The sequence below is a fragment of the Rhamphochromis sp. 'chilingali' genome, assembly GCF_963969265.1.
Source record: "Rhamphochromis sp. 'chilingali' genome assembly, chromosome: 1".
Taxonomy (NCBI): domain Eukaryota; kingdom Metazoa; phylum Chordata; class Actinopteri; order Cichliformes; family Cichlidae; genus Rhamphochromis; species Rhamphochromis sp. 'chilingali'.
The window spans coordinates 36,567,793-36,638,408 of NC_137929.1; the positions used below are offsets into that span (position 1 = coordinate 36,567,793).

The window sequence follows — 70,616 nt, forward strand, 5'->3', positions numbered from 1 at the left end:
TACCTCGGAGCACTCCTTGTGACCAAAAGAGGCGTAGAAACGTTTCATTGGACGAGCTTTTCTCTAAAGTAACAGGACAAACAAATGCACGCCTCAGAAGAGTATATAACTGAAGTCAGACAGTCAGAAAACATCTAACACCTTAACTTCTGCTTCTACTCAGCGACTGACACAGAGTAAAGGTGAGTGTAGTTCCTTCATTTCTCCCACTAAATCAGGTGTTAAATATTTAAAGGGCGTTTGGGTGCATTTTTGTAAAGTGTTGAAGTTTCTGGGTTTTGTTTTTAGAAAATGAAGGTCCAAGACTTGTTCATGGGTTTTGCTCTTGTTGCTCTGACCAGTGCAGCACCGATAGAGGACAAAGCTGTATATGATGAAGGTAAGGGATTGTTTAAAGCAGAAATTTACTAAGGTGCAGGTCTAAACTTAGAGCTGTTTGAGTGCCTGTCATTTACTAACAGATGTCATCACTCCCACACCTTCTGATTCAGCAGAGTACAACCCTGAAGACTTCGACATAGATCCTACACAATATGAGAAACTCTTACAGAATGTGCAGAGTTACGGCAAAGTTCTGGGCATATCCTTTGACTACGGTGAGCTCCTGGGGACAGAGTTGGAGAATGAAACATTCCTGGCTGCAGGACTCGGGGTTGATGTGTCTGTTGGTGGACTCCTTGGAGATGAGGCGGCCCTGGGTGAAGGCTTTGGAGATGTGAAGTCTCTGGCCACAACCTTTGGATATGCAGAACTCCTAGACACTGAGTTGGGAAGTGACACACTTCTAGTTGCAGGACTTGGGCTTGAGATGTCTGGTGGTGCCCTGGGTGAAGATTTTGGAGATGATGACATACTTCTGGCAGCAGCTCTTGGGGATGAGCCCCTCGGCGCAACCTACGGATATGAAGAGCTCCTGGGCTCAGAGTCTGGAAATGAGACACTTCTGGCTGCCGGACTCAGGGTTGAGATGTCTGTTGGTGCACTCCTTGGAGATGAGGCGGCCCTGGCCAACGGGGAACTCCTGAATGTCAGTGAAGAAGATGAGAAACTCATGGAGATCGCTTTGGAAAACCTCAGTCTTGAAGATGTGCTGAAAGCAGCAGGTTCTGACGGTGAAATCAGACCTGATGCTGAATGAGCTGAGAGAAATGAATCCCTCGCTGCACACTGCCTGTATGTCTCAGTATACTTCTCACACTCTTCAAACTTTTTGTTTCCATCATAAAGGGAAAAGATCATAAAGCAAAATAACATTTAATCTCAAGAGAACGTAATCTGCAGTTCACCAAGTGAAGAATGTGATGCTCTGTCATGTTTTTGTAGCTTACATGTTAACATGTATGTTTATCTGCTCTTTCTCTGCAGCTCTCCAGGCTCGTGGCTTCATCGTGGTCATGATCCATATAAGGCAAATGAAGTGCATTAACTGAGGCACTGTCTCAAACATAAGGGACAGTAAAAATGTTTTGAAATGAAATAAAAATATTGGTCTCAGTTTCAAGATTAATGTTCTCTTTGTTTTTATTCTTTGTGTGTCTGTGTGTGTGTATATGAATCTTATTATAATACATCTCAAAAGCCTGCAGAGATTTTGCGAGCAATGTATTTTCTGTTGCTTAACTAAATTTTCATTTAATTTTCATTTATAAATGACGTGAATTTGATCAGCAGAATCAGTTTTTTACATTCCCATAACAGCATAAACATGCAGGTAAAATGTTCTTCATTCTGCATTTAGAGCTTTCGAGTAACTATTGCCTGAACCACGCAGTGAGCAAACAACTGTTGGGTGACTTTACTTAAATAAAGTATTCAAATAAGAATAAATGTAAATATTGTAAGGCAAGAAATTACTGGGCAAAGATTTTATGCGTAGATTAATTTTTAGATTTTGTTCTATTTAGCTTTAATGTAATTTACAGACTTCAGATGCCAACAAGTTCATCTGACATGGTTTGTTTTCAATGACATGGTCTTCTTTTTTTCTTTTTTTTAATCAAGTTAATATGTTCAGGTTTAGTGAAAAAGGATATTAGTCACTGAATGAATTATTTTCCAAAAGGTAAATTATGTAATTCATTGTTTTTAACAAATTTGATTGTTTAGTTTTGATTGATTGTTTGATTGAAGCTGGGAAATGTTGAAAGAAGAACTGGACTTGTTTGTGTGTCACATGATATCTTCTAACTGGTGGACAAAGTGGCTTTCGCCAACAAAGCTGACAAACGGAAGCAGGATTTGGAGGATTTCGCAAAGAAAATGTTTTGGAAGATGTGTACTGTGGCATTTGCACAATCTAACATCTCAGTGTTGGTGTTGTTCATACATTATCAGAATAACATTGGTCCAGAATCAGTGACCCAACTGTCCAATGATGTTCATTTATTCAGTTAGCATTAGCCAAGAAGTTAGCTAATGTTATTGTAAGCTATAACTAGCAAACCAACATAAGTAACTTAAATTTGGCAAACAGCAAACCGAACCTGGCAATATAGTCATTATAATGTATAAATTAATAAAAAACAAAACCAATAGCTAACAAAGCTATGACACCACAGTGGGCACAGTGAGGCTTGATACAGATATCGGTGCAAATTAGTGCAATGAAAAGTTAGTTGTACAAGCTTTTCACTACTTTCTAAAAGTTTTTAAAGTCTTTTTTGTTTATATTGACTTTTGAAAACATTTTATGTTTAATAATATAGTGAAAATCTCATCACCAACGCCGGATCCCTCGCAAACAAAATGGAGGAGCTACAATCAGAGATTTACTACATTCCCCATTTCGTGGTACATGTACAGTGACAATAAAGGGCTATTCTATTCTTCTATTCTTCTCTAAAATTGAGCCTTTCCCTCATTGTTAGTATTTCCAGGTTTATAGAGTCATAAAATAACACAATATCCCCTCTGTAGAAACTTTTCACTCTAAGATGTCAAATCATTTAAACAAGAATTTTGAGCTTGATGTTTTTAGGTTTTTAATTTGCCATCTTTTTGAGCTCTAGTCTGAATAAATATGACAAATTAGTACAACTTTCTGAGATTTGGCTTCAAAAATAATGATCTAAGTAATCATCTGGGAGAGCTTCATTGTCTGTCTTTCACCTGTAGTATCATTAAGCAGAGCTGCACTTTGCTTCTTTCTTTGTCACATACATTACCTGCCTGCCTATCTATCCTCAGTGACTTTATAAAACACATAGTACATGACTGAATTATAAACCTCCATGCTTCACATTCATCCTGCCTACTGGTATGCTAAATTCTGGTATGCTAAATAAGTCCCACGGTCACGCAAGGTGAGGAAACTTTTGTGGCAAAGTCAAAGCAATGCCCAAGTATAAAAGAGGGATAAAAGCCAGAGAAAATCCAGAGGATTTTGCTTGCTTGCCCCCCGTCAAAGAATTTCAAACAGCTGGTTCAATGATTCAGGCAGCTTTTCCCGGAGCAGATAAAAGAGAGCTCTGTGGAGAGAACAAGCCAGCGAGTGAGTAAGAGCGAGAGAGGAAGAAAGTGGAGGCTGCTTGACAACAAGAAGTGAGAGTGATTCAGCGTAAACTCAGCATCCCTGCATGCCTGAAGCTCAATCACTCAAACCAGTAAAAGCCTGACGGGGTGAAGCTGCCTCAGCAGGATGTTTCAGTTGCCTGTGATTGTGTGTGCTGTGGTGCAGTATGAGAGGATTTGCCTCCATTGTGCCCTGCGGTGCGCCGTGATGCCTCAGGCCTGCGACTCCTGCCAGGTGACTGCGGGCACTCCGTGAGCCAACGTAGCTCCTCGGTTTTCCTCTTTCTGTATCTTTTTACAGATTTCAGCCCATCTCATTTATAGATGAGGGGACTACAGAGTGCTGCATCACTGCGACACAGCTGGCAGTCCTTCTTTACTTAGGGCTCCTCCTGCTGGTAGAGATGTGGCACCTACAACAGTAATCCCTGTTGCAAATAAATAGAAAAAAATGTTAGTAATGTAGGAGGAGATGAAGTCAGCTAAAAAAGCACGACCTTTGGCATCTTTGAGAGCCGCATATCAGGTCATTCCATATTTAATCTTTTATCGATCTTCTACTGAGGAAAAGATCGTTTGACAAAGTCTAGACAACATCTAATACGTTTTACAGGGATATGTGTGATCCCCAAGCTCAAGTCCTCTAGCAGAGGCCTGGGTTCTGCACAGTATCATAGATGTTCCTAAAACTGCACTCCTCTTGACGGAGACCTCTGATGTTGTGCTGGGTCTGCTGGAGTTACAGCTCCTTTAATGCTCCTTTGACCACTGGAACCACTTTGGACTTTAACTTCCACATCTGCTCCAGTTCTCAGAAAGCTGATTCTGTTCATCTGGATGAAGCGTTTTCAGTAATAGAAATTTTTCGTCACTCAGCCAAATAAAATACTGAGATGAGGGCCCAAAGACTGAAGTGACACAACATTTCAACTTCGTCCAGATGAACAAAATAACCTTTCTGGAGCAGCTTTACCTGGATGATTGAGAATGCTTCAAGATATCTGCCTCTGGTACGTCTCTGTTTTCTCATGCTCCTTTTTCCTGATCTTGCTGTCCGCTGGGATTGCCACAACTATCACAACTGCTTCTGCTCCTTGTCAACTACCATTATGTCTGGTTGGTTGGCCAACAGCTACTTGTCTGTCTGGAGGCTGAAGTACCTGAGGACCTTAGCCGTGTTGATCTCAGCCAGGTACATATGGGGCACAGATGTTCCTGTACTCTATCCTAGCCACTTGGTTATGTCATCCAATGAACACTGCTGCTACTATATGCCCGACTGTCTCTATGGTGTCTTTGCACAGTCTGTAACTTGGATCGGCTGTGATAGCTGTGTGCTGGCCTCTGTGGATCTGGAGCCCTCTTGGGGCTTGTTTATGTACTGTCATGGACTAGCCACTGGTAGGGTTTCTTTAGTCTGTCACTTGTACATCACATGGCAAGGCTTGATCTTGCACAATACTTCTTCATCCTTACCACCATCCCTGTCTGCTATCAGCTGCCTGAAGCACTCTTGCAGCAGCTCATCTCAGGGACACGCTTCCCGATGTATTCATGCTGGTTGTTTCATCCTGGATCATGGCACTGGCACTCCACTTTTTTGTTGCTCACAGAGCTGCAGGGTCCTGGATTTGGATGAAAGCCTCCATGCATGGAAAGGAATTTTCACATCTGGATATCTCCTCCTTTGGTTAGCTTATCATGACATCTGTGTAGCTGATGACTGCTGGACATGTGGGCTGATGGCTTGGGACCTAAAGGCACATTTTAGTGTCTTTTTTATCTTTGGTGATTTTGGGGGATTCTTCCTCTGTGTTGAACTCTGCTGTCATTTGCTTTCCCATTCCAACCAAACAGCATTCTAGCTCCCCATTGGGCCATTTGATGGAGAACACAGAGGTGGTTCTCTACAACCACTGTGTTGGTTGATTTTCACACCATCTCTCTCTTTGGATGGCCAATGTTAAGCAAAGGGGACAACAAAAGGTGGTATATGTCAAAGAAACAGGACCCAAGGTTTCCCAGCAGAACATTGTCCAAACACCCCAGAAGAGCTGCATCACAGTTTGGTCAAATTCTTACACTTGCACATGTTCCCTCCTAACACCTCAACTTTGAGGAAAAAATGTCACCAATGGGTGCTATGATGACGAGATGATGAATGTTATTAGCTGTCAGCAGTCATACTGTTAATGCCTGACTGGTGAGCTGCATGACCAAGAAGCAATGAAAATAACTGAATGGACTGTAATTCATTAGAATACAAGCAGTAAAGGTCATTCATTGTTTTTATTTAAAGGTGCAACAATAAGACAGTGAATGGGGCTCATTGTGACATAAATACGCTGTTTATTAACAAGCAACAGTAAGACAGTTACTATTTCTACTTCCATGTTCCCTGCTGCAGGTCTGTTCACCCCTCCCTCCCCTGCTTATGACTCCTCCGTTCCACATACCCGTCTACATGTACATAATCTATACATACAATCGATATTAACAACAGGTTAAATAAAAGTGCTGAAAATTCATGCTACAGTGCTGTGCTAAATCAAGACCTACGAGTCCCCTTTTGCAAAGAGGTAAAAATTCATTTCTTTACAAACGTTTCATTTGTAAACCTCCCAAACAATTCCTTTGAATCAGTCAATTACTGTCAGATTCCTAATAATAATTTAACTAACCGAAATCTAATGTTGAGCCGTTGAATGAACTCTGTGTGATGCTACAGTTCAATGTGTGTAAACCTTAACCTCGTACAAGACATTCAACAAGTTTACAGATACGTACCACATCCTATCCACATTATACAGTCGAAAAAGTCCAAAAATGTTTACGCTTTATAGGAGACACATGAGAGCGGCTGTCAGTGAAAACAATCTAAGTTCACAGGTGTCTGATACACCATGTCAGCGGTATAAAAGTCATCCCAGATAAGGCAGAACGAAAGCATGCCTCGTGACTTTAAATCAGAGCTTCACTGAACAGTGACATGAGAGAAAACAAAATAAAGTGCCTATTGTGTGAATATGCAAAGATGAGAGCTGCTGTACATGAGCAGAGGTTCTGGACAGAGTTGTTTTTGAAGTGTGTCGAGGTGCTGTTAGAGCGGGACGTGTCCTCAGGAGCTCAGCGCAGCGAGCTGGTGGGCATACAGTCACACAGAGCCCTCCTCTCCGTCCTCAGCACCAGCGTCTCTGTCTGCAGCAGGAAACAAACAAACAAAAAAACCACAACATTTTACTACATTAAATATCAGGTTTCTGACCTGTTGTCTTCATCAGCTGCAAAATGTTCTAAAAAAATCAAATATTAAAACGTTTCATTTAAAGCATTTGATATGTTTCTATGTTCTATTGTGAATAATTGCACAGTATCCCAGATTACTTCGATTAGGGTTTGTATTTCCCTGTGATATTTTGATACAATTATAATTTTACAGTTTAAGTTTTAACCATAGATGCTGCCACGGGATTTTTATTACATGACAGCTTTTTCAAACCTCGCAGATTTAAACAAATATAAGCCACAACATCACGACTGCAAATAAAACATAAACATCAACATAAAAGAAAACTGAATAAAGAGGTTTAACCGAATTACAAAGAATTTCTAAGGTTTACAAAGTGCTTACTGTCCATGTCTTGCACATCGTTTTTTATTCTGCTAGTCTGTAACTCTGCAGTTCAGTAGCTTATTGGAGGCTGGAAGGAACAATAGCTTCAGGCAGTTTGTTTTGCACTTTGGCCCTCCTGAGTCTTCTTCCTGATGGCAGAGGTTTGCCTTGAGAGGAAAGATGTGCAGTGTGCTTTGTTGCTTGTTCTGTAACAGCATGCTCACACGGGCTCTGTAAGGCCCGTACTCGTATTCCCATGACCTTCATGGCTGTTTTATCCAAGCCTGCTGTTAAGTTGCCAAACCATTGCAATTCCATATTTAATAAGGACGCTCTCTAGCATCAGCAAGCTCTGAATCACTGCTGCAGGCTTGCACACAGATTATTGATGTGTATCTGCCAACAGCTAAATATTTATATGAGGACAGCTGACAGTTATTGAGTGGATTCTGATGAGCACTGGTTCATGATCAATAACTATTTTCTCTGATTTAGTGATGCTTGGAATCAGACGATTAGTTTCACACCATTTTGATGAAGTTGTTCAATCTCATCATGGTACACAGAAGACTCCACGAGTGTCAAACATAATCAGCCCGGCATGGACTCCAATCCGAGGAGGAGAGCATACATTTTGGAATTTTAAATTATATTTTAATAGGTTTTGCAGCTTCTCCTGATACTACACCAAAGTAATTAAGTAATATAAATATTAAAAAAAAAAACAAATTGCAATAAACTCTACACATTTCTGTTTTCTACAATGTGTCTACAATAAAAAACAACATGCTATTTTCAGTGAAGTAACAGAAACTTTCTGTTTTCTTTCAAACCTCACTCTGTGAGGTATCTCACTCGGTTTTCAGAGAACTGGGGTTACATTAGTAACCGAACATTTTTCTTTAATCTTACATTTATATCTTACAGTTTAAATCATGCTGACACACTTCTTTCATTACTACAGCAGCATTTCTTTATCATGTAGAAAAAACTAAGAAATACTGTTGAACTTGCCCGTCGTTATACTTTTGATGTTTCATGGTCAGGAATAATGTGTCAACGTGTAGACAGATGATCCCTGTGAGCTAACAGTTCATGTTTCAGGCTGCCCTAAACTTTCATCTTCGTCAACATTTTTAGTCTTGGCTCTGTATGAAATCAAAAAGGGATTACTCCTGATGTGGTCCTCTCAGGCACAGAGCAGCCCCGCCCACCTGCTGTTTAAACGTTTTGTTTGCGATGGGCAGCCAATCAGATACAGAGCTACTCTAGTTCTAAGAACACAGCTGAAAACATCATAATGGATGCTGCTTAATCCACAGTCATATTAATATTAGTCATATTAGGATATGTTCTCCTACAGCAACTTGTGCACAGTGTAAAGTGTCATGCCACTTTCTCTCGCTCCGTTTCCTCCAGCCTCTCTGTGCGCCTGTGTTTGACTACAGGAGTGGAGTGAGGTGCGTGGGATGTCGGGTCACCAGCTGCCGCTCAGCACTTCCTGCCATAAATAAATCGTACCAGCTCCAGCACGCTGCCTGATCGTAGACTGTTCACTAGGTTGAGCACAGTTCTGCACATCTTACACCTCCTCTCTGTCTCCAGCCTCTACCTTCCTCCTCCTTCCACTCAGCTTTAGACTCTCCTCCTAGACCTTTCCCTTCATTTCCATTTGGACCAATCCATTTACCCCCCCCCCTCCCCCTTCCTGGCAACTGGCCATGCTGTTTGGGTCACAGTGGCTGGATCTAACTTATCTCCTTGTCTGTCAGAGTAATCGAGGGGTGCAGCGATTGTTTTCAGTCGCATTAACCTTCATTTCTTGGGTCCACACAATTAAATTATATAAACAGAGAATAAAAGTCATATCAGCTGATCCAAAAGCAGGTATGTGTGCCCTGAATTGAAATCAGTACTACAGTTCACACGTAAGCTCGGTGTGCTTGGAGTTAAAGTGTAAAATGTACAAATTCCAAAAATATTTCACAACAATCCAAACTATAGCGACAAAAAAAAAAATCCCTATTCTTTGCAGCACAGGAATTTATAGGCACAGGTATTATGACTGCTCTTTGGCACAGTGATGGGAGTGTGTGGGTGTCTGAGGTCATTTGGAAAATGAAGCACAGCAATCTCTAAAAGCTGCGCTCCACAATTTTCATATCTAAAAACCAGGAAATAAATGAAAAAGGACTAACCTTGCGCTAAAATGCAGATGTAGACATTAACATATACTAAAACGTACCACATAATGTCACATTTACTATATAACAATATGGGAACTGATAGAAGCAGTTGCCACCCCACCACAAAGGCTCATGAAGATCAGTTATTTTATGAAATACATCAGCTGGTGCATGAATCTCTGCAGTAGTCTCTAGAATGAAAAGGAAATTAGAGAGGACTTACCCTGGCATCTAGGTTGAAAGCGGTCTTCTTTAGATCTTGCAGCGCCCTCTGCATAAACTCAAAGGCATGACAGTCCACACACGGGCGACCTGGAAACAGCAGAAATGAGTTCAGAAACAAAGGCAGCGGCGTGAGATACCAAGTTAGTACAGAGCCAGTATCACCGATACTTCTAAATGCAAATGATGTAGGTGGGAGTAGCATGCCGTGATTTATGAGGTGAATGTATCACTGATAATGATAATGTGAATGCAATTCAATGACCTCTAAATGACTGTGAATCTTGCTTTTTTCACTTTTTCATTAACACAACAGAACACACACTCATGGTTTTTCACATTTTGAGCCTGGATTTTTTTTGTATGTGTGCATGACTGGAAAGCATCAAATTAGACTCCAATTTAATGCTGATTTGGTGTGTTCTTGTGGCTGCAGACGTAAACTATAAAGTGTATTGAGTAGAAGTAGAGAATCAGTGACCTGACCCAGAGTCATCATTTACAAAAAGGAACCATAAATCTTATTAATGAGATTAGTCTGTAGCAGAAAGCGACTGACTGCTGTGCTTTGTCATCTTTGAATTGATCATTTATTTGAAGAAACAAATATTTTAAACAAATATAGAGAATTTAGCTTTGTGGAAGTGTTCATCTAGATTTTTTTTCTCATCTAGCTTTTAATTTACAAACAACATAATCAAGCTTTTCTACCTGAGCATCCATGAAGTCACACTTATGTATATTTTCCTTCTAACCTGCTCGGTATGTGTGCCTTTAAGCAGCAGTGGAGGCCCAGTTTCATGATCCAAGCGTACATTAATTAAGATGACCTACAATTCCCTCAACAGCACCCCTGTGAGACCTGCAGTCATTAGACTGTGGAAAGATCACCGTGGCGGACACATACTCGTCTAAAACATCTCAAAACTTGTACTCAACAGGCGGAGGGAAAAATTAATCTAATTTTTAAATCCACCTACTTTCGGCAGGGATGACAGTCCCCGTCTCATGATCCGCATCAGCTGCCCCGACACAGACGAGCTGCAGCGCCAGCAGCAGCACCACTGCCTGCACATACCCGCTGGAAGCCATGGCGACGGTGCGATCACTTACTCACCTCTGATCTGGAGAGTACAATTAGGCAAAATGTATAAATTAAAGGGCAGAAAATGTCCTACACGGCCGTCAGCCAATCAAATGAGGGGGAAAATGATGGGCTTTGTTCAGATAATGCTCCAGTTTCCAACCAGTAAATGTTTGTATGTGTTTAAAAGCTCAGCCCGCACAGAGTAATTACCGCTTATCTGACCACCTGCACGGTAACCTACCGTCAATCGGCCGATGATGGTTTGCAGATCGCCAGATGAGCGCAAGATGCCCACCGAGTACTGTTGTATGGAGATTAAATTAGTGCGCATGCGTGTTGGTTGGCTGAAATTTTCTCCAGGGGCCTCGAAAACGAGACTTCCGGTGACAGCACTTAAAAAAATAAAAGCCTTGATGGGCAGTTTACCCGTAGAGTTTATTGATGGGTAGGTCATGCATTCATTAACAGGATAACAGACAGAGAGCTCGAGAGAGCAATATTTACTTAAAAACTCAATGTAAAAAGCAGTATAGTTATTATTATTAAAGATACCTCATTTGATTACCTACATTTTAGAGATCAATACTGCATTTTATTCTGTAAATTGAGTGCAGTATATACATACATGCACAGTTTCAGCTATAATTCCAATATTTAAAATTGTGTATTTCCATTGACCTATTTTTACATTAATATAAATCAAATACAACTACATTTTTATGATTTTCTTTTTAAAATAGGGTGCGCGATTTACAGCCACGTTGAACAAAAGCACTAAACTGAAACAGTTAGTCTGTTACTGCAGCACACTGAATCTTCATGTTTTTGACATTTACATGTTTATAGTCTGGCATTAAATGAGGCGACTATTCAGTGTAAAGATATAGATACATATCCAATTAATATCCCATGTAATAAGTAAGAGCAAATAATAATTGACTATATACTTGTAAACAGCACAAATTAGTGAAGCAAGCTCATTTAAGATGTCTTTGTGGATCTAGAGAAAGTGTATATAAGGATGCCAGGAATAGCAGAGAAGTATGTGAGGGTGGTGCGAGACATGAATAATAACAGAGTGGTGGGTGTGCAGTAGGAGTGACGGATGAGTTCAAGGTGGGAGTGGGATTACATGAGGGATGGACTCTGAGCCCCTTCTTGTTTGCAGTGGTGACAACTGGGCTGACAGATGAGTTCAGGCTGGAGTCTCTGTGGACTATGATGTTTGCAGATAACACTGTGATCCATGGAGAGAGTGTGGAGCAGGTGGAAGTACGCACAGGAGAGAAGAGGAATGAAATCAAGTAAAAGCAAGGCACAATACATGTGTGTGTGGAGAGGTGAACATTTACAGATATTGAAGGTGGATGAGTTTAAATACTTGGAGTCAACCACCTAAAGCAAAAGACAAGTGCACGAGAGGGGTGAAGAAGAGAATGCAGGCGTGGTGAATTGGGTGGAGACAAGTGTCAGGATAGCAGCAAGAGTGAATGAGAAAGTTTACAAGACGGTTGTGAGACCTGCTGCGATGTATGAACAGTGGCACTGACAAAAAGATGGACTCATGATGAAATGAATCCATCAAAGGGATGGCTCAGGTTCAGCACTTTGGATCTTTAGAGAAACAAGGTTGAGATGGTTTATACATGTGCAGAGGAGGGATAGTGGATATATTAGACAAAGGATGTTGAAGAGGAAAGCCCCAGAGAAGATTCATGGATGTAGTGAGGGAGGGCTGGTGTGACGGGAAGATGTCAGGGATACGGTGGCAGGTGAACTGCTGTGGCGACTCCTAAAGGTCGCAGCCCGAAGAAAACACATTTTAAGATAAGAGGACATAATAATAATATACTTTATTCATCCTAGAGGTGGGAAAGTTTAGCACAGCAAACATATGACATCGATTAAATGGGTTGGATGTGCTGTGGTTTAACATAACAGGCTGCTTAAATGCAGTAAAAGCAGCATAGCAAATATCGGGGACCAGTGAGAAGTGTGGCTGCCAGTAGTGTAGTAAACTGTGACAGGGCAGGGTTGAAATAACCTGTTACTATGACAATACAGATGTTTCTCTGCTCGGCAGATGTGTAGCACTGTATTACATGAGGTAACAAAGACTTCCCGCATCTGCCCTTGTTTACACCTTCCTTCTTAAAACTTTATTAACCACACACTGTGTACAGTTCCACACTTAAAGGTGGATTTCACCCGGTCTCCTCACGGCTCTGCGTTCACAATTGCCCCCCCACCCCGGGTTATGGGCGGGGTCCTGACTGCTGTTTTCTTAGGTAGCCTGTTAAAATGCCCGAACTCAAAACACTTCTTTTTCCAAGATGGCGTCGATGAAGGACAGCGACACCGGCCTGTGGCTTCACAACAAACTAGGATCCACGGACGAGCTCTGGACGCCTCCGAGCATCGCTTCGCTCCTCACCGTGTCGGTTATCGACAACATACGGCTATGTTTTTCGAGCTTGTCGCCGCCGGTGAAGCTGAAACTCCTGCTCGGGATGCTGCACCTTCCGCGGAGGACCGTTGACGAGGTGGGTTAGCTCGGTGTTAGCCTGGAAGGTACGATAAGTTGTTACCTCGGATACACGGCTGAGAAACGAGCCGATAATTGCGCTAGATTTTAAAAAGCACTGAGGTCCCTGTGACGGTTTAGTGGCATATTTAAAAGCCTAACAATATTAATAAACCTTTCCAGCTAACATTATGCTACCATATTTATCCGAAGGCTAACTGAAGAAGCGGCAAACTCGTTATTTCCTCGACATGCTCCCCATTTTTTCTTTTTTTAAACCCCGGCTTCAATGCACGAAACACTTTTACCCTCTAACGACAGGATGCTCCCGAGCTGACTTTACCCCTGCGCACATTTGTCTTTCCAGCGGTTGTTTACCGGCTACAGCGAGCAACGCTAGCCTAGCGGTGCTCGCACGGACATTGTGGTGGGATGGGCGGCTGAGAGCTGGCGTTAGGCTGGAGGGCGGTACTAGCTCCCGGACCCACTGATCACCTGTTCCCCCCGCAGGAAACGATACACAGCCGTCATTTGTGTGGCTTATATAGCCAGACTGTTCAATAACAAATGCAAAATTATTAAGCTAATTATTAATGGGGTTTCTTAAAACAAGCATTCAAGTGTGTTGTTTAAGTGAAATTGGCGGCTAAGCTCAGGAGTAATTTCCCGTATGCAAACCACGGAAGCTCTTGGCTGTTTTAATGCAAATATTTATTTTAATTAAGTGGTTTTGAAGGAGAGCAGCAAGTGTGAAAGGGAAGGTTTACTAGATGGTAGCGAGTCTTGCTATGATGAATGTTTTGGAACAGTGGCTCTGACAAAAACAGACAAGACCGAGCTGAAAATGTTAATATTTAGATAGAAATGAAAAGAAATCAATTGAGTTCAAGGCTGAGATGGTTTGGACATGTGCAGAGGAGGGAGAGTGGATCTATTGGAGAAAGGATGTTGAAAATGGAGCTGCCAGACAGGAGGAAAAAGAAAACGCCTCAGAAGAGATTCATGGATGTAGTGAAGGAGGACATGTAGTAGGTGTGGAGGGAGAAAAGGCGATGCTTCATAGACACAGGGCCACCAAATATTAATATTTTGTAGTTAAATGCCTTCAGCTCTTTTTAACCACCATCCTGAGATAACGTTAGCTGAGCAAACTTGCATTAAATTGGTTCAACTGTTTGAGAGCAAGCTAATGGCTCAGTCACAGGAGTAAAAGTAGTAGAGCTACCTCCTTATAGCTTAAAAAGAATTGATGTCTGCCTGGTGATTGCATGCAACAGATTATAACTTGTGGTTGCTCACAGCTTGAGGATCTTGCACTTATGACCACTTTTGATCACAAGGAAATTGCACAAGTCCCCTGATAGGAGGCCACCTTTCTGCAGACAGTCACAATCGTGCTTGGACTGACTCCAGTCACTCTTAGAGACACTGATCAAGGCTTGCAAATAAGTGCTGTCTAGCTTATAAACACAGACAGATTGCCAACATGCTGCCATCAGTCTGAATGACTCTTCGTCAATGAGCGCAATGCTACTGGCTGCCAGCTATTTGTGGGATACAACTGATAATGAAAGTTTAAATTTGAGGAAAAATTGCTAAATCACAATATATTTTGACGCAATATTCACCATATTGAAAAATGATAAAAAATTATGATATTGCATCGTGGGGTGTCTGGTGATGCAAAGGGTTGGTGTGACAGAAGAGGATGTTAAGGCTAGGGTACATGACAATATAGCTCATGCTGCAAACAATATCTCTGTGGCATTGTCTGCTATGGCCATAAAAGGGGAGAAACTCATGGCGTGGTCCTCATGCCCCCCTGACCTCAACCCTATTGAGAACCTTAGAGCATACTCAAGGAAAAGATCTATGAACTCAAGTTCAATGGATGCAAGAACTGCGAAGGTTCTATGAAAGAAGGGATCCCATGTTAACATGTAACTTGGTTTGTTAAGATGTTTTTGATTGAAACGGCTTTTGATTTCAGTAATGCTGCATATTGAGCAAATGACCAATTTTCAGTTCTTTACAACCAATAAAAGATTTTGAACCTGCATAATCATTTGGAACGGTGCATTTTGAGTTTACTTTTGCAAAAACATAGTTATCATTGTGAGGTTGCTCTAATGTGTGATGACTTGAATAATACTGACTGTCATTTGCATCGACTATGGAGGAAAGTCAGTGACATATATCATTTGCAAAGTATTTTGGAACAGGGTTGATTTTGGCAACACTGAACCTATAAGTGCAGGGAGGTGGACAGACTCTATAGCCTTAACTCTGTCACGTGGATATTAACATGACTGCATTTAATGGTTGGTTGAAGCTGGCGTCCTCCTCGTGTTGCATGTTGGATGGCTTCCCTTTGATAAACATCACTGCACAAAATCAGGTTTCTTTGTATCCAGTTGTTAAAGTCTTGAAATCGCAGTTATGTGAATGTTTATTCATGCTGGATTTTCCAGAGATGGAGGAGGTGTGAATTTAAAAGATGGAAAAATGGAAAATACTCGGGGATAATAACTAGTATTCAGAATACTTTTATATTATTTCAGTCACACTCTGAGGGTTTGATTAATCTGGACTTTTTTGTCTGTACAGGAGTGATTATTTATCTTACAATTTGTAAAGTGTCGGGGTGGTGTGTGTCAGGTGTGAGCTTTTTTTAAAGGAAAAGTGTGTGTCTGAAAAGTTAAAGTGATTACACACACTCATATTCAAGCTGTCCGGGAGGATATGATGCAAGTTGTTTCTTCATGTAAGCAACCGGTGTTTTCTGAACCATGAGTGCAGACCAAAAATAGATTCACAGACTCGGTTGTGTGCTGTTAACCTGTGGAACTAATGCTAAAGTAACTACAGTGTCTGTAGGTTTCACTAACACCACCTTTCTTGCCAGATGAAGGAGGCCCTGTCGGAGATAATCCAGCTGGCTACGGTGGACTCAGAGCCCTGGGTGCTGATGGTTGCAGACATCCTCAAGTCCTTCCCAGAGACCGGCTCTCTGAATCTGGACTTGGAGGAGCAGAATCCAAATGTGCAGGATATTCTCGGAGAGCTCAGGGAGAAAGGTAGTTTTATATTCATTTGCATCATTTCCAGGTGAGCGCTGATGTCTTACACATTTAAATAAATGCAAATGCATAGCTACAGTGTCTTTGCTTTAACTATATTCAGATGACTTGCGGAGCCATTCTGAGCCATGAAAACTACCCAGGTGGTTTCTGGTGTAGACGGATCTCATGTAGTACAGTGGTTTCCCCTCATGTTGTTTTATCTGTAAACTGGAAGGCAAGATGACCACAAGCAAGACTCAAAAGGTTTAAAGTGGAAGCACTTCTGCTGTTTTTTCCTGTCGCTGTATTTAGATTAGTGTTGATTGCAGAAACATAACTCCACGCTTTTATTTAAATTGTCATGTTTTGATATTTTACTTAAATATTTACTTCTATTTCATTTAAATTTAGTTCCTTAATTTTATATTAATTTTAAGTTTTTACTACTTGAGCTCTATTTAACTTATGCGAGCTGTCTTATATGTTGAATTCAATTTTTTTCAGCAGTAACAAAGGGATAAAGTATCTGTTAATGAAAAACACTCGTCAGCTCAGTGAGCAGAGTCGTGTTTTATATTGCTGACCAGCCACAGACAGAGGAGCACAGTGGTCAGTGCTGCAGTTAACATCCCCACCTTTCTCTTCCTCCTCAGTGAGCGAGTGCGAGGCGTCGGCCATGCTTCCTCTGGAGTGCCAGTACCTGAATAAAAGTGCATTGACTACTCTGGTGGGACCCCTCACACCTCCCGTCAAACATTTCCAGCTGAAGAGGAAGCCCAAGAGTGCAACCCTGAGAGCAGAGCTGCTGCAGAAATGTAAGTTCATTTAATAATGGCCAATACACACCACGTCCCACAGCTATGGGGGGGAGAGACCGTGGGGTGGGGTAAAAGATGTGCATTTGTGTTCGTTTTACTGTGCCTGCCAGATTGTGAGTGTCTGGTGTTCTTCAAAAATTGATTGTCCAACTTAACACATTTTAAACCAATTTGTTTTATAGCTACAGAGACAGCCCAGCAGCTGAAGAAGACAGCCGGAGTGCCTTTTCATGCCAAAGGGAGAGGATTGGTCAAAAAGATTGACACCACAAGTAAGTAAAAAAAAAAAAAAAAAAAAAAAAGTCCTACTAAAAAAAGATTTAAATTATTTCACTGCATCCACGTTTGCATTACAGCTCCTCTCAAGGGGATTCCCAAAGCCCCATTCCGCAGCCCCACCACCCCCAGTATGTTCAGCCCTCCCAGTAACCGCACACCTATTGCTCCCGCACGGACGCCCCTGCGTAAGGAGCGGGGGGTCAAGGTAAGTCGTACCCAGTGTATCGTTTTTCTTACGGCTTTCATTCTTTCATCCTTGTTCTTCGCTTTCATTGAGCTCCTGCAGGATTGGAGTGACAGAGGGTTTTTTTTCTCCTATTGTTCAGCTGTTAGATATTTCAGAGCTGGATATGGTTGGAGCTGGAAGAGAAGCTAAGAGGAGGCGAAAGACTTTGGGTAAGTAAATTTACAGCCTTAGTTAGATTTTCTTGAGCAATAAAGTGTGACACTGTCAGTGCTTAACCTGTGCTTCTTTTTATGATATAGAAACCGAGGCTGGAGAGAAAGCAGCCAAAGAAGAAGCTGTGGTGGAAAACACCACACCCGACTACGCTGCTGGCCTCGTCTCCGCACAGGTATTTAACCCAACGTATATCTACTGTTCTCTGTCACACCAGCCCCCGTTTGCCTCTCTGCCATCGTAGGTTCACTCCTTTGTGTTGTTTCTCAGAAACTGGGGTCGCTGAACGAGAATCCTCTGCCGTCAACCAGCTACCTACCAGCCACACCCAGCATGGTTCCCTCCTCGTCTTACATTCCCAGCTCCGAGGCACAGCCAGGTTAGCCGCCTACCTCCCAGGGCTCAGCGCTTTCTCACTCAAACATATAAAGTAAAATTCCCTGCTCATGCGTTTCCTTCATGTCCTCCTCCTCCAAAGCCAATGCTGGTGGTTCGGGACGGGACACGCTGCAGGCGGCCCGTCAGCCAGAGGAGTCGGCGACAGCGACCACAGGTGCCAACGCCACCTTACCGGGCCAGTACAAGCAGAGACCGCCTATGTACAACGCGGGAACCACAGCAAACCCTGCAACTCCCACATCCCCCAGCACACCGGTATCCACCCCCGCCAGCAATGGACCACCAGCAGCTGCGACAGCCAGCCAGCCAGAGACCCCCACTCAGCCTCCCAGCACACCTCAGACCCCCACCCCGACAGCAGCCCCTACGCCACCACAGCCACAGCCCAAAAAGAACCTCTCACTTACGGTAAATAAACACCATTTCAAGACTTTCAAAGTCAGAGGATATTAAAACGTCAGCTAAATTATCTGTCCCCACTGTTTCCGACCGTCAGAGAGACCAGATGTACGCCGCCCAGGAGATGTTCAAGACCGCCAACAAGGTCACGAGGCCGGAGAAGGCCCTCATCCTGGGCTTCATGGCTGGATCCAGAGGTATGAGAGTTTTTAGCTGCTTGATGCAAATATAAAAAACAACAGCTTTTTCATAAATGCATATTACTTCCTCACAGAGCCTGTATCCAAAAGTACAGATTATTTATCTAGTTTACCATTTTACCAGTTTTATTTCCTGTCAGACCCGTTTTCATTCACTTCACCCTTTTTTTTCCCCTTTTTTGCAAATTAGCTTTAACACAATGTGACTTTGGTCACTAGCAGATTGCTGCAGATGCATGTTTGGATGGAAGATGGAAACTTGTCTGCAAACTCTCAAAGTGCAGTAAAACTTGGAGATTGTGCACCTTTTTAAATAAAAGTTAAACCTGTTGTAGCAGTGAGGCACATCTTCTACTATGAATGTGTTTGAACAGTCTCAATTTCCAGTTTGCATTGAATTCACCCAGCACCTGCCAGCAACATTTTTCCCAACAAATGAAGGTCAATAAGGTCACTGACTGGTCTCAAGGCCTGTGTAAATCTGAATTCCCTGTAGTCATTCAGAGTTTCCCCACATTTGCTGCAGGATTTTACAGAATATGTTTCAGTTTAAATGCAGTTTTAACTACAGTAGATGTCCCTCATAATTTCTCAGCATTTATGCACATCTGACAAGGCAAAAACTTAACCAGCCTACCACTCTAACTCCACCCTTCCCTACCCCCCATCCATTCCCTGCAGAGAACCCATGCCCGGAGCAGGGGGACATCATCCAGATCAAGCTGAGCGAGCACACAGAGGTTTTGCCCAAAGCCGACGGCACTGGCAGCACCACCATGCTGGTAGACACAGTCTTCGAAATGAACTACTCCACAGGACAGTGGACCCGCCTCAAGAAATACAAACCCATCACCAACACCTCCTGAGGCGATGCGCTCGCTCAGGAATCCCCACTTCAGACGTGTTTACGCACAGTTACAAAGTATTTGCATACACATTTGGGCCAAATCGAGCACGGGGAGGGTGAAAGATTGTCAAGGAGAGAAAGGTTCTCCCTTTTGCTGCACCTCCAAAATGTGGGACTCTTTGAAGACTTGTTTTTTTGGGGGGTTGTTTCCCTTACCCTTTTATTGTTTTTATGTCACTTCCGATTTCTGAATGATGCTGTTGACAGGAGAGAGATACGAGTTATTCTCACGGCAGGCACCTTTGAACATTTGTACTGAGGTACAAGCATGTCACGTGTTTAGAAAGACGACGAGCCGTCTGTATTTTTCTGTGCAAATGTGACGTTTGCAGCTTATTCTTCTACATTTCAGAACCAAACCATGTTTTGTGATGACACAGAAATTAACGAAGACGGTCATTGTAAAGATGAGATGAAATAAAGAAAAATAACTAGTTCTTAATGCTGTCCACCTGTTTTGGAGCCTTCTGGTAGATGTTTAATAATTTTTCATCCTTTTATTCCAAAAGAAGGGAAGAAAATAAAATGACAGACTCCAGCAGGTGTCTCTTTCTTACTCACTTTGACCAGTGGGGGTTTATTATGTGTTTAACTTATATTACACCTTTAAACACATGCTTATTAAGATATCTCCAATGAGACGGTGTGTGTCTCCAGTGTGGTTTTGTTTCAACATTTAATCTGCGTCCTTCCTGTGTCTGACTTCCTGCCCTGCTCATGAGTACCTTGATGTGGCTTCAGTCAACAATAGTTAATTTACCAACACAGGGCAGAGATCTGCATTTGAAACAAGTATAGTTGTCTTTGTGTGTGGCATGAGCATTTCTCAAAGTCTTAGCACAGCATGAATTAGGCAGCATGTGTCCTTCCACCTGAAAACTCAGATCATAACCTGGACCTAAAAACACCTGCCAACCAGTCCAAGCTTAAAAGTGATGCTGGAGAAAGCCTGAGAGAGGAACTGACCACGACTTTAAACTGCTTCAGAATAGTGTGAATGCACTTTTTTTTTTTTTTTTAAATATGTGAGCACAGGTCACCACATAGGGATCAATATCCCATAAGTGATCTAATACACCAAGAGAAAAATGTTTCTGTAAATCTTGTTGCAGTGAAATGAAAATATGAAATCCGTTCACTTTCATTGTTTTTAATTAACCAACTTAATTGTTTACTGATTGTGATTCATGTCTTGAACTTGACAGAGATACTGTATTAAAAGGCCAATTCCTGTCCTGAGCCTGATTCAGCTTCAGGTTTATTCATGTTAAAAGTGGGTTTTTTCCTCCCTGTTGCCAAGTTCTTAAACAGCTGTTAGCCAGTGTGTGTTGCACCCTTGCTAATAAATCGTAAGTAACGGACTAAATGACGAGAATTTCACCCAGAAAAATTTAAATCCTGTTTTATGGGATTGTCTATGTCAGTCATGTTGTTTAGTTAACTGCTGATCATTGTGCTCTGAATACAGTTATCCAGGTGGACGAGCTATTTAAAAAAAAAAAAATTCAGCTGAAGTGTTGCCCATTGGTCCTTACACATTTGGCCTTCTGGCCTGTGTGTTGCGCATAACAATCACCTTGAATTCTTCATTGGAATAAGTCAAACAGGGTTTTTAAAAGAAAAACAGCTGTAATATGAAACAATACTTTTTTTATTAATTAAAATGAGTTGCAACATAAAGCATGCGCCTCAGTCACTGCACTGATCTGCAACATTCATGTCATCATTAAATTAAGGCCGTTTTCCTCTCCACTGGTGCCTGCCATTCTGTTATTGGACCATCTAATGTCATCTCTGAAGCACTTTGGTTAACACTTTATTTCCAGTGTTTAATGCATGATCATGTCTAGCCCATACCTGATTGTCAGCTCTGTCCGTTTGCCTCTGTAGTTGCGGCACAAATCATTATTTAATGTATTCAGGAGACTTCTGCTCAGGTTCACGCTGAGTGTTTGCAGAGGTCCAATCAGTTAGAGCGACAGTAACAACCTGGGTGGCTGCGAGTGTGAACATAAACAATCAAAAATGACCTTTTGAAAGTCAAAACAGTAACAATGAGTCTGCACGTACATGAGTGAAGCAGGTGGAAAAACCAGGGAAGTCTAACAGTGCGAGGCTTGTCTACACAAACACCCTGTCCTATGTCATACAGTGAATGCTCAGAGAGAGCTGATAGCCTTTCAGTTTGTTAAAGCTCAGGTTCATGGCAGTCTGTGAAAAGAGTAGATGACAAAATCATGACTGAATTCTTATTAGTGCAAAATCTTTCCTACTAAAACATTCAAAGCAACGACTCTAGCTCTCTCTGTGTACTACATCAGGCAGTACCGCTACCTCAGCCAAACCACACCTGCTCTGCAGGCTTGGTGATGACTGCTACTGTGTGAGCGTGTGCTTTTAGTTTGCTCCGGGGTCCTTCCAGCCTCCGAACGTCTTCTCCAGGTGGAGGGCCACAGCGAGGGTCAGGTGGTCCTGCAGCTTCCCTGCAACGACCTGCACGCCCAGAGGCAGACCCTCCTCACCCACACCCAGAGGGCACTGAGTCACTGGCAACCCCAGCATGTTAATTATACCTGTGTATGGAGGGGGGGAAAAAAAAAAAAAAAAAAAAAGCAAAATCTTTTTAACAGCAATAATCCAGAAATAGCAACTTCGAAAATGACTGTCAGACATAAGATAAATCACAGACAGTTTCCAGGATGTAAAAAGGTTTTGAAGTCTCCCACAGTTTTTTTTCAACTGAGCTTTAACCTCCTAAGACCCGAACTCTTCCACGACATGCATTTTTAATTTCTCTTTGATATTTGGTCATATTGGGGCCCGATGAATGTAAAAACAAAGAATTACCAGATTTTTTTTTTTCAACCTTAGTTTTGTTTTTAAGAAAAATGAGAGCCACATGAGGAAATTCGTTTACAACTTTGATAGAACAGTAGCAGTATAATGTCCTCGTAAGTGGATATCAGGCCCATGTAGAGCAAAATTGAGTATTTTAGTCTAAATAACCCAAAATGTGATGTCGACATATGTGGACGCCAGGTCCTAGGAGGTTAAAGGTTATTTTGCAAAGTGATGTGACTGAAAAGCACAAAGGATAACCTGCACACAGACTGCAAGAGTCCAGGTGCAAAAAACAAAACAAAACTGACCACCAAAGAGCTTTGTGTATTCCTCACTAGTACTGGTTTGGATCCTCTTGTGCCTTCAGACCTGCTTTAATTCTTCATGGCACAGATTCAACAAACATCACACAGCTGCTGCACATCCATGATGCGAGTCTCCCGTTCCAAAAAAATGCAAAGTTGCTCTACTGGTGAGTAGAGGCCATGTGAGTACAGGGAACTCACTGTTACGGTCAAAAAACAAGTCTGAGAAGATCTGTGCTTTGTGACATGGTGCACTGTGGTCATAAAGGGACATGATCAGCAACAACACTCAGGCAGGCTGTGGGGTTTAAAATCAGCTGATACTGAGGGGCCCAAAGTTATTCAAATTACTGCCAACCCATCAATTTGAAGCAGCATTCTGCTTTGAGAGTGAAACATTTTCTCCCATTTTCAGACCTTTCTTTGTAAATGATTGTGTGGGAAAGTCCCAGCAGATCAGCGGTTTCTGGATTTTAATGTCTGTGATATTAATCGTGATGTTGCTGTGCAGATGTTGGCTGTTAAAATAAGATCAGGTGAGAAGTGGAACGCCACTGACCGGTGTATGAGAAGTCGAAGGGTCTTAGGAGCGGGTGGTGGTGTTTGGGGGCCACTTTGGGGTGAGAGGGGTAAAGGAAAACACCGTCAGCACCCAACAGCTCATCCACCTCCTTCTGCAGCTTCTCCTTCATCTGGATGATGGAGGACGGTGTTTTGGACATGCGAGTCATCTCGATCAGGCCCACAGCTGAAGACGTCGGTTCACAGAAACTTTAAATGCTATTTATTCATTTATTGCTTAATCATTTTTATATATAACAGTGTTTTGTTTTTAAATTGAGAGCTACTATTGAACACTTTGGAAGTCTGTATTGCAGCCTTTACCGATAGCAGCGAGGGTGTGGTCTGATCTTCCTATCATCCACTTCAGCAGCTCCCACAGAGGCCAAGCTGGTCGTCCTGGTTCTCCCATCAACTCAGCAAACATCTGAGGAGGCTGGGAGAAAACAAAACAAAAACAATTCAGTTCTTTTAAAGGTCATAGAAAGGACACAGACTGTATTACTTCTCCATGTTCTTTATTGCTTCCTCTCAAACATGGTTGCTATTTTCTGCTGACAGACTGTCCAAGTTGTCATCATTATCGTGCCAGTAACCTGCACCTGTGTGGCATCACTACACCAGGCTCAGGTTTAAAGTTAGTAATGATTTATTAGTCATTGAGCACCTGAAAACAGCAGAAGCCCACAGGCCACAAAAATGTTCCCGTCATGAAACCACTTCAGTCAAATATCACAAAAATGGATGTCAGGGGTAGAGAGTAGAGTAGAGTGGCTGTGTCACTAATCTTTTTTGAGTGACAGCTCTAAAATCTTTTTGGGATCCCTGCACTGCAGTGATGCCACTCTACTGCCCACTTTGTAAAGACGAGTACACTGGTCCCTCGTTTATTGCGGGAGTTACGTTCTAAAAATAACCCCCGATAGGTAAAATCCGCGAAGTAGCCAACTTTATTTTTTACAATTATTATAAATGTTTTAAGTCTGTAAAACCCCTCACTACACACTTTATACACTTTTCTCAGACAGGCACGAACATTTTCACACTTTTCTCTCTTGTTTAAACACTAAGTTCAAACCTTCTAGAAAAATAAGTCCAGTATTATAGAATGAAACCAAACACACCTGTAGCTGCCTTTGACGGTGCAAAACGTTTTGTCGCCAGTGTTGTGTTTGTTGGGGAGAAAACTTACAAACATACAGTGCAGCACTTCAGAGTCACACTGCTAGCGATCGAAGATTTATGTAAATTTGACAAGCTGAACGCATTCTGTACTGTACAGGAGACACGACATGAGATTGACTGACAATGGTCAACAGCCAATCAGGACACAGAACAATACGCAGTAAAACAAACAAACAAACAAACAACAACAGCGAAACAGCGAGGCCACAAAAGGTGAACCGTGTTATAGCGAGGGACCACTGTATAACCCAACAGGTGGGTGTGAAATGATTCATGGGTCAAGGAAAGAAGAAAAATAGTACAGCCACATACATTTTGGGTTTTGGTTGCGAAGTTCACCTCACTGGTTCTTATGGGATTCAAAATACAGACAAGATACAAATCTGATCTGAGAAAAAGTGCAGAAACAACAAAGACTGGAAACCAGTGTTTCAATACTTAACTCCTATACTGGGCATTTTGATTTAGCTCTCTTTAACTTGGTACATTTAGATGCCTGAATGATATAGATTTGGTTTAAAGAATACCTAGTTTACCCATATTTTTGTTCTTGGACTCTACCACAACCCTTTTATGCTACAGTACTTGGAGACCAGAGCAAAACAAAAATTACTGCAACCATGTCCACTGAAGTTGCAGTGTTGCCTTTGAAAGTGTTGCTTCAAAGACTGGGACTGGGTTTGTGATCACTCATCAGCTGGTGTCTTCAATTCAATCTGTGTAGCAATATGTCAACTAACTGATAAATCAGAAGGAATTGCAAATCTGTTCCTCTTTAAATACAAACAAGTACCTCCATTGATATTTGATGTAGTTGATACAGGACGGTGATTTAACTTCAATACAGCAACCTTGCTTTTATATAAGAATAAAACTAGAATACAACCAACTGAGTTGAGTCTCATATTACAAAGAGACGGATTAAAGACGAGGCTCAACCTCTGGATGATCAGATGATCGCTGCAACTACATGCAATCAATCACTGAATGCTCTTATACTGTGCCTGAGAAGACCACATAAGGACATCCCCTTACATCACACAGAGCCAATAGTAGGAAAAGAATAAACTCCATGGCCATGTTCAGTATGAGCATCCAGCACTGTGACAGTATAAGACATAAAATAAGGAAAAGCATAGTAAGTTCACTTTAAATCAAACTGGTGATCTGCATTAAAGTAGAAAGTAGCAGTAAACTGACTGTGACTAACTCACAGCCTGGTAACAGAAACGTTTCAGATTAGCTGAAGAGAACTGCGTGGATGTAACTATGTGGGCACATAAATCTCTTCCCAAGCACATAACTCTGAGTTAGAAACAAAAACTGATCACATTGTAAAGCTTTACATTTTAATGAGGAGACTTGGTTTAATGCGAGGCGTCTGCAGGAAATCTAGATGCGGGTATTGTCCTCTGAAGTGGCAGAAACATTACTGTGTGTGTGTGTGTGTGTGTGTGTGTGTGTGTGTGTGTGTGTGTGTGTGTGTCGTGCACAGGCAGCTAAACAGATTAGGCGACCATTTCTGGGCAGCAGACTACAATAGGTGCTGTGACTAAGACTCAGCCTGCTTTCTCTCTTAGTGAGACGTGCCTTATTAGCTGGAAAGTCCTGGCAACAGCAAGAAACCAATGCCTGTTTCTCTCCCTTGTCTTCATCATTCACCCGCTGACTCTTTGTCTGCTGTAAAGTTAATGTTCTGGACCTACTTTGCCCTCCTTGTCAGGAAGGACCATGTAGGTGTCCCAGATCTGAAAGCTGTAGCGGAGCTCAGGGAAATGCACTTCTTGGACTTTCACTCCGAGGTCCGCCTCCAGGCGCTCGGCTACCTGTGGAAGACCACACGAGGATTTAAAGTGTAAAACAATTCCTCCTAAGTGTGTAGGAGTTCTGCAATAGACAGGGAAAAAAACCAAAAAAACAACGCACCTTTCTCTGAATGTCTACGAGCTCTTTGCTGACGGGGGTTATGAGAGGAGAGCCGCCGTCATGAGGGATGGTGAAGAACCGCAGCTTCTTTAAGTCGACCTTTGTGTTTAAGGACAACCTGTGAGCACAAGTGGAAACAATCAACAGCACTGCTGAACTACTGTAGCTAACAAACACAGTTGGGGTTTGGTTGTGTTGAGTCAGAATCTTCTGTGACAGAAATCTATACAATTCCTTGTAATTTTGGACCATTTGATAAACAAATGTGTCCATTATGCTGATGTAAATGAAACCTCAAGATCAAGTGCTGACGTTATTACAGCCCTGGTAAAACCCTGTTCGCAGGCTACCCAAAATACCTCTCTGTAGTTAAATGCCTGTATTATGTTTCTGTGAAGGTTCTTAGTCATCCAGGTCATCGTAGTCTAAGGAGCTTGCAAAGAAAAGCGTCTGGACTTCTTTAAGTTGCTTGAAGACGTTTCACCTCTCATCCGAGAAGCTTCTTCAGTTCTAAGGTCAAATGATGGAGAGTCCCAGATTTAAACCCAGTGGGAGTGACCCCCCACAGAGGGACAAAGGACCCCTGATGATCCTCTAATCACCTGACCCAAGGTGTGAAAACGGGTGTGGGTCCCAATCAGCCAGAGTTTTGGGTTCCTGAGGTCAGATGGCCCAGGATGTGAGTGGGCGTTAAGGCGTCTGGGAAGGGATCTCAAAAACTGGATTATAGATGGCAGAGAGTTGGTGTCGTAAACCCCCGCCTCTGTTCAAAGATGGTCGCTCACAGTGGACATAGATGGCTTCTTTCACTCCTCTTTCAAACCATCTGTCCTCTCTGTCCAAAATGTGAACATTGGCATCCTCCAAAGAGTGTCCTTTATCCTTAAGATGCAGATGGACTGCTGAGTCTTGTCCTGTGGAGGTGGCTCTTCTGTGTTGTGCCATGCGCTTGTGAAGTGGCTGTTTGGTCTCTCCAATGTAGAGGTCTGGGCATTCCTCGCTGCACTGTACAGCATACACCACGTTGTTAAGTCTGTGTTTTGGAGTTTTGTCTTTCGGGTGAACCAGTTTTTGTCTGAGCGTGTTGCTGGGTCTGAAATACACTGGGATGTCATGCTTGGAGAAAACTCTCCTGAGTTTTTCTGATACACTGGCTACATAGGGGATGACAATGTTGTTGCGTCTGTCCTTCTTATCCTCCCTCGCTGGTGTCTGGTCTTCTTTTCTGTGCCACTTTGCTGACTTTAAGAATGCCCATTTAGGATAACCGCATGTTTTGAGTGCTTCCTTTACATGTGTGTGTTCCTTCTTTTTTCCTTCAGGCTTAGAGGGAACATGTTCTGCCCGGTGGTGTAGGGTCCTGATTACTCCAAGTTTGTGTTCCAGAGGGTGATGGGAGTCAAAGAGGAGGTACTGGTCCGTGTGTGTGGGCTTCCGGTAAACTTCGATGTTGAGGTTGCCGTTCTCTTCAATGTGCACAGCGCAGTCCAGGAAAGGCAAACAGTTATCCTTTGTGTCTTCCCTGGTGAACTTGATGTTTTTATCCACAGCGTTAATGTGCGCAGTGAAGGATTCCACTTCTTGTGTCTTGATTTTGACCCCAGGTGTCGTCCACATATCTGTACCAGTGGCTGGGTACTCTTCCTTTGAAAGAGCCAAGAGCCTTCCTTTCCACTTCCTCCATGTAAAGGTTGGCTACAATAGGTGACACGGGGGAGCCCATGGCACAGCCATGTTTTTGTCTGTAAAAGCCTTCTTTGTATTTGAAATATGTAGTGGTGAGGCAGAGGTCTAACAGGGTGAAAATCTGATCGGGTGTGAAGTTGGTCCTGTCCTCCAAGGAGCTGTCTTCTTGTAGTCGTTTTCTGACAGTCTCCACGGCCTCCGTGGTGGGTATGCAAGTGAAGAGAGAGACTACATCAAAGGACACCATGGTTTCATCTGGATCCAGGGTAAGTTTCTGGACCTTGTCGGTGAAGTAGGTGGAGTTCTTGATGTGGTGTGGGGTGTTCCCCACGAGAGGAGCAAGGATGGTAGCAAGGTGTTTAGCAATGTTATAAGTGGCTGAGTTTATGCTACTGACTATGGGTCTGAGTGGGACAGCTTCCTTGTGGATTTTAGGAAGTCCGTAGATGCAGGGTATGGCATCCCCTGGGTAAAGGCGGTGATATGTAAGGCGGTCAATGATTTTGTCCTTTTCAAAGTCTTGAAGGCAAGCTATAACTTTCTTTTTGTAGCTGCTTGTGGGGTCTCGCTTTAAGGCTTCGTAGGTATTGTTGTCACTGAGGAGAGTAGTGATCTTTGTATGGTAATCTGTAGTGTTTAGGACCACGGTGCATCTTCCCTTATCAGCTGGTAAAACAGTGATGTTGTGGTCTTTGCTCAGGAAAGCGACGGCCTTCTTTTCCTGTATTGTGAGGTTGGACGGAGGGACTTTGGCGCTGGAGAGGGTGGCTGAGACTTTCATCCTGATTTGCTCTGCTTCTGTCTGTGATAATTTATTAATCCGTATGGCTGTTTCTGTGGCTGTGATGAGGTCCACTATGGGCAACTGTTGCGGAGAAATGGCAAAATTGAGTCCTTTGGCTAATACCCTCTTTTCAGGTTCAGTGAGATGAAAAGTTCTTCACCCATTTCTCCTGACTGTCCTCAGGTGTGTTTTCTTCTCCGAGTTGTGTAGGTTCAGAATGAGGAGTGTTTTAGAAAGCAAGGTGTGAAATTTCCTGCGTTGTCTTTCTTTTCCTTTAGAGTGTTGGGCCTGCTGAGCCTTGTCCACAAACTTGTAAACCTCTAAGATTGGAGAGCGTAGAAGGGACTCTCCACCATTTGACCTTAGAACTGAAGAAGCTTCTTGGATGAGAGGTGAAACGTCTTCAAGCAACTTAAAGAAGTCCAGACGCTTTTCTTTGCAAGCTCCTTTGACCTGTATTATGTCTGGCATCTCCTGCATTTGGCTGCACAAAAACAAAGAAAACCTCAATATTCTTTAAATTAAATCAAAATTATTCATAGTTACTGAGTTGTTTTATTTTAGGTTGTTTTCACAACAGGTGAGCCAAACTCAGAATTTTTAATAGCGAAAAGAAAATAATAAAAATCATAACAGTGACATCAAGTTGCTTTGTATTGTAGGGTAAAAAGTAAAGGGGTTGGTTCTTATGTAGAAGGTTTCTAGTGGAGCACTCAAAGCGCTTTATACAAGATGCATTATTCACTCATTCACACGTAATCATACAAGCACTTTTTTAAAGTGCTGTCTATTTCTAACATTCACACTCCAATGGACGCATCGATGAGCAACTTGGGGTTCAGTATCTTGCCCAAGAATACTTTGCATGCACACTAGAACAGCCAGGGATCAAACCACCACCGTTCCACTTAGTGGATGACCTGCCTCATCTCCTGAGCTGCAGCCACTCCCTAAGCCTTAAATATTGGAAAGATACAAGAATAAGGAATTGAATATATTAGAAAGAAACCCTGACAATCACAAAACCCCATATGAGGAAGCAATTTGAGGCAGTGGGAAGGAAAATCTCCCTTTTAACAAGATATGGTTGGGGGGTGATGGGGACGAAGAAGACAAAAGACATGATGTAGTTAGTTTATCATCGTGGCCAAAATATTACATTTAAGCCAACATCCAAAATCCTCTTATGTGCGAGCAATCGTCAGTCACATAAAATGTAAGAAGTTTAGGAGAGTATAAAATGTTACTGCGTGTGGATCATTATCACATCCATGAAGCACTAAAAAAAAAAAAAAAATTAGCACTGAGATAGCTGGATGCATTTTATTGTGCAGATTAGGGATATGAAACATCTGCTATCAATTTATCAATGTGGGTGTGTCCAGTTAGCCATAATTTGATCACACGCACACACACTTTGCTTTAGAAGGTCTCCAGCCTCTTCTAAGTAAGCCCCAGTTCTTACCTTGGCACCATAAGAACTGTATTTGTGCATGAACACAGATTGCACACTGTGTCACTTATACATGTAGATAAACTAATACAAATAAATAAAAGAAGTAACACATTAGCCCCGAATTACACTCAGATGAAGCAACAGCAGCAGGGCCTTACATGTCAACTCTGGGTCCGGCCATGATCTTGAGCATAGGCAGAAGGTCTTCAGCGTAGCGACACATGGGACCAGAGCTGAGGTACTCCTCCTGCCTGCCAGAGGAAGGAGGGTACTGATTCTCACAGGACACGACACCTAAAGGAAAAAGTATTTTCTCCTCTATTAGTCAGCCTTACAAACAATCTGTAAGCAAAACGCTGTCATACATGAAGATTTCAATCTGGTGCAGTGGGTAGCAGCTGCTCCTTCAAAGTTTCTGTCCACCTGATGAATGTAAAACCCAAGGCTTTGTTTCAGTCACAGCTTGTTTGCGAAGAGGGCCCAGATAACAACTAGCGTAGAAAGCTTTAATGCACATTTTAACAGCGCTGAACAGAAATCTCCTGAGACAAACCTGCCTGTTTAGCTCCTAAATGCTCCACTGTGTCCTCAGCTGGGCTTTAACTGCCACTGTGCTATGCGAGCAGTTAGCTGTAAAGTTGTGGGCAAAGCTGAAAAAGAAGCAGAGGGGAGCTGCAGGCACACATGATAATCCTCTGGAGGTTCATGTCTATGAGTGATCCTTGTCACATGTTTTTCCTCATTAACTGCTACTAACCCCCCCCCCAAAAAAAACAAAAACAAAAACAGAGCTACAACATTAGCTTATGTGGGGTTATCAGACTCACAGCCAGTGTCTTTTACCTGGAGTAGTTTTATGGCCAAATATTCCATTGAAGAAACAGGGCATACGAATGCTGCCGCCGATGTCTGAGCCCACACCGATGACTGAACCTGCCGCTCCCAGTATGCTGCCCTCTCCCCCTGAGCCCAGAGGAACAGGCGATAAACAGTGAGAGAGCAGAGATAAGTCAGTGGAAGTGGACTTTATCTGGACCATTATTGTCAATAAAAGTCCTCACAGAGTCAACAAAGTACGTTTACCTGCAGATACGAACATTTTTGTTTTTGAGGAAAAAAATGGCAACATAAAATGTATTTGTTCATTAAATGTATGAAATAAGCAGCGTTACTATTATAAAAATAAAGCAACTCGACTAACGATGGTTTGGTTGCAGATTTTACGCTTAAAATTGCCTTAAAAAAATAAAAAATTAAAAAAAGCAGCTCACAGAGGTTTAGTGTAGTCTTCACACACAAAGACAGAAAGAGACATCACAAGGTTTTTAGATTTTGTACAGCTCTGCATACAAGACATCATTGAACATTTTCCACATAAAATAGCATTCAACCAGACCTGAAAGCAGGGAAAGGTAAAAATAAATAAAAGCACCACAGCCAGAGCCTCAGTAATATGATTAAAACCAGGACGACTCCTGGCAACAAAAACAGACGCAAAAAAAAAATTTAAAAAAATTCAACTTTGTCTCAACACCGGCTGCTAACCTGAGCTTCCTCCCGGTATCCTCTCCAGGTCATACGGGTTGTTGGTGATGCCATAGATGTGGTTGTGCGATTCATACCACATGCAGAGCTCGCTTGTGTTGGTGACACCCAGCGGGATGGCACCCGCTCTCTTCAGCAGGGCCACAGGTGGAGCGTCGACTGTGGCCACGATCCCTCGCCTGGAGACCAGGCCTGTAGTGAAGGGCATGCCTGCAGAAGGGAGACGTGTCACATGTGCAGAGTGGATTTGCAGTGACTAACTAGAACTAAAGACTAACAGCTCTGCTTTTCCCTCAGCATCATTTTTAACTGACGGAAAACGTTTCTGACTTCTAGTTTTCTCCTTCAGTGAACAGCAAGTCAAAAACCAGAACTGAAGTTTGAAAACTAACTACCACAGTAAAACCTTCTAAGAGGATTTACAGCGCTTAAATGCATACTTGCATACATACAGTCCAAAGTGCATGTGTGGACTGAGACATGTTAACAGTATCAAATACTGAGTAAAACTGAGGTCACCTGATGCAGGTAACCACAGTAAAGTGTCAAGTTTCACGCAGCTGACGGGAGATTAAATTTCTGGAAGTTACCCTGGAGGGCATAAGACTCTTTCACAGAAAGTGGGACTCCTAATAAAGGCAGCCGGTCCTCCAGCACTTCCTCTCCTCCAGTCTCCTCCTCAATCAGCTTATCGACCTGAGCCGCCTCCTGGAGGGCAGCAGCAAACCTGGACAGACAGAAATGCAGTTTACGTTTACTGACAAATTTAGAGGGAAAAGATTTTGACCTGATGCTAGTAAAATGTCAAATTACAGCAGTGCAAACTGTGCATTGTATTGTCACTATAATTACATGTTTTCATTTGCTGAGAAAACTTCAGCACTTAAATCTTTTTTATATTTTCCTCACACTACCTTTGCACATTTACCCACAGCAAACGTGATGTGACAGAACAGACACACATCAGGCACTGCTAAGGTTAAACACCATGTTTTTATCCCAATAGTCTGATGGCATTCTTCAAGGCTGATATATTGATACATCTTCATTTTCAGTTTCATTTCTGAGTTAAAGAAAAAAAAAGCCTCACATCATCATACCCTGTGCTGGGCCAGGAAAATGTTTCTGTCTTCCTGTCAACAAAATAATCAATAACTGCAGCTCAAGAGCACACTATCAGACATCAGGGAAATAGAGATGATCGTTTCTTGCCTGTCTTTCACAACAGCATTCACAAAAGGGTTAACTTCCTGGATCCTGTCAATGTAAGCCTGCACCACCTCTACGCTGGACACCTGCAGGGACATAACATTTAGACCACGTAAGGACATGTTATGGTTCATTGCAGAAAGAATGTCACAGAACAGGAAAACAAGTCAAACTGAGGGTGAAACTTGAATATGATTTGTCCTAAAGAAAAAAAAAATTAAAAAAGGAAATAAGGTTTTGACTTCAGTGTCTTTAGGGTGGATTATAAAAGCTGCTTCAGCTTCTCTACAGCTGCAAGCCGCTTTGCAACCCACAGTTCCTCCTTTCAAGTTGTTTCTGCTACGTCTCCTGTCACTGATGCCTGCTGCTCTCCCAGGATCACAGACGCTATTTAAAAAAAAAAAAAAAAAAAAAAAAAAAAAGAAGGAGGAAAGCTACAGTGATGTGTCATTGAAGTCTGTAGCTGAGCACTTAATATCAACATGTTTTTTATGAGTGAGCAGTGGATGTGCCAGTGACACTCCACACTTATTGGCTAACAATTTTGATTGACAAGCTGTTAGCATTACCAGGGTAATCCTTTCCTACTCTTACAATAACCATAAACTAAAAAATGGATTTTATGTTTTGTTTTACTGAAACTAGGGCTGCTCAAATAATCGAATTTTAATCACGATTACGATCTGGGCTTTCACCGATCATTAAAAATGACTGAGCCGATTATTAGCCCCTCCCTCATGCTTTACTCTCGCGCTGCTCCATGGGGCAAATCCAGCGCACCTCTCTGCAATTCGAACACGCGTCACAACAATTAAGAGCAGCGGTCCCCAACCCCTGGGCCTTGGACCGGTACCGGTCCGTGAGTCGTTTGGTACCGGGCCGCGAGAGTTGAGGCTCAGGTGTGAAATGTATGGTTTTCAGGGTTTTTAATCGGTTTTCAGCATTATTTTGTTATCGTTTTGATTGTTAACTCGGTTTTCCTGGGTCTTTTCACGTGTGTTATGAATAAATCTTCTTTTTTTCGGTACCGGTACTAGTTTTTTTTTTTTTTTGTTGCATTTATCCGCGACACCTTAAAGGCCGGTCCGTGAAAATATTGTCGGGCATAAACCGGTCCGTGGCGCAAAAAAGGTTGGGGACCGCTGATTAAGAGGACCCGAGGGAAGCTCGGAAAGCTAAGCAGAAGTTATTTGGAGAGGAGAGTGACTGCTGTTGGTTGAAAAGAGAGGTAAAAAAAAACTTCAGTGGTGTTGCACACTATTTTATATTATTTTTTAAAGTCATTGTTAACCCTTTAAAGCCGGTCAGAGCAGCACGCTCCGTTTTGCGTAACTATTTTTAAATCCCTGTAGAACCTGAACCGTGTAAGCTAGCGCAATAATTTTTTTTGCATATGAAACCGGAGGAGTTGTACTTACATCTGATGCCATCAGCTTGTCCTCGGTCACGGTTTCCTTCCACATAAAGCTTTGCAAAAATTGCATAAAAAGCGCTTGCAGCAACAAAAACATAATATTCCAGAAACACGCTTTGCCGATCTGATCAGCTGTTCGTAACACTTCCCACAATGAAACAGACGTCAGCGCGAACTATCGCATGTCCGCCATTTCCTGCCCGAAACCGGAAGTGACATCATTTTCGCGGAAAATGTAGTTTTTTTACTTGTAGGCCTTAAAAGCCTATACTGGTCATGTTTGACTTTTCTGAATAGTTTCTGGGATGCTTAGAACTCGAATTGCACTGCTGGAAATAGTTTATTTTGATGCACATGCTGTTTTCTTTGCAAATTTGCATCATAGGATTGTTTTTTCGTTTTTCCTGCAGTATATAAAAATTGGTGTATCTCAAAAATAAAACTATGAAGACACTCAAAATAAATTTCCTGTTGTTGTAAACTATTTTTTGCAACTTTTTTTGTATTTAAAGTTTTGAGGGATAAACCTCTTAAATTTCTCTAAGTAGAAATATATGTAAAAAAACAAAACCGATTTTCTATTTTTTTGTAGTTTATTGCACTTTTTTGTAATTAATGTAGTTACTATGGACTTAATGCATACATATTATTAAAATGGGCTATAACAGTTGTATAGCAACTTGAAATGCTCCCACAAATGGCACTACAACATGTAAAAAAAATAATATAAGCTCTGGCGGACTTTGTTCTATAGTAGGTCTTAAAGGGTTAAATAAATATCGTCAAATAATCGAGATCTCAATTTCAGTGAAAATAATCGTGATTATCATTTTTGCCATAATCGAGCAGCCCTAACTGAAACTAGTAACTGAGACCAAAGGAAATTATCAGGAAATAAGGAGTTTACAGAAGTGACCTCTGTAAACGTTGTCAGGCCAGAAGTTTTCTGTAATCAGTGGAATCGCCCTCTGCTGGTCATTAGGAAGAATGCAGGTTTAAGGCATTAGCTTCATTTTTCCTGGCCAAAAGTTACATCCATCTTTTATACAGGTTATGTCCAAAACAGGGCCCTACCACCAAACATCAAGCCTTCTGTTTGATATAGTTATCCAGAGTGAATTAGATTACAATAAGATACTGTAATCTAAAAACAAAGGGGCCCTGTACAGGAAAGGTCATTCAGTAACAGCCTGTTTTTTCCCCCACCCCTCAGTAGACTTGGTGATTTCAGTGTCAGCTTTTATGCTACTGTGCGGTGGAGCAGCTGATGCAAATAGACTCAATGAGCTCATCGGGGATGATGATTCAGTCCTGGATACAGAGGAAAGCACTTAGTACTGTGGATGATGCCTCTCATCCCCTGCACACCACACTGGAGTCATACTAAAAGTATATATGTGCGCGAAAGGTGCGCGTTTCTCAAGGTGTGACCAATGAAACTGTCATTGTAAAGAGGTTTAAAGACACGTTTAATTCCCGATATCTTAATATAAGACAAAAAAGTGCAAATAACCATACATCTCAGTTTTTCTACATTATAAAGAAATGGTGCTGTAGTAAGCAGTCTTTGGGCTCAAATTATAAGAGATTACTTCTAGTAAAGTTCTAGTAGGTCATTGCCCAGACCATCGTTTAATTATAACACTGAAGATTTTTTTATTTACTCAGAACAATTATGTGAAAAAACATCTTTTGTTAAATGTTTTATATTACTTAATTACTTTGGTATAATGTCACAGAAGCTGTTATCTGTTAAAAATACAAAATGCATGCCCCTCCCATTCCAGAGCCATGCAGTGCATGGCCAGATTGGAGTCTTTGCCTGACCAATTCTGGCCCCAGATCCTTATGTTTGACACCCCAGCTCTAAGGTGGATACAAGTTTAAAATTAAAAATGAACAGTCTTATTTGGGTTTTTTTGTTTGTTTGTTTGTTTTATAAATCATTGAAAACTCTCTCTCCTCTCAGGGCCCGCAGCTCACAGCAGCTTCACGGCCCAAATGGGTGTCCCGCGCCCACACTTTGGGAACCCCTGCTTCCTGCACTATTGTAGTTTTCTTTTCTTTTTTTTTTAATGTTATCACTGAGCAGTCTTTCCTAAAGATGTTACTTTCTTTTATCTCATCCCATCTCGGAATGTCTGTCCAAAAGCTGTTAAAACATTTGTGAGTAACTCATTAATCAGCATTTACCGCTCCAGCGCCACATGAAAGCAGCACCTGCACATGCGCCATGTGTGCGTTCCAATAAAACCTAGCAACAAGTACACGATTTGTTCACCTCCAAGTTCCACACATCTGTCTGGAGCAAAGCACAGCCCGACAAAAGGCTGCTCCCATTCTGGCTGTACAGGCAGCACAGGTGTGTTGTTATTCCACAGGTGTTACTGTCTTACTGTGGGCGTGGAGACTTGGGAGCAGAAAGCAAGCGTTGGGAAACCGTCCCTGAGGAGCGGACCAAGGTGCTTCAGCTCCAGTGATTGTAAATAGAAATAAGAATGGAAATAGAAGCTAAAGAGGGGATGTAAGAAACATGACAACCCATGACCTCCAGATTTAACACCGGCTTATGTGAGTCTAAATCAAACTGACATGAAGATGGTTAAATCTACTCGCTTGGAGCAAGTGTTAAACAAACACACACCCCTCTCCTCCTCCAGCCGGGAGGTCTGACCGGGTACACACCTGTTTTCGCCGGATCTTCTTGGCGAGCTGCGTCGCCGACATAAGCAGCAGCGGGTTTCTGACGGGCGGGAGCTTCTTCCCGGACAGAGCAGGTCTCCGAGGGGAGAAGAAGCGAAAAACGATGACGAGGACCTCCGTGACCGCCTTCAACAGCCATACCTGAGCTCTTTCCAGCCGGCTCAGAGCCATGTTTCAAGCGCGTGAGAGGACGGAAGATCACCGGCTGGTCGACCGCAGTCAGAACACTTCCTAGCTTACAGCAGCCGATCTTTTTATATACATCCGCGAGACAAGTTAGCGACAGTTAGGTCGCCACCGGAAATGAAGCGGTTGCTTTCAAAACAAAATCATTACCTCATTTTAAAGGGCCAAAATACTCCAGTACTAAAGTCAGTTTTTGGAATTTACTCAGATTTCCATCTTATGCTGCTTAATACAATATTCCACTACTTTCCAAACAGTAAAGAGAAAAATGCATAATATTTCCTTCTGCTTCAGTTAGTGCTTAGTAGTTACTTTCCTGCTTGATCAAATAAGTAGTTTATGTACCTCAAGTACGACTATTCATTGGAGAGTTTTATTAGTCATTCACACTTATTTGGTGATACTTTTTGAAAACAAAACATTCATTTTTAATATATTGTTATAAAACAATATTACAAGTGTTTTCATTTTTTTAAATTCTGCACAGTGCATGTTGTTATTGACTTTTCATCACTTGTACACTGTTATTTCAGTAGAACTGTGATGTAATTATTTAACTGATAGCTTTTTACTACTGACAGTTGTCTGCATATCAGTTTTTACTTCTATTAATATTTTTTTTTAATTACCTTTTTTGTTAAACCATAATGGCGTTATTAACTAACTAGGTTAACCAAATTTTCCAGGAGCTTTTAACTGTATCTCATCATCTGCATCAGCAAACAGCATTATTTTTACTGAGTGCATTACTATGCAAAAAATGCATGAAGTGTGATAGGGTCAGAGTACTTTGAAGCAGTTGTGCGGCGGAGACGTTTTATTTTGAAAATTACTACCGGAACATAAAACAATATATTGTGGTTTACCTGTCAGTGACCTATGCCACCATTCAGGGTAATTAAAGGTAACGTTTAACTATGAGTGTAATGTAAATGTGGTTGCGTAAATTACTTGGTTGTGGCTGTTAAACTAGTGCCTGCAAAACATAGATAGCCTTCTATTTGATGTTTGCTGCCCAGTATCACTTGTTTATATGAGTTATAAGAAAATAACTTGGATTTTGTGAACAAAGTTTCTGATAAAGTATAGATACAGTATGATATCTATACTTAACAAGATGAAAATACAGTATACCAAGTACACTGCATCTTGAACTGTTCTCCATTAGTATTTAGTATCAGTACTGGAAAAGTATCAAATTTCAGGCCAATAAGATGTTTGAGTTAGTATCCAGTATGATTTGAAGGTGGGGCATCCTTTTCTGTTTGTCCTTGTAATCATATTTAAAATGACATAAACTGTAAATCTAAAACACACGTGAGTGTAAAAAGACGTAGAGGCAGGTTTATGAAGTTATTTTAAATTTTGCATGCTCAGAAATCCAGTTTTTGTTTTTGTTGCCTCACGACAATGTTTGGCGATAAGAGCTACTTTTGAGGGTAACTTTGATAACAGTGTGTTTGTATGTAATGATATGTTATTTCATGTATTTGTGCATATTACGTGTGCCAAAGTCAGGGATTAAAAGTGAGACAGTGGGATATTTTTTTGCAGTATTTCAGCATTTAGTTAGAAACCGAACCAGCATTAAGGGAGTGACGTTGTTTTTAAGTAGCAGGTAATTTCAAATGCAGCGTTTCTATCAGTTCAGCAAACATCAGCAAACACATAAACAGTTTGTGTGCAGTTTGTCTCACAGTGTGTTGCTAACTAAAGGTCCGGTTGCTGTATTTAACAGGGAGAGAAAAGCAAGAGAGCCAACTTCACTCGGAGATGGAGAAAGATAAGAAAGACAGGACAGGACAGGAGAGGACAACGGGAGGTTAGATTTAAAAGTAAGGAGTGCTCATTTAAAACTTACATGTAAGTCTTCGTGTTTTAAATCAGATATTGGGTCTGTTCAGGCGACATTATGTTTTCTCATATTGTGAAAAATGCTGCAGAACAAACCAAGGTGTTATTTAAAGGCTGCATGAAAACCATCTGCAGGTTAGTGCAGGATAAACAGGTTAGTTTGCTGCACAGTGATGGATTTAAAGTAAAGAACAGTGTGTGACTGGTACACAGTGGCTGTTAGGTTAGGTTACATCAAGTGTAGCAGAGCTCCATATGAATTTTAGCCGATTATGCTGAGATTCATTCACCAAATTCCACTTTCATATCAACTTTATACCTTCTAGAAAAAAAGGCGTAAACCGTACAGCGTCAGTGTAGAGGAGGGTGAGGTGTAGAGGATGGAAATCATCCAGGACTACTCCTGAAACATCTGCTGACATCTGGTTGAATTAACTTGTGTAAATCCACAAAGTGCAGCAGGTCAGCTGATCACAGCCTGTACACTAAGAACATCTACTGGAGCTCTCAATGGAAATTATTGTGAGTTATGATTCTTTTCCCCACATTACAACTAATTTTAAGGTTCCCCCACCACCCAAGAAACAACAACAACAACAAAAATGAAGTTAAGCAACCATCAGTCAGCAGCAGAGGGCAGCATTGTTAAACATAACGAAACCTCTTGGCTTAGCAATTGAACATGCAGAGCGCATACCAGCAAGAAAAAAAAATCCTTCTGCAATGCAGGTCAGTGGGTTAGTGGAGAATCCACAGAGTCTGTTTGAGTTTGTGTCTCACTGCACCACCGAAACTGATAAAGAGCCTCGTGTGAAGCTTTGTTTGGATTCAGCTCCACACAGACGTCTTTTATTTTGCTTTATTTCCCTGTTTTGTATTCAAAATAATCAAAATACAGGATAAAATGAATGATGATATGCTTCATTTCAAATGTCTGTAATCTGACTTCACCGCCTCCTTCTACATTACTTCAGACAAACCACTCTGATTATGTTTCATACATGCAGGCTGAATTTTTTTTCTAAAAATCTGGTAGATTTATTGAACAAATTCATATGTTTAGAGATTTAACAGGGCCACGCCTGACAGGGACTAAAAAGAGAGAGCATATTTCTCCTGTGTTGGCTTCCCTTCACCGGCTCCCTGTTAAATCCAGAATTAAAATTAATATCCTGCTCCTCACAGACAAGGTCTTGAATAATTAGGCTTAAAACTTTAGTTTTTGATAAAGCATATAGTTAGGGTTATATCAGGTAACTCGTGGAGGCTTTCCCTGATGCACTTCCTAGTCACTCACTTTTTCTCACTCTCTATGTACTTTTACACACCTCTGTCTCTTTTGTCCTGTCTCCCTCCCCTCACCACCAACCAGTGGCAATATAATCTTCTTCCTGAGCCTGGTTTTGCTGGAGGTTTCTTCCTATTAAAAATGAGTTTTTCCTTCCCACTGTTGCCAAGTGCATCCTCAAAGGGGGTTGTCTGATTGTTGGGGGTTTCTCAGTATTATTGTAGGGCCTACCTTACAATATAAAGCTCCTTGAGGCGACTGTCATTGTGATTTGGCACACAAATGCCACATTAATGCATAAAAACCAGTTTGTACTTTTACTGATGCGTCCATATTGATAACCTTTTTATTTAAGTTTTTTTTTTTTACATTTTTTTGTAATTTGACATTAATGACATATGTGGAATGAACAACAAACCCCCCTAAATGCACAGCCATGCATCCATCTGCTTATCCGTTTAGGGTCGTGGGAGGCTGGAGTCTGTCCCAGCTGTCACAGGGCGAAGCAGGGTACACCCTGGATAGATTGCCAGTCTTTCACAGATTAACATGCACATATATGATTACATTTTTTAAATATTTTAATTCACAGTGATCCTAGCACTGAATAGATGACCTTTGCAACATACATCATATTTCTATTTAAAGATAAACCATAACAGCACCAAATCTTTATGTTAGTTTGTGTGTTTTTTATGTGAATTAAAAGCCTGATATGTGCATCTGCAGTGTGAGGAGGTGTGCAGGTACCATTACGGTGAAAAACATCATATTAGGGTTTGACCCTGTGCATAAAAGGAGCATGTAATCAATCATGTCCACACAATAGGTGCACCACCCTGCTGAGCTATTTATTGATCCTCTTCCACCAGGACAGACCTCCATGGTCATTTGTAAGGAGTTGAGTTCACTATAACTTCTGTTTGCCTAATTTGCATGCTTTAAAACTCTGGAGCTTTTTTGCGTGCAGACTTTGACCTACAGCCAGTTAACCCACATTATAGCTGAGACCCAGTGTGTCGCCTTCAGCGAATAAACAACACTTTCTTTCGGCAGGATGACGTGACGGTCACAGAATAAAGGCATAAATGTTCCTTGACGGGTACACCCAGTCTAAAAAAAACAAAACATAAACGTATCACAATACCAACCGAGTGGAGAAAAACAGACAACCTGATCACCTGTAAGGCGACACCTGAGGCCCAGACACAACTGCTGGGCATGTAGAGACAAGAAGGGAAAACCAGGGGAAACACACAACTGACGGCGCTAATGTCTCTGTGTAAAGCTGCAGGAAAAATGTGGCCCGCAAAGCAATTATAGTGTGTATAATTTTCCGGTTGCAGGGAGTGTAGCTTGCGGTCTTCTGTGTTTTAGGAAAAACCTTAAAGGCTTTGTTAGTGCACGCCTTCGGGGTAAAATGATATGGGGTCAGTGAACAACACAAGGAAGCCTTTGGGCGCTTTTCCATCTTCTTTCCTGTGTCTGCCGACATGAGATATCCACCAAATGCACTCTAGCTGCGGCTCATTACTGTGTCTCTCACAGTTTACACACAATGGAAACAACTCAAGCAGCGTCACCTATTACAGCATCCAACCGACAGACGCCAGCTGATAATGTTAAAGCCTCTGCTTCCGGATAAATCAGACAAAGCATCGCCCAGACGTTTAATTTTTCTAATGAGATCACAGACGTCAAATCCAGTCATCCTTCACCGGACAGTAATTTACTTTTCAGTTTGTTTTGAAAGGAGCACTTTGCTCTCATCCACTTTCCAGCACCTCCACTCAGCCCTAGAGACCAATGCAAGCTGATCTGGCTGTCCCTCGGGGTGCCAGAGCAGAGTGTCTGCAACTGTTGTGCCTCTAATGGACAATTTTCATTATTAAAATGACAAGTATTTAAAAGGTTCCCCCACATTCCTCTGCGCAGGGTCGGAAAATCTTCTGGAGATAAAGAGTCACCAATATTAGGGAAAAAAGAAAGATACAAAAATTATTTTCAATTGCATTAAAAATGCAGTGTGTGAAAATGGACAAGTCAAAGTGGTTGACACAGGAAAAAAACACAAACAAAAAAAGAAAAAGGACATTCCACCTCCCCCCCCCCCCACACACACACACACACACTGCAATTCAATTCCAGCAGCAGATTAGAATCAAGCACAACAACATTTCCACATTTCTGCATCAACAAGTTCATAAATGCACACTCCACTGATAATGCAATGCACAGTTTACGCTTCATTCAGGGCTTTTACAAAGGTACAGATGCACATCCTGCACATATAAAACATATTCACCCAACAGAGAATCTATATCACCTTTAAAACATTCTGTAAATAAAAGAATCAGTGAAGACGTGGTGGTTGCACAGGATTTGAAACTGAAACTTTCAAAGTAACCTTTTCCTGACTGTGTTGTGTGTTCAGCATCGGTTACCACAGTGATTTAGCCAGGTAGAAAGAGAGTCACTTCTGTGACACAGAAAACTGTCTTTAAGTTCAACCTAACCTGCTAACCCATTAATTTTGCTTCCTAGTACACCCCTCTGGTTAAATAGGCTCAGCCCTACACTGAAAACAAATCCATAGACAATACAGAACGAGGTACTATTTTAAAGTGAATTCACAATAAGTAACCTGCCTTTGTTTATTAAGCCATGGTGTTTTTCTACAGGTCCTGCATTTATAAGGAATTAATTTTGGAGTAGATAGTAAATAGAAGAGTGTATTATTTACTGTATATTTTTACATGCATGTGCCATGCGGTGTTTCTTAATGCAGCTCCCCTCACCAGCTGCAGCATCTCTGTTCTCTTATCTAGCTTCACGTTTTCTTCCACAGTAGGAGGAGGGATGGGGGGAGCTGAAGTGGAATGGGCCCAGGGGGAAGGTCCCATTGTGGCAGCCCCTACCTTACCCCCTAACCCCCTCTCACCTCACTGGTCCTCCTTTGGGGACCAGCATGCAAGCACATGAAACAGCTGGTGTGCTCCAAAAAGCAAGGGATAGTGTGGTCATTAGCACCCCCGGACGAGTTTTAACGAGAGGCCACCACAAGGACGGTTGGAGGGGAGACCCAGCAGGTTCACATCACTTATATCAGGTGGAAATTGGAATTTCAGATGAAGGAGAGGTGTGTGTTTGATCTTTTATTTACACGTTTTTTGAGGGGTAAAACAGGTAGTCCATACAGTTTTTTTTTTCTTCAGTTAAAGCATAAATGGCTAAAATAAACAAATAAATAAATGAATATCAAGCCAAGTTTCTCTATGCTGTGGGGATGTTATTCAGTTGGTGAAGCTAATGAAAAGCCTGTGTATCTGAATTAGTCCTTGTTCCTGTTGTGCTCTCTGTGGATTGATTTGTCCCCTGAAGGGAACTGGAAGCTCAGGTGTTGACTGTGCTATTGATTCGCCTCCTACCAAGTGTTGTTAAAACTCTTCAGTGGGGGAGCAGAATGAAAAACCACATGAACCAGCCTCATTAAAATACATGTTTTGGCCCCTTCAGGTGACTGCAGGAAAAATTGAGTGAGAATGATTTTTCAGCCTAACGCTACATGTAACATTTATATAACGATCTAGTAAGATCTAGTGGCTCAGATAACTGTGGTCTGTAGACTGTGCCTCAGACATTTACATACTGATTTGGTTCTTTGATCGAGGTTATTGACAGCAGTCGCCTATCCATTCATCAGGAAGGACACAGTCCACAGATCACTGATTATTTAAATGTCATGCTAGCTCAAAGATGATTAACAGGCTCCAGAGGTCTGGTAAACTTAGAGCAGATCTGCAGACCTTATCAATCCATTTCATCAGGCACACAGAGTATAGCCACTGTGATATCACTCACAGGTTAGTGAAGTCCTGTAGTAAAGCTGTAAGCTTAGCATTTTTGCAGTTAGCCTCCTGGTGTGTTGAAATCAAATATGATGGAAAGACTGGTTCTGCTTTTTAGTGCTTTATGCATTTATATACTTACTCCTCAATGCCCAAGTGCGTTTTTATCTAGCATTCACATACAGCAGATATCTATAGACTGTAATGTTCATGCGGTTTACATGAACAAGTAAAGCATCTCTGGCACTACCTGCTGTGGTCATTCCTTGTGAATAAGGAAGTAGATGAAAGTAGCTTTTTATGGACTGTGCTTCTTTAAATAAGACTTGAAACTAATGACTGAGACATAAATCCATCATTAAAGTGTTTACTGATGTCACAGAGCAATAGAGCAGGGGGGTCTTCTTCTCATAGAGCCCTCCAGCCAGATGTGTTGCCCCCTGCTGGCCATTACAATAAACAGAAACCTCTGCGTTTACTTCACAATTTAGACCTGGAGGATACATCACTGTTTGCTCTGCACCAAATTGCAGTGCAGTCTGCACCATAGCTGCTGAAACATTTCACCAAAAAACAAAAATGTGAACCTCAGTGGCCCTAAAAGTCGCCATCTTCTTCTCCTTATTCTTCTTCCTCTTTGGGCTGCTATCTGTAGGTTCACCACAGAACCTACAGATAGCAGATTAGGGTGTGTCTCTGTCACACCAACCCTCTGCATGTCATCCTTCTCTATATCCATTAAGCTCCTCTGTAGTCTTCCTCAAAGCATGCCTTCTTCTTCTTCTTTGTGTCGGGTGCCGTGCCTGAAGCAGCCCTTCTCATTCTGGGCTTGTCAAAACATGCAAATGGAAAGTTAGACATTTTAATCCCAGAAAAAAAAACATCTGATTGCATAGAAAGTGATAGTTTTATTTTGGTGGAGAACTGCTCAGCAGCGTGATTTGATTGTTGTTTGCTCTTCTCACATGAAATTTATCTGAAGTCCGTGTCAGGACAACAAAAACTAATCAGAGGTTAAAATGGGACACATCAGTCGCTCACGTCACTGGGGAAGGCTCAAGTCTAGTACAACTCAGGGAGGTCAGCGGGGGTCAGAATAATCCCCCATCTCTCTCTCTCACACACACACATGCATGAATGCTTACACATAATCCCCACAGCATGCTCAGTGAAGCCCAGCCTGGACTCACAGCAAATCAACAGTTGTTGTGATGAATAAGTGATCAGCAGGACTGAATAATAAATGACATGTTTTATTATAATGTGACTTCAGTGTTTTATTTTTTATTTCCCCTGCTTTCAGGATAGAGCTCATAAGGAAGAGAGCCACTAGCCTCCAGCTGTATGTGATAACGATGTGTCGCCACCCGAAGTATGTGGCTGTGAGGTGTGAGATGGCTCCACGCCGTATGATGGGCTTTTTTTTAATGCCTCTCTGGCATCCAGAACCTTCAGGTGCCCCCAGGCAGGATTCACAGTTGCCTGTAATGAACATCAAAATAATTTCATGACTGAATCTCATCTTAAAACAGGGACATTTATTTATTCAGCTATTTGTTTTACTTTACATCACCGGGGTTGATTTGGTTTGTACTCAGTTTGACTAAAGTTGTTTGCTGATATGAATTAACCTACTCTGTAGGTGAAAAACATGTTTGCAGCTGCATAAACGCACAGAACATTCAATGAGCCATTAAAGGGCTTTTTTTCTATGCACGTGAGCCTCATTATGATGCTACCCTGAGTATTTAAACCAGTGTAAAAATGTTTTAGGACACATTAAACCATAAATGTCTTAACATAAGAGAAAAAACTGTAATTTCAACACCACGTCTCAAGATTTCTATGTAAAGATGTGTAAAATTATAGAAAATGACAGAGAAAATCCTCCTAGCTCATTATGCACCCTGTCTTGTATTTATAAGACATACATGTTTTGTTGATTCACAGAATTTTTTATTTATGTTTATCTGTTACTTAATTCCTTTTTGGTTCAGCGTGAATAGCTATGTGGGAGCAATCAGCAGAAAAGGCTTAAAACTGATGAAAATACAGTTAAATGTCCAAAAATAAAAGCCAATCACATTTTCCAGCCTTTTAGTGGACCTGATTGGAGTCTTTGCTGGGCCAACTGTAGCCCCAGAACCTAATGTTTGACACCCCTGCATTATATATATATATATATATATATATATATATATATATATATATATATATATATATATATATAGTATATTATAAGGCTGACACGTGTGCAGTAATGGGAGGCAGTGGATGGTTATCGGGGCCCAGCAGCCATGTTTCTCTGCCGCAGGGGTCTCCTGGGTAATTACAAACAGCCCCAGTCAGTGAAAAGCATCCAGACTTTGGATGAGGCAGCTCGTGTTTATTGCCACTGAAATGTCTTGCTGATCTGTTAGAAAGGAATCATAATAAAGATCGTGTCTAATATACAGCTCAGGGTTTCCGCACAAACGGACTCCTCATCTTCTCCAGACACTAAGCGCATGCACGCAGCAGCACGACCTGGGGCACTTCAGGCGCCCCCACAGGTGCATTTTTGCGGTGATCACGTGTGTGCCCGCCCCGCTCAGCAGCCTCCAATAAAGCACGGCAAAAGTCACCGCTCCTCTCCCTTCTAGCAGCCAACACCGCAACGAGGGAGGCACAGATCGGCAGCGGTGACGTGAAACGAAACAAGCACCGAGTCCGTACCCGCGGCTCCAGGAGGCTTAATTGGTAAACTAAAGCTCTCGGTAACCGGACGCCGCTGGTGGTGCTGGCTCGGAGCTCGGCAGAGGACACCGGGCCGTCCGGCGCATGTCGAGGTTGTGTTTTTCAGAGAAGGCCAGGTAAGTCAGACCCTCCTCCTGCTTTGCGGTGAAGCACGTCTCCGCTCTGTTTCAGTGCAGCTTCTTTTTATGCGTCAGCGTATTTCTGTTTGAACCATGAGTCTGATGACCATGTGTGCGTGCGTGCGTGCGCTCGTGTCAAACTCAGCTCACCTTTAGCATCCATAATTTAGAATCCGCAGTGAGCAATGCTCCGGGTTTTTGCGGAGCATCAGCACCGGAGGCACACACGCGCTGTCTGAGGATTGCTGAGAAACGACCCCCCCCCCCTACCCTTTCGGCGTGACCGTGGGACCATTAGAGCTGTAAATGCCGGCTGAATCAGCTGTAAAAAGCGACTGTGTGTGTGCAAAGTGCAAGCAGCGGCAGCCAGGGCTGATATGTCTGCGTTCTGCGATGTTATCAGAGAGCAGGACATGGCAGACTACCCCAGGAATGAGAAAAAGAAAAGATATTTAGACTCCATCGTGGAAATCCATTCTACAGACTTCACGAGTGCACATCATATTTCAATGGGTAATGTAAGAGTCGCAGTTAAACCCAGCCACGCTTTTCCAAAATCGTCTTGTTTTATTTTTGTGACATATACGATGATTCGTCACAGCTGTAATTAAAGTATTGTCCCCCTCAGCACAAGCAGCAGGAGTTTTATTTACAGACTGATCGCATCAGACGCGCACACTTTATGATTTATTGAATTAACGCCCCTGTGCACGCTCCGCTCTCCCTCTTTAGTTTCAATAGGCTGGAGCTCGAGTGAGGCAGGTCTGCGCGCACTGGAAGCCTGGGATTCAATTGGTGGAAGTAGAAAGTGGAGCCCCGTCCTCCTTTCTTTTTCTTTTTTTCCTTTGCTGCAGGAGGAGCAGACTTGGAGGAAATTGAGAGAGACGCCGCTCAGCAGCAGCAGCAGCCTGCGCAGTTTAGAGAGAGAGCACGGCATGAGGGACTTCACCCCCAAACTGCGCACCGACTCTGCAGGATGCACCCCTGCAGCTGTGTAGCTGCTTGAGGACGCACTGAGACGAGCTCGTTCCGGACGTGTGCAAGAATCTGAGGGACTGGGCTTGACTGGTTTCAGACCGCAGCTGCAACATTTGGTTTATCGTTCCTGCTCTCCTGAGAGCCGTGCGCTGTGGCCTTCTAGCGGACATGGGAAATGTAAACAGTAGTCGGGCTGGATTTTAAACTACGCACACGTCCCAAGTCCGCCTCCTCCTCCCGGGCCGTCCGAGACGGAGATGGAGACGGAAAGGATCGTGCATGAGCAGGAGGGAGAGGCTGAGCCGCCCATGCACCACGTCCATGGAACCAACCGGATTAGACCGTCCTCATACCGGGCCCTGCGCAGCGCCGTGTCTACCCTGGCCCGCCTGGATGACTTCAGCCGCGAGAAGATCGGCGCAGGGTTCTTCTCTGAGGTGTTCAAGGTGAGAAAACGGGGTCTAAACGGGGGGACGGGACAAGTTTTCACTTAACTTCCACGAGCTGATTTTGAGTCTCGTTTGTGACAAGCTCGAAGTTTAACGTGCACATCCTGCTCTGAGTGGAGCCTCTAAACTTTCAGTATTTTAAGACTGCAAATAGATGTACTTCCTGACGCCCCAGAATGAGTTGTTGACTTCCTGTCAAGTTTCTTGATGGTGCTGAATAACTGCTGAGGAAGCTGATGATGCATTTTTCTTTTTCTTTTTTTTTGATGGATGGCATCATGGTGTCCACACCTGTTTGCAGTGACCCATTAGTTGGTGAAAGATGGACGCAGTGTTTTGTTTTTGCCTCCCAACCCCGTGTGTAAGGGGATATGGTCAGTGCAGGTAGATCATGTACACCTGTAAGGTGACCCTACTCCTGACTCTGCTTGCACCAGTGGCCTTCATCCCCTTTTGTCACGCTGCCTTTTCAGTTGCGTCGAGCCTAATTCTGAGGTACGCCTCATTAATGATGGCTCTGAGTTGCCAGGGTGTGATGGCGTGAAAGAGATCACTCCAGGAGGAGCTGGCTGCGAAGAACCTTAATGCAGCGTAGCAGGTATAGCTTTAATCTCTCGAGTCTGTTTCATCACGGTTGTCTAGCTGCACCAGGAGCTCCCAGCAAGGTGTTTTAGCAGGTGTTTGTCTTTGTCTGAGGAGATTTTGTCAGCATAATGGTGTCACAACTGTCCACAGCTCAGTTATGAAATGTTACAGGTGTGTAGTTGAATTGGCAGGTGGGTGTGGCGCGACCTAAGACTTTATTAGGCTTGATTCAAAGATTATGAGGATTAGGGGGTTTAATCTAGAGCATACTGGGGCTTTATGGGAGCACTTGTTGTCACTGTTGATAAAGCTGATGTTTTTTTGCTGCAGATTAATGAGCTAATGGTTGCAGCTCTGTATTTATTCGCTGAGCAGCAGTGCAGGTGACTGCAGCAGCATTTGGTATAAATGAACAGTTCAAGCTTCTTCTTCTTTTTTTTTTTTCTTTTTTTTTCTTTTTTTTGGCCTGTCCCGTTTGGCTCTTTTGCCATCAGAATTGTTGTCTAAAGGCAAAGAAAGATGCCCAACGGATTTACTTTACCAAACTGACCATCCCAGCCTTGCCGTAATGGTCCATTTGATTCACCTTTTATTGTTTATTTTATTTTCACTTACTGAATACGGGACAGACTTGACTGGGGGAAAGAAGGGGAGAAAGAAAGAGGGAAAGAGAAACAGCTGAGAAGAGGGACGGGGGAGAAGGGCAAAAGACAAAAACCAACAGAACGGGCAGAGAAAAAAAAATGCATATATCAATCACCTGGATCACCTGTTGAGAAAGAAAAAAGAAAGCAAGCAGAAGAGAACAAGAGTAATAGAATAAACAACATCACAATGATATATGGGAATATGACAGTAAATACTAAATGTTAAACATTATTGTGCAGCACATAAGATCAACAGAACACAGTGTGCTTTGAGGTAGGAGCCAAAAAGGGTGTAGTTTGTGGGTGTGATCACCCGTGTGTACACCTGTGAGCATGGACGCACTTGTTTTTTGTTTTTTTAAAAGGTTCCTTCATGTAATAATCTGCTAGAGGGTGTGGGGGGGCCACAGCCCCGTCCTCCAGGGCGTGAAGCAGGTGTGGAGGAGATCAAAACTCCAGACATCCAGAGGCCCCCAGAACACAAGAGACCAAGGAAGACCAACAGAGGGGCAGCCGCGCCACTGTCCCAGAAAGAGCTGAGGAGAGTCCCAGATGAGGGCTCGCCCAGCAGCCGCGGAGCAGAAGCCAGGGGGAGTTGCAGTGACGCGCCCGTGAGCTCCGCCGGCAGCCAGCTGCGCCTGAGTGACCGAGCCCCAGGCCGAGAGGCCGGGGGCACCCCACCTCCGAAGTGGCCCGAGCGAGCCCCAGGCTCCAGGCCCCGATAAGCGGCCGCCAAGGAGTGAGCCGGTGTGTACCTGGACGCCCATCCCCGGACACAAAGAACCACCAACGCACCGATGTCTGAGGGGGTCCGCCACTGGCAGGGGAAGTGGTGGTAGGGGGAGATAGGCCTCCAAACCTTGGAGGGCCTGAGATGTCCCCAGAGAGGTGGCGCCTGACACCCAACCTGACATATAGACACAGACATACAGGCACACACAGATACAAACATCCATTCCCCCCCTCATGCTCTCATATGCACTTACTCCACACTCAACCAACGTGGAGACAGACATAAAGAGACGTTGTACACACGATCACACTCCCCAAGCGTACTCTACAAACCGGGTCTAGGTGCCCTCGCCCCTGGAGGGGGGAACTGCACCCAGACCCAGGTGGTGTTTCCCTTTTCCCTGCGGTGGGGGGAGGCAGACCGCCCCGACTCCGCAGCAGCAGGAAGGCTCCACACTCCAGACCGCAGTCGGACGGCCAACTCCTCCTCCTAGCCCCCCTGCTCCAGCAGGTCGCAGAGAACGGGGGTGAGAGAAGACTCCAAACCTCCCTCCACCCGCTCATTGTAGTGTTGATGCATGTGTGTTCTAAGGTGCATTTAAAACCCAGGAGGGCATGGAGCTACCTGCCATGGAGCAGCAGGTAAGCGCATGGTCCCTCCTGCTAGCCCTCAATGTCTACGTGTATTTAAAATTGAGAGGTGGGCAACGATGCCAGGGGTGGGGTGTTTTTTTTTTTTTTTTTTGTTTTGTTTTTTTTAAGAATCTAATAGGATCAAAGTTGGAACAATAATTTAAGTAGGTTTCGTTGTTTAATGAAGGCAAAACGGCCTCATTTCTAATCATTAAGTTGACTACCTGCTCTCTTAAGCGTTCTGATGAAAGGTGTTTGCCGTTTAGTCTGTTTCTTCTTTCATACAGACTTGGAATTAACCGAAGTACTGCTAAAACCTAAACCCCCAAAATTCTCAGGCAGCGCAGTTGTCAAGTTAAACGATCCAGCTGTAGTATTTTATAATGGTGTGTTTTTTCACACCCTACATCACACTCGCATGTGATTCGACAGGCTTTTGCAATAAATCTGCGTCTTTAAATTGAATTTACTGTGCAAAAAATAATCGTTAGACACTATTCACTCTATAGGTGACGAAGGCATTCCTCTGGGGTTATAGCTTCTGTATATTTTTTTAATAAACTGTTCAAGTTTTATTTAATTTGGTTTTATGTTGGTAGAAGGAAATGAACTCCGGGTTAGTGCGTTGGACTTTGTTTAACCTTTTAAGTGGTCGTACAAATGTCGGTGTCAGTGAGGTTGCTGGTGGAAATAATTTGGGTGCAGCTCTTATCGTGTGCTCTGCTCGTATACGATCGCCACACTTCTAGCAGCAATGCTTCATAGGCTGTATGTACCAGCCTGGACTAAAGCTTTAGAGTATTCATAGTTGCATTTAAGTTGCAGGTGTGGATTTCCTCCATATCACTCCTGTCACAAGTGTCTGTGTGTGGCTGGTCAGGCTTTCTGTGTGTATGTATAGAAATAGAAACACTTGTATGTTAACCTGCCCTACAGTAAATCACTGCCTGGCTGAAGAATTTCTTAATTATCAGTTGATGTGTTTGACTTCAAAAATCTAAAATATTAGAAAGGGACAATGTGATTTAATTTGGTAAATAGTTTATCAAAGGATTGCGAGCTCTGCTGTTCAATACTGACGTCAGTGCCTATAAAATAAACACTCCTTAAAGGTAAATCTGTCTACAGTAATGACTAGTTCTTGTTAAGAGATTATTTTGAGCTCCTTCATTTTGACTTGCCAAACACCCAGATGAGGTAATGTGTCTGATCTTTGGATCTGTGGTAACTCACAGGTTAACAGCTGGCTGTAAACAGCTCCAGTTGTTTTCAGTGTGATGATCTTGTCTTTAAAAGCATTAGTGGGACTGTAGAGGATGAATTTGGTCCTCCTGCAGATTGTTGCACAACTAAACTCGTGATATGAAATCACATGGAGTGGGTGCATAAGATGCTGAGTACAGTAATTATTTCCATCATCGATCATACTGTTGAACAGGCGTTTGTCAGAAATGGTGGCACATGCTTATTGTGGCAAATCATGAAAATGAAAGGGGTAAAAAACACAAAATGATCAGTTTCATGTAAGGCAAAGAAAAGCAGCAAAGGTTTTCATGTCAAAACGGGACATTATTTCAAATATTTCTAAAAAGTTGGTCTCTACTTCTAACATTTTAAAGGTTAAAAAATTAATTGGCTGGGCTGTGGAGTCTAATGCCGTTTTCACACAGGCTTTGGAGGCCTGGACTTATCTACACGCGTAACCCAGTTGGCGTGCACGAGCGATCACAAATGACTCAGGCATCAGGTGCCCTTTATCACGTCCGTTCCTTGGTACAAAGTTTAAGGAAAAGTGATGACTGTGCAGCATCTACGCCGTCTCCTGTGCGCTCTGCTCGGGCCAGCGGATTTCCAGAAGGGGGAAGTCCTGATGATCATTTGTGCATTCATTTGTGAAATAAGAATGTTTTTTTCACAAGAAGTTGACTCATTATACAAAACACGATTAAGTAAAAATATCTAATTCTTGCTTTTGAGTGCTTCAGTTTAAAAGAAGTCCGGCTCAGGTCGACCTTCACTAAACGAGGCTTTTTGTGTTCGGACTTCACTCTTTGTGCTGTTCTCGTTCTCAAGGAAAATGTTCTTGAGGCCACTCGGCTTCTTGAAGCCACTCCCTCAGCTTTGCCCTTTGAATGGCCAATGAGCATGCAAATGTCACTGTGCTCACTGCAGGCTTGTTAAGTTGCCAATTGAGTCTGGATGAGTGTGCTCTTTGATAGTGCTATATAAATGCAAAATTGTTACCACAGCTATCAGTCATATTTATAAAGTGTGCTGACCGAATAGTCGCTCCTGTGTCCGGGTTTAGCCCGGAGGAAGAAGGCCCAACTGTTCTGCAGAAAAATCCCCCTACCTGATGTTTTGTTTATGAAACTTTACTAAACTGAAAGTGTGTATGGGCCACGCTTTGAAATGGATGCTCCTGCACTTACTCACAAAGGCCTCCTGGCCTCCTGCCATGTGTGTGCTGCTGTTGTGCTTCAGATCAATGGTGACTCGCAGCAGCACAAACGGGCAGCCATTCACATCTCCAGAGTGAAATTGTGCAATCTGGGAGGGGTCGGGGGGGAATAGAGGGCAGGGCGATTTAAAAAAAAAAAGAAAAAAAAAAAAAGAAGAAGAAAAAAAGGAGTGCACATGTTAAGACAAATCCTCCAGGTGCTGTAATTTGTCTTTTTAATATTGTTCAAAGCAAAGTTCTGGACGTGTCTGTCTGTAAGTGCCAGCTTTTGCACTTGTGCAATACTCCTAATTCATCAGCCTGATAACCCAGAGGCTCGAAAGCAATAAAGCGCCCATTCACAATTAAACTGCATCATAAGCCAAAGGTTCAGTTAACTGTAGGATGTGGTTATTTATTCTGTCCCTTTCTCAGGGCTGCAGGGAGTTGAGCAAACAAATTGGATCAATTTCTAATTGGATTATTGTTTTACTTCATATTACTGCGTCACGCTCCGGCTGTTTCTCTCCTGATAATAGATGGCATGTTTGTGAACGCAGAGAACGTTAGACGTCCAAGAACAAGCACACGTAGAAGATTTGGTTCTCATTTGGACTTTCTCCATCATTTACATGAGACATGGAAATCTCAGCGTCCACAGAAAATCCCACTCTGCAAAGGCAACTTTGGTGTATCATTTGATGTTTTGTCTGTTCAGACAGGACATGAAATTGTTATATCTCGTGTGTGTGTGTGTGTGTGTGTGTGTGTGTGTGTGTCCAGTCCATCACAAACCTCAAGTGCTTGAGGAGTCTGAGGCTGGTGATATTACGTCACATTCGTGGCACAACCGAATTCACAGATCACTGACTGTATATGAAAGTTTCCATGTGGGTTCCACACATCGAATTCAGCTCACTGTGGCTCTGGAAGTTGTTGCACACAGGAAGTGACGAGGAACCGGATCCCGGGCTGAAGACGTCACGTGACTGCAGTCACACCTGAGCTGCAGCACACCTCGCTCTTAATGTGTGAGGGCTCTATCACGTCTTGTTCTTTCAGTTATAAATGTAAAACATGAACTGATAGTTGGCTGGGTAAAGGTAACATTTGCCACCTAGATATGGGAATTAAGCTGGTTCCAGATCCTTCAATTCATTGGACTTGTATACCTCAAAGCTTATCAGAGTATCTATTATCAGTGCTGGTATGTGTGTGGGGTTTTTGTGTTTGTTTGTTTTTTTTTTTTTTTGTGCATAGCTAAACTGTGATGTCAGTCTCATGCCATTGCACACCTCCACATGCAGTTTTATTCTCTGCCGCTCTGCTCTGTTAATCAGTTGGTAGTTGATGCTGAAAACTTTTCTTTCCCACACAGAAATTCGATCACATAAAGTAGCTGGTGAATAATCGAACCTTTAAGTAGAATAGGCAGATGTGCTGCTGTCAAAGTTTTATCTGTACTCATCCATAGTTCTTCCTCCAGGTATAGCTAAAATGATTTAATCTCATTATTTTTGACCTGTCTATAAATACATGACTGCCTAATTTGTAAATTATATAAAGCAAAATTTAAGCTGCTAACAACTGCTGTGCATTTGCAAGCCTCTTTGCAACCCACCTCCCTTCTGGCTTCTCCTTTTCATGCTGTTTCTGATTTAATCAGTGTCCTGTTACTGATGCCTGCCCTGCTGTGCGCCCTGTCTCCAGTTTTCCAAGTATGTGTATCGAGTTCCCAGAACGGAGCCATACCAGCAATTATAAAATTACTGCAGATGGACCACTAGCAGTCTTATTTTTCACTTACTGTGCTCCTGACTGAGCTGAGCTTAATAAGGTCAGAGCCCAGATGTTATCTTTCAGTGTAGCAGTTGTAGTAGTTTCACCAGTGCGTTCCAGTCTTTCTGCTCATTACTACAAGCAGCCTGTTATCTTAGTGTTATATTTAACAAACATGCTGTACGTGATATAATTCCCCATTTCCTGATTGCTTTATTCTTTTGGTAATTGAGCTTCAGCATCACTGCCAGTTTTCTCACAAACACTGAATTTCCATGAAACTCCTCACTGTAAGAAAGCCAGTCTTCCTGGTAATTATCATACATGCTGTGATTAGCCCGACTGGAGGCTGTGTGTGCATTTGTTTTGGACTCTGCCTAAACCTGATGTAAGATAACAAGCTCATGGAGAGTAAGTGGATAAGAAGTGGGATTTAGGAGTGTTGTCCCTGTGATTGAAGTGTGTCGGTCAGCTGTATGTGACGAGTTGGTAAGATGAAGGAAATGGTTTGTCAAACGCTGCTGTGCTGCTGCTGTTTGAGTGTTTATCAAGTTTATATCTGCCATCAAGACCTGTTGCTAGGCAAAAATTCACTATCATCAGCTATATTTGGCTTCTAGCAATTAGACTGTTTCCTGCTTTCTTAAATGTAGGGATTTTTTTTTCTTAAAAAAAAATTGTAATAAGGGCTTTGATATTTGAACATTTTAAATCAGGTTTAACATAGAGCTAGATTATTTTCAGCCCACCCGCTATAGTTAACAAGCTGTCATTTATCCACTATTTGTAGACCTGAAATTAATTTTGTTTAGTTTGCGGGTTATATGTACATTATATTTAGCAAATAAACGTGCTAGCTAATAAAGTTTCTTCCTTAAATATTCCTTAATAGAGTATGCTTTGTAGGTAGGTTGTATTTTTATTCAATTTCAGGATTATTTTATTTAAGCCACTTAACATTGACCTGTGAATCATTTAGGTACATAAAGATGCCTAACTCGATAAATGAGCTTGTATCGTCTGCATATAACAAACAGCATGGTAAACAATGAGACTGAAGTTATGTCTTTTGGCACTTTGTTACTGGCAGCCTGTCACAAAAACACAGAACTTGTTCCAATTTCATTAGTTGAATCTAGTGTGTGTGTGTGTGTGTGTGTGTGTGTGTGTGTTAAAAAATTGAGGAAAACTGGGCAAGTAGAGGACAAAAGATGTGTCAGGACTGGGGAAAAAACATCTACAGTAGATTAACGATATCTGAAAGTCCTTAAAGTGGGAAAAATCCAGCACAGGACCTGACTGATGCATCTGGCCCTTCAGTCGACCCATGTACTGTTCACTGAAACCTCATCAGAAATGGTTGCAAGTCTTACAGTGGGGCAAAAAAGTATTTAGGCAGCCACCGATTGTGCAAGTTCCCCCACCTAAAATGATGACAGAGGTCAGTAATTTGCACCAGAGGTACACTTCAACTGTGAGAGACAGAATGTGAAAAAAAATCCATGAATCCACATGGTAGGATTTGTAAAGAATTTATTCGTAAATTAAGGTGGAAAATAAGTATTTGGTCAATAACAAAAATACAACTCAATACTTTGTAACATAACCTTTGTTGGCAATAACAGAGGTCAAACGTTTACTATAGGTCTTTACCAGGTTTGCACACACAGTAGCTGGTATTTTGGCCCATTCCTCCATGCAGATCTTCTCGAGAGCAGTGATGTTTTGGGGCTGTCGCCGAGCAACACGGACTTTCAACTCCCGCCACAGATTTTCTATGGGGTTGAGGTCTGGAGACTGGCTAGGCCACTCCAGGACTTTCAAATGCTTCTTACGGAGCCACTCCTTTGTTGCCCGGGCGGTGTGTTTTGGATCATTGTCATGTTGGAAGACCCAGCCTCGTTTCATCTTCAAAGTTCTCACTGATGGAAGGAGGTTTTGGCTCAAAATCTCACGATACATGGCCCCATTCATTCTGTCCTTAACACGGATCAGTCGTCCTGTCCCCTTGGCAGAAAAACAGCCCCATAGCATGATGTTTCCACCCCCATGCTTCACAGTAGGTATGGTGTTCTTGGGATGCAACTCAGTATTCTTCGTCCTCCAAACACGACGAGTTGAGTTTATACCAAAAAGTTCTACTTTGGTTTCATCTGACCACATGACATTCTCCCAATCCTCTGCTGTATCATCCATGTGCTCTCTGGCAAACTTCAGACGGGCCTGGACATGCACTGGCTTCAGCAGCGGAACACGTCTGGCACTGCGGGATTTGATTCCCTGCCGTTGTAGTGTGTTACTGATGGTGACCTTTGTTACTTTGGTCCCAGCTCTCTGCAGGTCATTCACCAGGTCCCCCCGTGTGGTTCTGGGATCTTTGCTCACCGTTCTCATGATCATTTTGACCCCACGGGATGAGATCTTGCGTGGAGCCCCAGATGGAGGGAGATTATCAGTGGTCTTGTATGTCTTCCATTTTCTGATGATTGCTCCCACAGTTGATTTTTTCACACCAAGCTGCTTGCCTATTGTAGATTCACTCTTCCCAGTCTGGTGCAGGTCTACAATACTTTTCCTGGTGTCCTTCGAAAGCTCTTTGGTCTTGGCCATGGCGGAGTTTGGAGTCTGACTGTTTGAGGCTGTGGACAGGTGTCTTTTATACAGATGATGAGTTCAAACAGGTGCCATTCATACAGGTAACGAGTGGGGGACAGAAAAGCTTCTTACAGAAGACGTTACAGGTCTGTGAGAGCCAGAGATTTTCCTTGTTTGAGGTGACCAAATACTTATTTTCCACCCTGATTTACGAATAAATTCTTTACAAATCCTACCATGTGGATTCATGGATTTTTTTTTTTTTTTCACATTCTGTCTCTCACAGTTGAAGTGTACCTCTGGTGCAAATTACTGACCTCTGTCATCATTTTAAGTGGGGGAACTTGCACAATCGGTGGCTGACTAAATACTTTTTTGCCCCACTGTATATAGCCTCTTTCTGTGTGTGTGCTTGCAAATATGTCTCACTGTCCATGTAAAATGTAAAGAAGTGACGGTTTTCCAAAGAGTTTTGCACAGTACTGTACTCGTTTATGTTTGCATTTTCATAACATTTCTACTCTGCCTCTCACTCATTCGGTTTTTATTGGATTAGCTGAGCTTAACTTTCAGTGGATCCTCTAATTACTGAAGAAATACCCCCGATGTACCTGTTACTCAATGTTGGGATTTCTGTGATGGTGGCAGGAATGTTTTCCTCTTCTTTCTAACATTTTATAGATTTGGCAGTTGCTTTATGGATTTATTACCCAGGTCGATTTATATTAGAAAAAACGACTTTCTTGCAGAAAACAAAATCTTTTCTTCCATCGTATTGGTCTTACACTTCCTGAAATGGCATGGGGGAGAGGGAAATAAAACATTTTTGTAACCAGCAAATCTGGGAATCTCCCAGTAGGACGTGTCAGGATGTAATCGGTTCTTAGTAAATCCCGGTGGCTGGAACGATTTCAGCTCTGGAAATCTAAAACGACAACAAAGGAGGAGAAAAAAAACAGATCTCCTGTGTTGCATACACACAAACCACGATCCATCATCAGCTGTCTCCTGTGTGCCTGTGATCATTTTCAGTGTTTGGGATTAGGAGGCGGGCTGGGTGTATGTGCTTGTGTTACTGTTGGATGGTGGTGTTGGTATGGGAGAGCCAGTGCAGACTTGAAAATGATTGCTTTTAGTGTGGCACTTTTCCCTCATTATTCCCTTCCTCTGTCATTCCAGTCGGGGCCTGCTTTGCTGCAGCTCGCTGCACAAATATTTATCTTTGTTTATATTCTGCACGGCCACACAAACTCGAAAGTGCTGAGCGTGTGGTGTTTCACGTCTTCATTTAAACCGCTGTGTTTATTGAATGCAATTTTTCAACTTGACTGTGGATTAAAATAGGTAGTTGGGCAAGAGTTGCCCAACACTTATGTTTTCAGGTCCCTTTTTTTTTTTTTTTTTTTTTTTTTCCCTTTTTCACCCCCTCTCGTGGTTACCAATAGATTTATATCAGGAGACACTTTGTGTGTTTACGTTGGTGCACAATGAGCGTTTCCTCCCGTCCACTTGTTGGTGGGGCTGTAGTCTTAGCTAAACCTCAAGGAGAGCAACTCCCCTGTAAGAAGGTAAACAAGTGGTTCAGTATTTGTGTCGCCAGTGACGGTGGCTCAGTTCACTGTTCCATTAAGGAGTCACCTCAAGAAAACAAGATGTACTCTCTCTCACTACTTGCAGTATTAAAGCCACACATGGTAATTTATTGGCTGTTTGTGTTTCATACATATATCTTCCTCCAAAATCTGCCACTTCCAAATCCAGCGGAAATATGTCCTCACTATATTTGATAAAAACATAAATTCCCCTAAAAATCTGAAATTAAGGACAAGTAATAGTCAGGTAATTACAAATAACACTTTCCAAAGTGTACCTGAATGAATTTCCACCTTGGACTTTGTTTCTTTTGGTCTTTTATTTTGAAATTCACTTAAAAATTAGGCCTCCGGATGATTTCCTTGCATTTAAGAAGGTTAACACGGCAAGGACCCAGGTCTGTCTTTCTTACTAGACTCCAGCACAGCTCCCAGGTAGATCCAGTCTTGGGGAGGCGGGGGTTGTTAGGTAATAATTTTTAAAAAGTTGGTGTTGTCATTTATGCGCATGGATTTGATGAGGTGTTACTTATATTGTATTTAATATGGACTCTAGAAGCTATCACTACAGCTGTATAACATCTTGTATGTCCATGTATCAGTGAAGGAAGTAATTTTTCTAGAAATAATCAGACACTCGATGACCTTAGTTAAAAAATAAATAAATAAATAAATAAATAAATAAATAAATAAATAAATAAATAAATAAAATAAAATATCAGTCATGTCTCATGCATGTATTAATCCAGTCGATCCAGACCTGGTCCTCATGTTCCTCTGTCTGCTTTAGCAGCCTCTCTGGGGTCAGCGATGATGACAGTGTGTTGCTGCATGCGTGAACTTAAATGACCCCTCTTTGTTTTGGCCTGTGTGTGAGGAGGCGTGGCCGGCTCAGTGTTGTTGTTGTGCAACAGACAGTGATCGGTTTTGTGACAGCTCGTGGACTGCACGCCTCCTGGATCAGGTTGTGTTTCTGAACCTGACCTGACCGCGCAGAGTGGGACCTCCCTGCTCGTTCACTGATGGACCAGCGCTTGGCTGGGTGCCTCGTCTCGGTCGTTTCCACGCGTGCGTTCTTATTGAAACGCAGTCTGTAAGCTTCTTCACGCTATAACTGAGAGCAGTGCCTCAGGCAGCAGCTTAAGCCTTGAGTTGTTTTGCAGAAGTAATTTTATCCATCAAACACAAGTTTACTTCCCCCCCTCGGGACTTTGCTTGGTCTCTTCACACTTCAGCGTAAACCTCACGTGTCAGTTTGGTTGATGTGTTGCTTCCTTTGTTAAAAATGTCTTGAAATGCTGATTGTGAGATAAATGTTGCTTTCCTTTTGTTAAAATACTGTGTAGGAAGCACATTTAGTGATGATGATGATGATTATTACTTTTTTTGAAAGGGATGTTTTTCTTTCATATGCATCTACAAGCCAGTACTGTGAGGAGATTTGCCACATTTGTTTTGCTGTATACTACAAGAAACGCATTTTAGTCCAGTCTCCTTGTATTTCCACTTTCTGATGTGGTTTGAAGGCTGATTTACTTTTCATTAAAGTAGCCAGAGACGGGCTACTGCTGGTGGGAAGCTGAAGTAACCATGAAATCCTCAAGGCCTTTGGAGTTGACCCCATGTCTGGAGGCAAAGGTCAGGGTGTGTGTGTGTGTGTGTGTGTGTGTGTGTGTGTGTGTGTGTGTGTGTGTGTGTGGTTACAGCCAGCCACACTCCACCCTCTGCAGCAGTGTGTGATCTGTTCAGCACAGATTTTCTAGTCGCCGCTACAAGGTGAAATCACACAAAACACACCACAAAACATAGCATTACATGAAATGAACATCAGCTTAAATGTTAGTGAAGCTTCTTTGATATTCAGGAAAAATTGTGTTTACATATCATAAAATGTAATCTGCATTTTACACTTTACCAAAAACATTTATGTTTGTTTCATTTATGTTTATAGTCCAAAATCCTTAAGGTTCACTTGTTTGTGGTGAAACCGATTTGTTAAATAGGTGGTAGTAATAGTAGCAGTGACTGCATTTTTCAGTGTATTATATTCTTCGTGCCAACATAAACAAAATGATTTTTTATTTTTTTTTGGTTAATTTTCCCTCTCATCCACTTTGCCTCAAAGTCAGTTAGCAGCTCTAGCTAACATTAGAAATGGATTCATTAATATTAAAAAATATTAATCGCAAATGCCAAAACAACTGCCGTGTTTTGGCATTGAGACTCCTTACAGCAGTTCGCGGGCTGAGGGTACCTTGCGCTTGGATTAAACCCTGGCTGCAGCTTGCTGCATTAACCGTAAGAAGCCTGGCAGTACCGCAGCACTGCAGAAACGACCATCTGTCAGGTTAAACTACAGGTCTGGTCTCTCTGAGGCTGCAACAAATGTGTAGTTTTTCTCATAGTACGGTTTACATATGCTCTTTTCAAACCAGTCTTTCCTTCCAGTGCGTTGTCCATCTGCATCTCTGGCACGTCCTTCCCTCCCTCGCTGTGCATCAGTCTGCCTCATCGGGCTGCTGGCTAATGACAGACGCTGCTGCACGTTGGCTCTACTGAGCGAGACGGCAAAAAATGCCAGTGACCTTTCCTCTGCTGACAGCAGCACTTTACAAGGCTCTGTGTGTTTGAAGGCGAGCGTTAGGGTGTGGCTGGGCACATGCATGTGAGCAGAAGTCTTTTTTTGTGTGTGTATGTGTGTAATTGGTTCATATCATGGATAATCTCTCTATGTAGGCATGGACATTCCAGTGGTGAGTCCTTGGAGATGACCATCAAAGTGCTTGGAATGAAAAACACCACGCATACGCCGTTAGCCTTACAGAGTTCAGCTTTTCAGATGGCCAAAAAAACCAAACTGCACACGTAAGAAAGGTTTGCACTTGAGCTCCATGCTGAGTCAGGCTGACTCTGTGATGATGAGTGAGAGGTTGTTTGTTTGGGAGCTTAAACTGTCAGGACAAAATTTGACAGGTCGAACAGGGCTGCAGTTCCAACCACTGCTGTCTCAGCAGTTGGTGCATGTTTGCAATGTAACCTGCCTGTGCGAGTCAGTGTGTGTCTGTGTGTGGCTGCCCGTTAATCACAGGATTACACAGCAGAGTGTCAAAAAAAAAAAAAAGATATCGTCTAAGTGTGTGAAGGCAGAGAAACCTAGACAAGTGTGATGTGAATCCACAGCCATGCAGGCTGCTTTCCAAGAGAAATTGGTGCTAATGTGTGCACAAAGAGGCTTTTTAAGTATAAAGTAACCTTTAATCAGCTTCAAGGCTCCATCTTCCAGCCCACATGAGTCTGCATCAGCCTCTAAGTGCAGCAGATGTATAAAGAGAAGTGGAGATTAGTCCTGCACTTCTACCCTCTACACTTGTGCTGCTCAGCCTTCCTTTTTATTCTGCAACAGGAAGTAAGCGACTGTTCACAAGTGCAGTTGTGTCCGTGTGCGAGTCTTACATGTGTGCACCCATGCATGCGTGCAGCGCTTGCAGTCTGGAGTCCTCGAGCGACCTTTTTAAGAAGAGACACAGCAGCCAGTCGATGAGAGTCGGCCTCAGAGTGTGTGTGTGTGTGTGTGTGTGTGTGTGTGTGGCATTACTCACTGCACTCTAGTCTGTACTCTAATAGGCTTTGTGGTTTTTCTATCATCAGTCAGATCCAGAGCTCAGCTAAGATCCAGGCCAGTGTCACTCTGACTTTAGTTCACGACTGCAGACTTTGACCCTCTCTCACGCTCTCTCACTCCTTCGCTTCACATTTATTATGTCACAAATGAAGATAAAAGGTTACCGGTTTAGCTTTTATTGTTAGCTAAAAGGATATTTGATGTATAGCCAAGCTTTAAGGTCACTGTTTTAGACTGTGCATGTAAATAAGACTCCACGAGACACTGAATTGCATCCTGCTAACCCTAACAAACAGACTGAGCGGGTTTAAAGGGGGTTTAGAGACCGCTTTAGAAACATTTAACACTGATTCAGTCTGTTTGGCATGTATATGTAAATTATACTTCCCAAAACCACATCATAGTGCTGTCAGTGTTAATCTCGTTAAAATGATGTTAACGCCATAACTGCATTAACGCAGCAAATCTCTGTTAACGAGTTACCGCGGATGGCCCCGTGCGTGGGGCTGGCCGGTGTTAGCACGGTTAGCTCGTTAACGCGTTGATGCTGTCCAATGCTTTCCAGAAAGTAAAAATGCTGTTGAATTTCTACCACTGAAAGGTGTTCATGTGTGATCACTTTAACCTTTCTTGGTGTTGTCAGCTATTGAAGGCTCGACTGATGTGATTTGACCGATAGAAAAGAGCAGATTTAAAGTTGGCGGCTAAAAACCTGAGCAAAAGAATGAAGCATGTATGTCTGCATGCGCCATGTAAACGCTTGTACCCTTATACTTAAATTTGTCTGGTTTTCTGACCCGTGTTGTCCAGAGTTATGTCAAAAAAGTTGTAAAAAGATATCAAATGAAGTCTTCTATTCTGTATTAAGACTTTTTATTAATATAGTGTTTCACAGGACAGGAGCGAGTGGATATTCTAGCAAATCCACCCCAAGTTCAGACGGACGTCTCAAATTCTGCAAGCTTCAGGTCACATGTTAAAATTCATGATGGTGCAGTTTTTAAAAAGATAAAGTATGGCCTGTTTGGAAGGATTTCTAGAAGGAAGCCTCTTTTCTCCATGGCAGCATTGTTTCAGTTTTCAAAGATGCATTTGAACAAAGCCGAAGACTTCTAGAGCAATGTGCTTTAGACAGACCAAAGTGGAGATGTTTGGCCGTAATGCACAGCTCCATGTTTGGCATGTTTGCTGTAAACCAAATGTCAGCATGGTAGTGGAGGGATGATGATTTGGGCTTGTACAGCCACAGGACCTGGGGACCTTGCAGTCACTGAGTCGACCATGAATCCCTCTGAATACCAAAATGTTCTAGAGTCAAGTATGAGGTCAGCTGTCTGACACGTGGCAGAAACTGGGTCATGCACCAGCACAATGACCTGCAGACATGGCAGGAAATCTACAACAGAATGACTGAAAAAGAATTAAAGGGTTGTAACGGACCAAAGTCCAGACCTCAACCTGACTGAAATACTGTGGAAATTTTTTTTGAGAGCTGCACATGGTAAATGGCCTGTATTTGTATAGCGCTTTACTAGTCTCTAGGGACCCCAAAGCGCTTTACACATCCAGTCATCCACACATTCACACACTGGTGATGGCAGCTACATTGCAGCCACAGCACCCTGTGGCGCACTGACAGAGGCACATGAATGAATGCCTGCAAACCTTAGCGAATTGAAGAGTGGCCCAAAATTCCTCCACTATAATAAAGGTGGTTCTACAAGCTGCTCAATGTCCTTTTCTCACATTTACGTACTTATTTTTCAGTAACTGGTAAATTTGTAAATGTACCGATACCCTGTTACAATTGTTTGTGGTGAGATGTTACAACAACACTGTTGCGCGTCATAGCAAGGCTCAGCATTTACTGGAGCAGTGCAGCATGTTGTGTTTTTTTTGGTGTTGGCTCCTTTATGCAAGAGTACGCTCTCACAGAGCTGCTAGACATACTTTTAGACATTTTGGACAGGACCCAAAGTAAACCAGTTGAATACACGTAGCACTACTAGAGGACAAATGAGTTATTTTAATTCCAGCTTAATTGGCTGTAACAATAATGCTTTGGACCAGTTAAATACTCTAACATCATCGAGCTATATTTGTTTGCACGCCAAAGTATTTGTGATTGCTTTAATGGTAAAACAATTAACTTTTATAGACTTGTTAAATTACAAAAAATCTCTAAAGGCAGCAGATGAAGCGTGAGGGGTCAGAATGCATAAAATGATAGAAAACGAAGTCAGAATTTAGCAGCAGTCCTCTCTAATTGATTCACAATGCCAACATTTTCCTTTCACACTTACTCGTACATGTAAAACACTTAAAGTGCTGGCCTTTCTCACCACGCACACGCACAGCAAACATTCCCAGAGTGTTTTGCTTTCATCTGCTGCTCGTACACATTTCTGTGGAAGTCAAACTACTTGCCAAGCAAATATGCACAAACATGCACCCGCCAGGAAGCATGTCGCATCGCCATAGTTACCATACCAGACGGCCTCATTGTCATGGCAGCAGGTTTGGTCAGACGAGCAGCCAAGAGGAGTGTGGAAGAAACTCGACCGACCCTCTAAATGCTTCGTGGCCGGTTTCCAGATATCATTCAGTCAGCACTTAGATTTTTATTGCTTCAGAGGGTGTTGATGGTGTGACTGATGCATGTGTGATAGATCCGTCATCACCAGCGCTGCGCCGCACGCCTACTCTCCTCAGCCATACATCTGTTAACTGTGAGGCGTCTTAAATATTTCTTTCATCCAAATGTGGAGCAGTCATGGATTCTTCCGGGGTGTGAGGCAGATTTTAAGTGTTTTTGCTTGTGATGACAAATTGTCTTTTCGGCTTTTCAGCTCTCGTTGCTTCAGTTGATCTAAATAAAGCGTTTGTGCTCCTTTCCCTTTCATCATCCAGGTGCAACACCGTGTGTCTGGTCAGGTGATGGCTCTGAAGATGAACATCCTGGCCAGTAACAGGGCCAACATGCTCAGGGAGGTCCAGCTCATGAATCGACTATCGCACCCTAACATACTCAGGTAACTGAAATGTTGGCTTTCCATCTCACTGTTAACATAAACTCAGTTTTTACCTTTTCATTTAAAAACATTTCTTTCCAGTGTTTGATTTTCATTGTGATGGCATGTCTCATCGTACACTGTTTAGAATAATCGGCCTTCAAACACTGGTGATAGATGTGGTTTGTGTGGTCCACAAGAAGAGCCCACAGACTAGATTTTCAGTTGGTTCATTGTCAGTGATTGCACTGCTGTGTCTGTATCGTTCAGTTCTGTCCGGTGTTGAACTGTTTTGGTTTTGTTTGTTTTGGGGTTTTCTTGCACAATTGCACTTTGTGTAGTCCTGCGTTTGTTTGTCATGTGTAGCACCACATGGAGGAACGTTGTCTCGGTTCACCGTGTACTGTACCACTGCACATGCTTGAAATGACAATAAGGCCACTTGACTTGAAAATAACTTTTTAATGACCTTTTAATAAGAGTCTTTGGCACTTTTTGCCGTAGCCTGAAGTGTACATGGATGTAAAAGCGGGTGGGCTATAAAAGGTCCATAGACCACATTGGTGCGCCACACCTGATTTAAAAACATTTAAAACAAACAAAACAAACGGCAAAACAACTTGGTGCAATTAGCTGCACAGCAGACCATGTTATTGAACGATTGCAATAAAATGCTCCAGAAGCCACAAACTGTCTCGAGTTCCAGCTCAGTGATTCAGATTAGCAGATGCGACACTTGCCCGGCAGCTTCCTCTGTCGGGACATGCCTCTCAAAGCAGCCGTGCTTTGATAAAACCATTTTTTAAACTGTTGACACTGTTTAAATGGTTGTGTAATATACCCTGTGATAGAACCTGTCCCGGGTGTGTCCACCATACTAAAAAAAAATCCTTGAAATGTTTAAAAAGTTTAGACTTGACATTAATATATGTTCCTGTACTTTACCCACAGGTTTATAGGAGTGTGTGTCCATGAGGGGCAGCTCCATGCTCTCACAGAGGTAAGTCTCATTAATGTGCTACAGCACAGATGGCGATCTGGTTTTGATCTCCTCATTTTGCCCTTTGTAGTGGTAACAGGCGGCTGTGTGCATCTGCATGAAAGCAATGATGTGACCAGAAACTGATATTTATCTGCCTTTGTCCTCACTATAAACATTGTAGCAAACAAGATTCCCTTGAAGCAAGAAAAAAAGTCAAACTCATCAAATGGAGGGAAAATATCTGCAGCCTCAGTCTGTGGTTTTTAATTCAGTCTGTATGAGAAAGCCAGCCTAAATTAATGTTATACATTGGTTTTTGAGCTCACTTTACACTGAACGTGACATTTATTGTGCATTTTATATCTTTTACATTATTTATCTAAATGCTTTGAGGCATTTATGAAAAGTTTTGGCTCTTTTGATTTTGAAATCAAATTTAAATTGCACTCTGATCTCACCGTCTGAGTTTTAAATCTGGCCGTAAAGAGATGGTTTCTTCAGATCCTGTACTTCAAACTAGTATGGGTCGAGTTATTGGTCCCGGGGGGAGGAGAAAGAGAATCAGGCCTGCTGTAAGGCATCGGCTGGCTTTTTAATTTGCTAAATATACCCGTCTAATATCATCTTTGTTTACTGTTGTGTAAACTTTACATGTTGCAGTCAGTTATTTTTGAGAGGTTGTCTGACGCAGGCGTAGTGTCAACCTCATTAATTTAGTCAGTTAATTTGAAAATTGATCTTAAAAGACTCATAAATATTATTATTCAATTAACTGAGCCCTGCCCTCCAGTTTAAGTGTTTAGGCAGGTTGGATGAATGTGATTCTCAGGATTTTTCTTCTGAAATTGGTGATTTCATTTTCATTTCTCCACATAAACCCAGAACAGGCGGTACAAGCGTCTGTAACTGCGGTACACTTAATCCTGGCCAGACTGAGGTCACACGGTTCATAACAGGTCACCTGTTTCTTAGATGTTGCCATAGTAACTGAGCAGCTGGTCAGTAAAAAGCATAAAGGTCAGGAGAGAAGAGGCGTACCTGCTCTAACGTCAGGTAGTGTCTTTAGTGGGTCGTGTTGGTCAGAGGTTTTATAACTTTTTGTTTTTCTTAATTTTTTCTTTTATTTAAATGATTGATTGACCAAGAGGTTTTATCATCATTCACATTTTTAGAAATGGGGAAATTCTTGTCACCTTGTGGTTAAATTGTTTATCATGCAACCTCAGTGGCTTCCCGTACAAATGAGAGCTTCTGTTGCATATCAATTTACAGAATACCCTGGGGGGGTTTTTTGAGTTTTTTTTTTTTGTTGTTGTTTTTTCCCCCCAAAATTTGGCTGTCAGCTCAACTTCTCATAAATGAAAGTGACATTTTCAACCATTGAAATAACAATGCATACAAACAGATTTCCAGTCTTCACCCAGCAGATGACTTGATGAATATGAAAAGTCGTGGCCTAAATAAACTACTTTAATCTTCAGTGAGGTTTGCCTGGCACAGTTCAACGCAGGAAGATTAAGTGCTTGAAAACTTGAGATTTAATTCTGATCTGCTCTTAACTATAACAAAATGCACTAAAAAAGGATCCGTAGTTGTTGTTGCAGAAGACTTGATGTTTGAGTGCGTATGACAACATTTTAGTTCAGTTACATTGTATTAATATAGCACAACAGCAATGCTGGAGACTGTTTGGCCACATGAACACCTGCACCCTCACATACTTTGGACATGCAGTAAAATTCAAGTATTTTAGGACCATCTGTGTCAACCTCTAGAGAAGAAGGATGCTAGGCTATGAAATCGCTGTAGATGCCATGGCACTGTATCTTGAAGTAAACTGAGATGATGTTTAAACAAACATGAAGAAAAGGAAAGCGGATGCTGCCTTCTTGTAACGTGGATGGTTGTGGACACATGACAGTGTGCTCTAAGAATGCAGCGATGTTTGCAGTATCCAGACTGCTGTTGTCCTTGTTAAATAAAGTTGTTTTTGAAAATAAAATCATTTGACTGAAAGCAATGTCAGGTTAAAGATTAAAACCTACAGTAAGAAGAAACCCAGATGATAAGCATTAGCAAGCATTTGGTGTCTGTGTGGAGGAAGAGCTTCGTTTTTCCTTTTTCTTTTTTTTAAATAGGAAAACACCTCTGGAAGCATTTTCCTTTAACAACACTGGAAGCAGCTTTTATCTCAACATTTTTAAGCAGAATGAGATGCATGCATAATCAGTATAATTAATATAACTAATTGTGTTTTTGTTTGGTCTCCTGATAATTCAGTACATCAATGGTGGCAACCTCGAGCAGCTGTTGGACAGCGACGTGTACCTGTCGTGGAGTGTGCGACTCAGCCTTGCTCTGGATATCGCCCGGGGACTGAAGTACCTGCACAGCAAGGGCATCTTCCACAGAGACCTGACCTCCAAGGTGATTACACACACGGTGCTCATGTACTGCTCGCACACATCACTGAGAATCAACACTCACTGAACCCACTCGCTCAGAAGGTTGTGACGCACATAGGCGTATGAATGCGCCACAATAGCACGAGGGCTACAGGTGAGCGCGCACACACGCACAGGGAGGCGCAGGAGTGTAAATACTTCGTGATTGGTAAACAGAAGGAAGGTGAAAAAGATCTGAGTACAGATTTAAAGGCGCTGCAGGTGCGTTACAAATCGTAAAATTACATCTGATGCTATCACAGAGGTCCAGTGTTGCACCTGGATCTGTGCCAAACAGCAGCCAAAACATCTGTGGGAGTCTTGGCAGGCGACCTTTACACACTTAGAGCCCCTACTCTCGTCTGTTTTTTTTTCTCAAATTTTATTTTTATAGGTTGTTTTTGAGTATGCTACAGGAGCCTGTGTGTTTTATTGTATTTAAAATGCACATTAATAAACATTGTGTAAAAATGTACCAGATTTGGTGATTGCAGGCTTATCATCTGTGCTCCCGGCAGGTCGTAGACTTTTGTAAACTACTGCCAGTAACGTCATTATGCAACAGCTGATAATCCGCTGCATTCAACACTAGTGAGTGGGCATCACGTGTCGTGCGTCCAGAGTATTTCTAGGAGTGTAAAGGAAATAATTTGGGGGGGACGCTGCGATCTGATGCTCTGAATGTCTGAATTTTCTTAAGGTTTTCTTCTTCTTGCAAAAAACTAACCAAAAACATCTTTGCAGGCATGCAGAAAGCACCGCTCTCACATATTGTGGATGCACAGTTTGCTGCAGCAATAAAGTGATTCATGTGACCTTTGCCCCTCTGTTCAGAACTGCCTGGTGCGCTGGGAAGGTAGCGTGTGCTCGGCCGT

At 42.4% G+C, this 70,616-nt stretch overlaps 4 protein-coding genes across 4 annotated transcripts in view; 2 read left to right on the top strand and 2 right to left on the bottom strand.

The window, feature by feature from the left end:
* Positions 1 to 5,790: 5,790 nt before the first annotated feature.
* nicol1 (NELL2 interacting cell ontogeny regulator 1) lies at positions 5,791 to 10,992 on the bottom strand. Its single transcript, XM_080901210.1, has 4 exons — positions 10,860 to 10,992; positions 10,512 to 10,655; positions 9,533 to 9,621; positions 5,791 to 6,708 (listed from the first exon to the last, which is right to left on the bottom strand). Exons 2-4 carry the CDS (start codon positions 10,621 to 10,623, stop codon positions 6,637 to 6,639), a joined length of 273 nt encoding a protein of 90 aa, XP_080757336.1. The 5' UTR covers positions 10,624 to 10,655; positions 10,860 to 10,992; the 3' UTR covers positions 5,791 to 6,636.
* A 1,607-nt stretch (positions 10,993 to 12,599) lies between these two features.
* Positions 12,600 to 20,043, top strand: nelfa (negative elongation factor complex member A). The gene is made up of 11 exons (XM_080901064.1): positions 12,600 to 13,161; positions 16,048 to 16,219; positions 16,858 to 17,019; positions 17,205 to 17,294; positions 17,379 to 17,506; positions 17,628 to 17,697; positions 17,788 to 17,876; positions 17,972 to 18,080; positions 18,180 to 18,508; positions 18,597 to 18,696; positions 19,381 to 20,043. The coding sequence occupies exons 1-11, from the start codon at positions 12,952 to 12,954 to the stop codon at positions 19,563 to 19,565; spliced, it is 1,644 nt and encodes a 547-aa protein (XP_080757190.1). The 5' UTR covers positions 12,600 to 12,951; the 3' UTR covers positions 19,566 to 20,043.
* Positions 20,044 to 21,871: 1,828 nt separating this feature from the next.
* On the bottom strand, positions 21,872 to 37,496 carry faah2b (fatty acid amide hydrolase 2b). Its single transcript, XM_080901074.1, has 11 exons — positions 37,204 to 37,496; positions 33,108 to 33,190; positions 32,486 to 32,622; positions 31,896 to 32,105; positions 31,194 to 31,313; positions 30,509 to 30,644; positions 26,425 to 26,542; positions 26,205 to 26,324; positions 23,638 to 23,749; positions 23,312 to 23,500; positions 21,872 to 22,179 (listed from the first exon to the last, which is right to left on the bottom strand). The coding sequence occupies exons 1-11, from the start codon at positions 37,390 to 37,392 to the stop codon at positions 22,004 to 22,006; spliced, it is 1,590 nt and encodes a 529-aa protein (XP_080757200.1). The 5' UTR covers positions 37,393 to 37,496; the 3' UTR covers positions 21,872 to 22,003.
* A 9,176-nt stretch (positions 37,497 to 46,672) lies between these two features.
* tesk1b (testis associated actin remodelling kinase 1b) overlaps positions 46,673 to 70,616 on the top strand; it is a 34,156-nt gene continuing 10,212 nt past the window's right edge. Inside the window, exons 1-6 of the mRNA XM_080868816.1 lie at positions 46,673 to 47,249; positions 48,107 to 48,676; positions 66,215 to 66,336; positions 67,267 to 67,315; positions 69,578 to 69,724; positions 70,576 to 70,616. The exon at positions 70,576 to 70,616 is cut by the window's right edge and continues 42 nt beyond it. Of these exons, the coding sequence (XP_080724942.1) occupies positions 48,488 to 48,676; positions 66,215 to 66,336; positions 67,267 to 67,315; positions 69,578 to 69,724; positions 70,576 to 70,616 (548 nt within the window). The 5' untranslated portion in view covers positions 46,673 to 47,249; positions 48,107 to 48,487. The remainder of the gene's footprint in view (positions 47,250 to 48,106; positions 48,677 to 66,214; positions 66,337 to 67,266; positions 67,316 to 69,577; positions 69,725 to 70,575) is intronic.

What these genes read in the sequence shown, in the direction of transcription:
- faah2b (XM_080901074.1), bottom strand. Translation starts at nt 37,392, where the DNA reads ATGGCTCTGAGCCGGCTGGAAAGAGCTCAGGTATGGCTGTTGAAGGCG. An exon ending in AATGCTGTTGTGAAAGACAG is followed by an intron (nt 32,623 to 33,107) that starts GCAAGAAACGAT and finishes CTGTCTGTCCAG; the next exon opens with GTTTGCTGCTGCCCTCCAGG. An exon ending in GATACCGGGAGGAAGCTCAG is followed by an intron (nt 31,314 to 31,895) that starts GTTAGCAGCCGG and finishes CTCTGGGCTCAG; the next exon opens with GGGGAGAGGGCAGCATACTG.
- nicol1 (XM_080901210.1), bottom strand. Translation starts at nt 10,623, where the DNA reads ATGGCTTCCAGCGGGTATGTGCAGGCAGTGGTGCTGCTGCTGGCGCTG. An exon ending in GACTGTCATCCCTGCCGAAA is followed by an intron (nt 9,622 to 10,511) that starts GTAGGTGGATTT and finishes TGCTGTTTCCAG; the next exon opens with GTCGCCCGTGTGTGGACTGT. An exon ending in CTTTCAACCTAGATGCCAGG is followed by an intron (nt 6,709 to 9,532) that starts GTAAGTCCTCTC and finishes TTCCTGCTGCAG; the next exon opens with ACAGAGACGCTGGTGCTGAG.
- nelfa (XM_080901064.1), top strand. Translation starts at nt 12,952, where the DNA reads ATGGCGTCGATGAAGGACAGCGACACCGGCCTGTGGCTTCACAACAAA. An exon ending in CAAAAAGATTGACACCACAA is followed by an intron (nt 17,295 to 17,378) that starts GTAAGTAAAAAA and finishes TTTGCATTACAG; the next exon opens with CTCCTCTCAAGGGGATTCCC. An exon ending in GTAAGGAGCGGGGGGTCAAG is followed by an intron (nt 17,507 to 17,627) that starts GTAAGTCGTACC and finishes CCTATTGTTCAG; the next exon opens with CTGTTAGATATTTCAGAGCT.